Genomic DNA, 71,050 nt, shown 5'->3' with positions numbered 1-71,050 from the left:
GATAAGCCGAATACCCTCTAGTTCTAATCGTTGATGCACGGTTCTAGATGCGTGGCCGTGGGGCTTTGTAGAGAGGCTTAGGGGTGTCCCCGGTGGACCTAGGTTACTCTCCGCGCAAGTTAGGCGTGATGTTCAACGGTTATAACTCGTCGGGAATGGTTGATGCGAGTACCCCCTCACCCAACGTGATCGGTTGGGCGAGCCGCATGGTCCTTGTGTCGTGTGGGTAAAGTTGTACACCCTTGCAAGGTTAATGAATCAATTCGAATTGCCGCGCTCTCGGTTATGAGCAAGCTCTTTATCCTACGAATTCTTCGTAGAAGTGTTGGTCGAATGGTTGGTTGCACGTTACCTCTTGTTGATGCTTAGAATTGGAGTACCTAATTGACTAAAACTTGAGGTGGGTTGGGCAAGTTAATTAAAATGCTAGGAGGCTAGATGGTGGAATTAGGAAGCTCATGCTTAATTAAATTACTTAACCCTAAAGCCTTTTTGTGAGCCTTCATATGCATTTTCCTTGATCTATGTATCCGCGTAAGTCTTGCGAGTACCTTTGTACTCATGTTGCTTTATTATACTAAGTTGCAGGTGAGCCGGAAGTGGTGTTTGGCCATTTCTACCCCGCCGAACCCGGCGCGGGCGAGGAATAGGCCAATATGGTCAATGGTGTCCTTGAGCAAGACGCCATTAATATTATCTATCGTATATTTTCCGCTGCGTATCGTTCTTGGGATATCATGATAAACACTAGACTCTATGGTTTTTATCTCTTTTATGTTATTGTGAGCCCAAGGCTTGTATTCGTTAATTGAACCTTAAATTTCAGATTCGTAACCTTTCCTTAAATTAATGTTGTAATGGTTAGTTGCTTAACTTGTGTTAAAATTTGCTCTTTGTGGATCATTGGTGATGTAAGAGCTTGTGACGGTATGTGCATGTGCATGGTCTTGGGCATGCGTTGGAGCACATACCGGGACTACCGGATTTAGCCTCATTTTGGGTGAATGTCGTGTTGGTCGGCGTGATTTAGATGTGGGTTAACACGTGGCACGCCGAAGCGCGAGAGCGTGTTAGCTCTCATCTTAATTATAACGATCGGCGGTTCGTCTAAAATGGTGTTAAATTGGGCGGTTCTCACATCGAACTCCTCTAGTATCTCCAGCAGCAATTCCTCCAGTTCAAGGACAAGTCCTGCGTCGCGTCCACCGTGCTCGACGACACCCCGGACCGGCCACGGACGAGCCCGCTTCGGCCCTGGCTCCCAAGACCTCCGCGCCCGCACCCTCCGTCAAGGTCGCCGGCAAGAAGATGGCGAAGGTGGTGGCGCTGCTCGTAACCGGCTCCCGAGTCCTCAACCAGGAGGTGCTTTGAGGAGCCAAGTCAGCATGCATGTCATGTCAGCGAAAGAAGCAGACTTGGACCGTTATCAGCGTGCCATGTCAGCACTAGAAGCACACTTGGACCGTTATGGACGTGTTAACAAATCTATGGACCTAAAATACACTTTCGGAGTTCGCGGAGCTAAGTAACACTCCGTTACAAGTTGATGAACCTCTGGTGCGTTTTACTCTAAAATTAACAAGAAAAAAGAGAATATTTGCAAGCTTATGCATTTCCTGCGCTTGGAGCGCATCGGTTCTAATAAGAATGTCCAGAAGTGAGGACAATCTTGAAACATACTGCCATTTCAACATGCGGTGACCACGAGAGCCTCCACATCTTGAGACCATATATAATAAGGCAACTACTCAGGGTGTCTTTGGTTAAGCCGTGGATTCTTGGAAATCAACTGTGGGGAAGCAGCTGTGGAAAATCAGCTGTTAGCTGCCAGCTGTAGGAAAGCTGAAAGCTGTTTGGCTGAAATAGCCGCTAACTGTGGATTACTGATACAATTGTCTCTTGTACCCCTGAAGCCTTGAACTAGAGTTTATATACGTGTTGATCATATTTTGATATGTAAAAAATTAATTTCAAAGAAGTTTTGCATTTCTTTGATCATTGTACATGACCTAATATTCATGTAGTTCATATGATAATTATAACATGCAACTAACTAACCGAAGCATTTGCTATGTTATCACGAATGGTATTCATAGAAACCTCATTCTCCTCCTCATGAACAACGTCTTCATCATCTTGTACTTGAACTGCTGGTTGGTCATCATTGTCATCCTCATCTACAGGCAACATCTCTTAACGCACTATCACGAATGAAATTGTGCAATGCCATGCAAGCGATAATGATTTCCGCTTGTCTTTTAGTTGAGAAACTTGGCATTTTTTTTCAGTATGCGCCACTTTTGTTTGAGGACCCCAAATGCACGTTCAATGACATTGCGAAGTGATGAATGCAAATAGTTGAACACCTCATACTTCCCTTGTGGTGCACGATGTCTACGAAGACGAAACTCGGGAAGATGATATGTGCTACCTTTGTAAGGAGCTAGGTAACCAGTGCGGTTAGGATAACCGGAGTCCACTAGATAGTACTTTCCTAAAAATTTGTTAAAATCATAAATTACTACATATTGATATTTGTTAAAATACAGACAACGTTAGCTGAAATACCTGCAGGTGGTTTTGAAAATCTATCACCAAAGTTTGTTAATGCATGATTGAGGATCCTAGTATCATGAGCAGAGTCTGGCCAACCAGCAACCACAAAGGTAAACCTCATGACAAAGTCACATATTGCCATAACATTTTGAGATGTGTACCCATATCGGCCTGTGTGATTAACAACTTCATCATTGGGCACGATAACTTCAATGTGCGACCCATCTATAGCACCAATAGCTCCTTTGAAGTGAGGCCAGAACCGATCTTCTCTCACTTTTGGATGCTCGCTACTGAAAGTAGGATCCCTTGGTTTGATATTATCTTTGGATAATTTTCCTAAACATGACAATACTTCTTTGAATTTCATATGATCTGTCCATAAAGACCTCACAAACCGATTTTCAGCTTGTAAGAATGAATTAGGACCTCCAACAATCCACAAAAACATGGCTAGTGATTCGATAGATGAAACATTGCTTGTCGACTTCAATCCATATGTAGAAATAGCAAATCATGAAGTGACCAAAAAACCTCATGAGTCATTCTGAATTGCTTGTAAAATTGATTGGAATAGGCTAAACATTCTTGAAACCATTCCATTTCAATTTGTTGGGGATCTTTGTACTCAGTTTTGTTTAAGTACTTGTAGAATATTAGTCAGTTAGATAACCAAGGGTGGCAGCTTGTTTTGACAATTCAGCTAGAAGTTACAGTCCCTTGTACCCCTTCTTTATCAACTCATCAAGTTCGGGATCCATCTACAGAAAAAGTTAAAAACAATTCACTTACATTTAACAATCGAAAATGATATGCATACAGAGATAATAGATGAGACATATACAAAGATAATAGAAGATAGACATGCAAAGATAATAGATGACATTGATATCCTTGTTTATTACAAAAATATTGTTACAAACACACATGACTCATAGTTCAAAAACAAGCAAATAATGGGCCAAACATACATGAAAAATGGTTCACAAACAAGCAAATATTGTCTCAAGCAACAATTATTAAACAAAAAAATTATGGCTTCTGCTTCATGTCATGTTCCCTTTTCAACCAATCCAATCTCCCTTCAAGTGTTTCAAAGTGTTTCAAATGATGCGAGAAGCTCTCTAAATTCTGATTTTATTATAAGCAAACTAGATGTATGCATAAGAACAGTTCCCTCTTGCACCCCACATTCTTTCAGCATCTTCATCGCTTCTGCAATGGTAGGAACATGGCTAGTTATAGGTTTTGACGAAGCTTCAATACTTGTGCTTATTTTGTCCACCCCTTCTTCTATCTTGCAGCAAGTTTGCTTGAACATCCGTTGGAATGGGCTGCTCTTGTCTTCCTTGTCTTCCACATTAGCTAAGGAAGATGCCTTCCGCTTCTTGTTGTTTTAGTTTCGCATGTTCAGATTTGCATGCACTGGACTTTTCTCTATCTCTTGTACATCATCATCAGTTGAATTACCACAAAAGTCTCCAGGTACAGTGGCCGATGCTTCGGTAACATGGCACTCCCAAACATGATGTGCAGTGACTCCAAATTAGCCGGGCCACATTTTCTAACTGCACATGCTTGCATTTCCTTCCATTAGTTGGATCATGATATTTCTGCAGTCAAATACAAAAGAAGTTAGCTGCTGTCCAAGAATCATAGATACTAGTACAAAATAGTCAATTGTTGTGACGCTTACCGCAAGATGTTCTTCCCACCATTTATCATCACAATCCACTGTTTGGCTTATCTCATTCCATCCAAGTCCAGTAGCAATATTTTTTAACTCCATAAAAATAGTGTAACTTCTTTTCGGATTGTCCCATTTATTCTTCAATTGCAAATGTTCAAGTTTCTGACCTGATTTTTCAAAGAACTTAGCTTCAACATTCTTCTAACCAACCTTATTAAGATGACCTAATGGCCTATTTCCAGCAAAAACTTCTGCTGCGCATAGTTCACAAAAAAGCCTCACATGTGCTGCATTCCATTCTGCCTTTTCACCCATTCTAGAATCAAATAAGTACATATTCTTTACTACAATGTGCACACAGAGAATAAGCACACGATGGCAATGTAGGAGGAACAATGTTACCTTCACAGAGGGTCGGCGTGTGCTCGGAGTAGAAGGCCGCTTGGAGCAGAGGGCCGGCGGCGTGGGCTCGGAGCAGAAGGACGTCGGCAGCGGCTCCTTCATAGGGTTGGCGTGCGCTGGTAGAAGAGATCCGGTGGGCGCTCCTTCACAGAGAGCCGGCGGTCGCTCGGACAGATGGGAGCTGACGGCTCCTCCCAAGGGCCGGCGGGCGTTGGGAGCAGAGGGCCGACACCGTCCCCTCGGCGCAGATGGGGGGCGGCGGCTTGGCGCAAATGTAGGGCGGCGCCTCCTCCCAGATGGCCGGCGGAAGCTCGAAGCAGAGTGCCAATGGGAGGAGCAGAGCGTCTACGATGAGGAATACACCACCAATGGGGCTTCCACAGGCACCAAAGTGAAGCTCCGATCGCCGGTAATCCGTTTGGGTCAGCGCTGGCGGTGGATCTGGCCGCCGGAACGGTGGTCTGCAAGGGGCGGCGGTTGGTGCTCCCAAACCCTAGGTGGCCATGTCTGTTTTTCGTGGATAGGAGAGAAGGGGTGAGGGAGGAAAGGAGCGAACCGGTATGCACTTTGGCGGTGGCATGGTAGGTAATTTCGATGGGAACGCAGTGAAATCTGGGGTCCAAGGTGATTCTCCAAATGAACTAGCCAAAGCTGGTACATTACAAAAATTGATTCCATAGTTTAAGCCCTTTGGTTGGGATTCCCGATTTTTGGTAGCGAATGTGTTAGGAGAAGCTGAACCAAAGACACCCTCGATTTAACACTGAAATACCACCTTGAAGAGCATCAGACACCTTCAGGTAACAGTAACAGCCAACAGGTTAACTACGAGCAACTGATTCAGAGAGGGGATAGAAAAACATCTAAATACACACAGCTTAGCATGTCATACGTGCAAAATATATGCCGTACACGGAAGTATCATCATGACAGCTAACACAATACTTGAAGAATTATATTTATAGCAGTGAGCAACTCGTTGATGCTCTAGCCTCTTAATCTGGTCTGTTGTGATTCATATTACTAATCAATGGCTATGGCTTAATTTTATCTTTCTTTCGTCACATTTCAGTCCCTTCCCTCACTCCCGGTTTCCCGCTGTTGCGATTCTTTATTCTTTCATAACATTGCAGTCCCCTGTACTCCCGCCATTATGCAATGTTTATCCATAGCACACAATGTGCACTAACCAATTACTTCTTTTGACAGACAGACACCAAGTAGTACTAGTTTTGAGAAAAAAATCAATATTAAATGGCTACCCATCCTATTAAATAACATACTACAACCCCTTATTTTCTTTCAATGCATTTAATTAGAAATTGAGTGAAAATATTACATTAACTATACTTTTGATATCATCAATTGACGAGAATTATGGAAACTACTTTCCTGAAACCATGGACAGACATAGCATAACCGAGTTAGTATATATGGTGAACTTGTTAATGGAGAAAAATACATAATAAAATAATAGTTACGAACTACTCCTGAAATAAAATCGAAGCATGTCAAGAACCGCTACTAAATTACAACTACTTCACTTAAGAACAGGATGCATAAAAAAACAATCGCCATTGCAAACATGTTTAGGGTGGCACTACAATGACCATACTAATACAACCCTATCCCTATATAACATTATAGGGATGGAGGACTTTCCATCAGTCTCCTTCGCCACCTTCAAAACAACAATTCAACTCAGCCATCTTAGTTCCCAACATCTCAAGAAAATACAACATGCATAGGGCAGTTCAAGCACCATATTTCACACATCTACAGAAGCTATCCTACAACTTTGAGTGCACACTAGTCAATGCTGTCCATATGGCAGAGTCCTAAATGACACCCATAACAAACAACAATGCCAGACTAAAACCTACGCAACAAGTCCAGCAAAAGATGTTACATAATAAAACATTCAGATCCATCATTTGGATTTTGATCCATCAGCACCTTTACGGTTACCATCATACACAGAGACAAAGAAGGTGCTCTGATTCTTCTGAAGAAACCTGACAGCAAATCCATCAAATTGTTTAGTCAAGCAAACAAGTTGGCAGTTTAGCAACATAGAAGCATAATACTCAAACAAGATAGCATACTTGAGAATGTCCAGCAATTTCTGCTGTAGTTTGTTCAGCGCATCTTCTTCCATATTGACAAAAGCAAGTAACTCCGGCAATTTCACTGCAAAGTGGTGCAAGCTAAGAATTCAAAATACTTATTTGACAGACTTGTCATGCTCGGGTGAAACCAACTATATTAACCAAGCTATATCAATTATACTTAGCCATATATTAGTAAAATGGTGCGCAAATAAACAAATAAATTCGTCACTTTTATATGAACCTTTCTGCTCAAATTTAAACCTTGCAAGATGATTGCCATATCAACATAGAACATAATATAAACCACCCCATCTGTACCAAAAATGAAGGACTGCTCCATCGTTCATATAGAGGAAGGGGATGTGATCTATGCACAGTTGCAAACCCACCCACACATCATCAATCACACCTATCAAGTCAGACAACCTTCAGTTTCAAAGTTCAAACATCTAAGGAATACAAGAGATTCAAAAAGTTCGGAAAGGGTGATGCCATGATGGTCTACCACACTGTAAAATTTCAAGTACATAATTTCCATAGTAACAAAGCAATTTGTAGTACTTAATTTCAGTAGTAACGAAGTAGTTTTTTAGGCAAAGACTTGATTTTTGAAATTCTTATTTGTTTTTGTTACTTTGCAGAAGCATTTTATGTTTGCCTCTTCCAGGCGATCAAATTTTTAAACCAGGAATTTGGAGGATAGCAAACCACTTACGCCTCTTTTTCTCCAAACTTTTTTTCAGTGTCCTCTCAAATAATTTCCATACTTTCTCCCGTAAATTTTGCAGGAGGCTCACTGTTACCATTTAAAATTTAGCAACAAAAATTTTAACCAGGTTACAAATCAATTGTATCTATCTTCCTCTCCCAAATCCCTTTATCTTCAGCTATTGACATCACCAAACAGCCCTCAGAACGGTGTACACCTTGTAATGATGTAAGGACAGTAACACCTATGACCTATCTACAATGACGATGATGCATTACCTTCAGTGAAAATTCGAAAAGACTTAAGAGTGTGTGCAACGGCTGCAAAGTAAACAATAACAAGGAATACCAGTGGCCATAGTACCAGTATGTGGGAAATAAGGCATGGGAATAGAAACATTGCAGTACCCGCAGCCATGATATAATCAGTTGGAAAGTTTCATTTTTATCACTAAGACAGAAAGGTTATAAAAAGCCCAATTCAGATTCCTATTTTACCACTAGCAGATGAGACAAAATGAGATGAATAAATGCCTAAGTGGCAAATCAATATAACCTCTGCGAGAGCATATCAAACTGAAAAAGAAGGAAATGATCAAAGGATAAACCAGAAATATAACACAATCTCATGCAATTGGAAGTTGGACATACCAAAAAGACGCAATAGATGCTCAGCTCCATATACAGTTGAGGGTGAGACGTCACCTTTAACTTCTTCAGTATACTGATCTCGCTCTTTCTTATACAAAAGCATTGCGGGCAATGCTTTATCAAAGTAGCAGCGTAATCCTTTCAAAATCTCAGCATAGGAGTCATTTATCCTTCAGCACAAAAGATAGTAAAGCTATAACTATAGAAGGGGAAAACAATGCTTGGTACTGACAACCAACCAAAATGAAATAAAAGAGCTAAAAAAATTAGATGAATGACAAGTTACTTTGACAAGGATAAAATTGAATTACAAAAAAAATGCAGCATAATAATAGAGTTTGCATAACTGCAGTTTATCAATACGAATAATCGAACTGTTATTTCATCAGCTGAAGCTGTCAGCAAATTTCACCACATTGATATAATCGAGAGAATTATAACATTAATATTGTCAATATGAATAAGCGAATGCCATTTCAAATACTACATATTATATTTGTTTCGGTTGCATGATAACAACAATATAATTGATGAGATGATGATAATGTACATCCAACATAACTATAAACCTATTGCAAAACTAATCACAAAAAATGCCTAAATAGTAAAGGAATTTGCAGGGTTAGAAGCCAGCTTTATACCATCAACATCCTGATGGAAACAACCCTTGCTCCTAGGCACAAGGAAGTTACATTATAAAATGGTACCACAAAAGGGAGCTCATCGTTCACGTAATGCACAAGACAATGAGTGACAAGAAAAAAAGTATGCATAACAAATAAGAATCATGTCAGCATAGTATACTCACTTGCTATCCTTCTTTGCCCGGTGCTCCAAATATTTCTTTAGAATTTCATCAACAGTAGGAGACCGTGGTAGTTTTACAAGCTACAGGTCAAGGAAATCTCACTGTAGCTCAGGATGAATAGCAGTGCAAAGCAAATATGGCTATCCATTTCAAAGAAAAAAAGGGCTATCATCAGGCGTTCAGATCAATTCATCACTGAATTTAACTTGGTTATTTCAGCTGATATTCATATTTCCCCTATTTATCAGTGGGTCTGGAAAATAAATGCAAGCTCGAACGTTCCAATTTCCTATGGATCCTATGGCATGGACAAATTAGCTCTTGATGTTTAATGTGTGTTTGTTACAATGTGCAAGTAATGGAGAACTGGTGGCATTTCTTATTTGACTCCTAGTTCAGCAAGTTTTTGTAATATCTAAAATAATTAGAATACATCATTTTGATGCTACAGATATATTATTATTAAGATTCAAGCTGGAGCAAAAAAGGCTTTTTTTCAATGAGTTTGACACTTTGGGTGGTTGGCATTCCAAGTCAATTAACAAAAGTATCACATTATATAGTTTACAAAACACTAAAGTGTACATTTAGAGACACTAATGAAAGGCGACACAGGCGGATAAGTAAATACCTTACCCAGCTGTGTGACATACTCCCAATCATCCACAAGTTGCTTCTTCAGTGTCAAAGGAAACTGTGACACTAGGAGACTCTCTGATGATCTTCTGTCCTTTTCCTGAATCATCAGAGATGATAAATTCATACATTACAAGACTAGCAGTGAATCAGTGATTTGCACAATCTGTCAACTTACCAGAGAAAGACATCTTAAACAAAAACATTTATCAGTTGCTGGTGTTATGGGTGGGTGTGGGAAACAAATTCATTGTGGTGATCAAATGAATACAAGATCGCCCCCATTTGACATGAACAAGTATCCAACATTTCCAATGCTTTTATTTTCAGAAATTATTTTTTGTTGAATTTCAGGATTCTCTAAGTCAGAAAATTGATTTTCAGGGTTTGGATTGGCTTAAAACGCACATCTATATGAGTTGCCCAATATTTTTTTAAGATGTGGAAGTAGATATAAAATGATGAGATCATCCTTACAAAAAGAAAAAAAATATCATTAACTCGTACCAAGGACATAGCCAGTTCAAAAACGAATGTTATAATCAAGGGGGGAAATTCCCAACCAATACACATAATTTCCTTATATTTTTGTGCTTGAAGATACAAATTATGTGCGCTCCATGCCAAGAAAATGAACCAACATTTCATTTGGTAAATTGTAATAAATGACAAAGTGACAGATGCAATTGAATGACACCAAACAATAGAAACAAAGTAATAAATGTATTTAGTAATTAGCAAGAGGCTGAAAGGGAAAAATCACTTGCTTAACAATACTATCTGAAAATGCGTAGTGTAGTATCATATTGGATAAATAAAATGAGAAGAAAATGAATTTCATGGAAAGTAGCACATCGTGAAACAGAAGGTTAAGGAATTATGGTCACCTCAGTCCCAGGCTGACTCTTGCGTTTCTTCCCCTTGACTGAAATTTCAGAATGATAAAGATAAAATTAGACAAATATAATACATTATGCAAATGGAAAAGCTGGAAAAGAGTAATATGTTAACTAACAACAGAAGGTAACAAACGACAAAGAAATAATAAAAATACTCACCAAGACTCTTCGTGTCGTCTTTATCAGCTTTTGCTTCTGCTGAGCAATGATCATAGTCAAGTAAGACATTTCAAGAACAAAGCATGATCACAAGCTTGTAAAGACGAAAAAACATGAACAAGAAGCTTCCAAGTGTCTGATAAGAATTAATAGAACTTCATAATTGTCAAATATCAAAGGTCATTCACATCCTATCACAAAATTATTCCAGTAATGGATGATAACTAAAAATTATCTTGACAAAATAACCCCCCAGCATGCAATTGCAGTTAGATCTGTCAATGATAAATGATCAAAATGTTCAGTTGTAGCTACAACATCACGATGCCTTGCCATTCTTGTTTCAACTCTAAACTCCCACAGATAGCAAGCAACTGAAGATAATAATTTGGCAGAACTATTAACACAACAAGAACTCTAACAGGAGTGCAATCCACATTTATCCATATACTAGAAAAAGATTTGTTTTAATAGATAATGTAAGCATCAGTTCAGCATACAGTGTATCATGGATGGGACTAGAATCTATCAAAACCACAGGCCATCAGTTCGTAAAGGAATATGGGAAGGGGAGAGCAAGCTAACCATTGGAGCCTTTCAGTTTATGCTGTGTCGACCGTCCAGACTTGATTGATTTGTCAACAACCTGGTTCTTTTCAAGCTCTTGTTGTTTGCGGATATTTTCCTCCGTCAACTTCAATAAGCGGTCGTTTGCGACCCATTCATCCCAGCTATTATATACATTGCAAATTGAATATGTTAAGAAGAATGTGTGCTTGGTCAATTAAAAGTTTAAAACAGCAGGGAAGGGCAACTAATTAAGTGTGATGACAACAAAAACAAGCATTTGACGGAGCTAATCACTCATGGATAAGAAACACTATCAAAATATGGTTAACCTCAAAATGCAATGCAGTGGTTCGCTTAAATAGCAACCAGCACTAAAACTTGAACCACCTAGGCACCAATGACTTATTTACTAAGTTAATTCTTTAAGCCACTCAAACAATGTGTCAATTCATCAGCATAATCTTGAGCCCAAGAAATAATTAGTTTTACCATGGTTTGGTTTAATCAGGGACCCGAATAAATAGAAGGCACAGCCCACAAACACCCAACTGGCCAACTCCCAAACTGAGTCATCTGAAGATCATATTCTATATGTAAAAGCTACCTTCATACCAAAAATCCCCCATCTATAGGGAACAGGAGGCATAGAAGCTGAAAATCAATGAGCCATGAAAGAAACAAATAATCCAACAACGGAACTGTTAGTCATTAGGAACATAGAATCCATGTTACTTGGAATGTGGCTGCATGTGCTTTTGTTAATAAAAGCTCCTACCTGCATTGATCCTACCCTTGGGAAATGCTTACATGCTTTTCCTAAAGAACATATATTCTTTGTTGATTTTTAGGGGCTCAGTATTAATTTAAACATTCTAGAAATTGAGGAATGCAGCTTATTTCCAACATCAATTCACTGGTGTGCCTACAAACATTATTTTCAGTTTGTGTTATTGGCTTGAATCATGGGTTTTATTGCAGAAAAAAAAAGGTAGAAGAAGGTCGCTTGAAGGAGCTCAGGGATCAAAGAAGCTGGCTCAGGAGCTGCTCAGCAGGTTCCATGGTTGGGCATCTCTGTAGGAGAATTGGCTTTTAGAGAGTTTGAATGTGTTTCTTCAGTTTCTGGTAGCATGGTGTTGGTTTGATTAAGTTTGGTTTTATATTTTGGTAAGGGAGAGCATGCTTTGTTCAGTTGTTGTAATAATTGTCTCAGAGTTGATCCTGGTCACATAGACACCAGCCATCTAACATCCCATCCGCTCATGGAGTACGGGAAACTTACTTCTTATTCCAGCCCTACAAGAGATGACAGAGAATTAGAGAAGTAGAAAATTTTTCAGGTACATGCTAGTTTATATGTGAGTAAGAAACACCCTAACGGCCAAGATACAAAGAAAGCATAAGGAAACAATGCCTTTAAGCATGCTTACAAATGGAGTGACTTAGACATACCAGATAATGGACGAAGTAGCGCCATTCATCGTCCAGATTTTCGATTCTTTGAACCTTGAGACATTGGAAGAGAGGAAAAAATATATATTCCGTTAGCAGTGAATTGAAGAAGCAAAGGAAGCAGAGACGGGGAATGATAAAGCCTGAACCCTAACGGCTAGCGCAATTTATGCAGGCAGAAGAGAATCGATTCAACCGACGGGACTGGATGGTACCGTAACCCTAGCAACGCATCCAGGATTCAGGAAGCACAACACGGCACAGAGCAGGCGGAACTAGCGACTGTATCTAGGATCCAGGAAGAGGTCGTCGCCAACAGGGCCAGGAAGGGAATGGGAAGCGACGGCAAACCTTGGCCTCGTAAAGGAGGGGGCCGTGGTAGGCGAGGACCCTGTCGCCCTCCTTGAAGGATGGCTCCGCCGAGTCCTTGCCTTTGCCCTTGTCCTCCTTCTTGTCCTCCTTGTCGCTGCCGCCACCGCTCGTGTTGGTGTTGGAGGAGCTCCCCATGGATTCGGTTCGCCTCTCGCCGGAGGGGAGGGGAGTGGGGGCGGAGCGGAGGGGGAGAGGACAGGGGGTCGGCCGGACAGGGGAGAGACGAGGGAAGAGTCGAGGAGCAACCGCGCGATGGTAACAATTTCGGGCCGATGGGCCGTTTTTCATTGCTTTGGACCCTAATGGGCCAAAATGCAACTGCCTGCCCGCGATCGTGTGAATTTTAATTAGGAAAACTTGCATGAAACACCCCCAGCATTTTATAACCCCCCCCCCCCCCTCCTGCTGCAAGTAAAGGGTTTTTCTTTCAATTTTCCCTTTTAGTTAGTATTAACCTGCATGTAAAGAGACGTATGCATTTGGAAATACAATTTTTCCCTAGATAACAATAAACGTTGTCATTCTCTACAGCTTACCGTAGCAAAAAAAAGGTTAAGTACAAAAAGGTTAAAAATAGTACTCCTTTCGTTCAAAAATATAAAAAAAAATAGTTTTGTCCCAAGTCAAACATATCTAATTTTGGTGAAGTTTATAGTAAAAAATGCTCCAATATCTACAACATCAAATTCAGTTTACCTAAATCCACCATGTAATATGTTTGATAATGTATTTATTTGTTATTATAGATGCCAATATATCTTTTCTGTAAACAGACAAACTAAAAACATATAGCTATAGCCATACTAGTTTTGTCATAATACTGAAGAGCATCAGACTTTGTTGATTGACCATATTAGTGCCGTTTGTTTTGTCAGAGTTGTGATTTGGGAGACAATGTATCAATGTACATGCACATCCCAGTACTGAAATGGATCGTGTCATTCTTCACTCAAAGTATCACCATTCTTGTCAGTTCATAGGCTGGTCAGTCCATGTCATCAAACGGTAGTGAGAAAATCATATTGCAGCAATGGATCAGTAAATTTATTCTACCAAGTCATGCTCCGTGACAAAATTATAAAGATCTTAACATCAGAATTGTTTGCTTCCTGAGAAGTATTGCGCAATACAAAGTTCTCAAACATACCGATTTCTTATTGTCTTTTTGCTTGTCCAACAAACCTTTCAGCTAGAGCCTGGCCCAGCCTCCTATTCTAAGCAGCTGCATTCAAGGAGTCACACATTTTTGGTCTTGTTCAGGAACATATACCACGGCACCAGCGATTTCTTGTTCATTCTCACCACCCCGCCAGGCAGGCAATGCGTCACCTTAATGCTTCCGTGTGTCTACCTGCGTACTGATTGTATACGACATTCTCAGTAATCAGTAATACGTTGTCTAAAAAATACATTCAGTAACGGCACAAACTTCTGGCAAAGGGATGCACTGCTGAACTGCAGTATATTATTGTTTGCCTACATGGCTGTTTAGCCCGTATACATGCTACACAGTGACTAGCCGTGTCCGTTTAATCGGCCATTTACCCCGTTTAATGATAGTTTAACCCGTTTAAATGGCTGTTTAGTCTGAATAAATAGCTAAATGGTAGGTGACCGACTGTTTAGCGTTTACCATTTAGACTAATAATGCAGAATATATAACTGTCACTGGAAAGCACATGGACACATATACCAACATACTGAAGCATGAGAAATTAACGAGTACACAAACAGTTGGTTGACTGTGAACTAAAAGTACGAATTCGATTATTTGTGTTCCGAACAACTGAATGAACTTTCATTTCGTTTTTTTTGGCATGTGGTTCATTTGCTTAGTCAATCGATTCATATTTTCTTCACTATATATCAAAATCTCACACCTAAACGATACTAATAACCTCGATACCTATTAAACGCACACGGGAAAAAATCGAACTTTACAATAGTACACAGACGGTAATCTCGAATGGCTCAAAAGATCCCATCGTACTAGAATCTATCTGAGATGTCAAAAATTCCTGCATTGGTAAAAATGTCATCAGCTAGTATCTCAGACGTCTTGAGGCAAGAATGCTAGAACCACGAAGGATAAATGAAGCACAACGGTTTTGCCTCGCTATCCTTCTCCTTCACATGGAGTTTCTTTTGTTTATTATATGCTAATTTTCAACGTACAGAAAAAAAAAAGTGATTATTATATAGAACTTAATTCTCCTGGACATCGATCAGCTAGCGAAGGGTTGCATTTGCGCTTTTTCCGGGCCAGCGGCGGCCGCCGTTGCGCTTTTCCCGGGCGAGCCGTTGCAGTGCAGACAATCGGAATTGTTTCAGCGACGGTCTCGGAGTTCGGAAACCGGGGACGACTCTTACACGAACCGCATGGCAGTGGCAGGGCATCCGGCATCGACGGCATTATATAAGAGAACCCACACCAAGTAATCAATGCTTTCCCTTGCCATCGTTCGAGATCAAGCGCAGCCACTCTCCATCGCTACAACAGATTGATTCCTCTCTCCCCTCCGACGATCTCTCTCGCTCCAATCCAAGAACAACCACCAGACCATGTCGACCAAGGCCGCCGTGGCCCTCGGGCTCCCGCCCGGCCTCAACTTCCGCCCCGACGACGACGAGCTCGTCGAGTTCTTCCTCCTGCCGACCGTCCGCGGCGAGCCGGCCTGGTTCCCCGGCGTCATCGTCATCGACGACGACAGCGCCGCCAACACGCTGCCCTGGAAGCTCCTGGAGCGCCACGGCCTGGCCGACGACGACGAGGCCTACTTCTTCGTGCGCACCAAGGACGCCAAGCAGGAAGCCGCCCGACAGGATCGCTACTGCGCCGGCGGCGCGAGCGCGAGGTGGGTGTCGCAGAGGCCCGTGTTCAGCGCCTCGTGCATAGGCGGCGAGACGATCGAGTGGAGAAGGATCAACCTGAACCTGCAAATGGGCCGCGGCAAGAGCGGCGGCGGCAGCGGAAGCACGGGGTGGGTGATGCACGAGTACACCCTCACCGAGCCAGCGTGCCCGTCCCTCAAGATCTGCCACGTTTCCTTCTCCGGCCACGGCAAGGACCGCAAGCGCGTTCCCGACGAGGAGTACTCCAACGGCTGCCACGCCGCTGAACCCGCACCGAAGCGCGCTCGCGTCGACGCCGATGCCGCCGCGGCCAACAGTGGTTCATCGACTTGTGTCTATGGATCGACAGAGCCCGCGATCGATCAAGGCTATGGCGCGGAGCACGGTTCCGGAGACGTCTTCCTGCAACGAACTGGTGAACCATGGTGCTATTCTGGCGTTTTCAGCGTGCCCGACGCCCACAACGACTGCCAGGGCGGTGACCCCAGCGTGGCGCATGCTTCTGCTGGCCAGCAAGAACACTCGCCGTCACCTTTTCTGATCGACCAAGGCATCTCAGCGACGGATCAGCAGCAGCAGCTCCTGCCGGACGACAACAACGCCGCCAACGACAGCAGTTCAGCGACTACTTGTGCTTATGATTATGAACCGATGCAAACTACCGACGAGGAAATCATGGAGTGGGGTAGTTTGCTAGCCGACGATGCAGAGCCAACAGCAGAGCAGCAGAAGACCGAAGAGCACGCCATGACGCCGCAGTTGATGATCCAGGAAACCGTCGCCGCCGGAGCAGCAGAAAGCTCTGATGGCATCTCACCGAGCAATCAGCAGCAGCAGCAGCTTGACTCAGTGCCCTCCATGGAGGTCGAGGAACGACAAGAGATTCAAGAGGATCAGCTTCAGCTGGTGCAGAGCTCTAGCACCGGCCCTTTGGCGGAATCAGCCGGTGCCGAGCTCTACCTGGAGCAAGGAGTGCCAACGACAGAGCAGCATCTGCCGGCCGAGTACCAGAATGGAGGAGACGACCGGCAGGAGCAGCGGGAGTTTTGGAGATCCTTAGGGGTTGATATCGAGAAGATCGTCTGCTGAGCCGTTTTGTTCGGTCATCTCATCTGGTCCAGGATGTACATACATACATCTCTAATATAAAGCTCTAAACTCTGTCATTCTTTAATTTCCACGAGTGATCCTTTGAACCAAAGTGCTAATAATGTAAAGTATATGCTCATTATCTGAGAGGAATGTGCTCCTAGCCTAAGAGGGAAGAGGCAACTTATAACCTATAGCTCAAACTAATTTGTGCAAAATATAATCTAGAACGAGCTATGTACATGTGTAACTATGGTTCATCTAGTGTGAAAACCCTCATCTCATAACAAGTTTTGCAATATATAACCAATCCTATCAAAATACTACACTAAGAAAGTAAAGGCACACCAGTTGCAAGTATAAAATGCGGAAATGTAAATAAGGGTATGAGATAAAGCAAACTCTTGACGTAAGGATTTACCCGTGGTATCGGTAATCACTGAGCCACCTCTAGTTCACGTTGTTGAAGCACTCACAAAGATTATTGCTTCCCGGTAAACAAGTCTTTTCTGGACTCCTCTTGACTTGCCACGAAGACTTGGCCACTAAGGTTCATGCCAAGTCCCCTGGTCTCTTGATGCCGCCTTCACTACGGAGCTTCCCACGAAGGAGGGGGTCTCTTCGTCCCCTTACAAAGCTATCATTGCCACTCCACACCAAGCCGAAGGGTCGAAGACTTGCCGACGAGCACGAGACTAGCATGAAGACTCTAAGGGGCCGGCACATCAAGATTACAGCTGAGCTTCACTCAAGAACCAACACAAGGCATCTACACCTTGCTCTCTCACTCTAACTAGAACTAGCTGTCGGACCCGGGGCCACGGGACTGAGTACATAACGTAGTTTAAAGAGATTTAAGAGATTAAGTTCGTCTTATCTCTTATTTATCCCGTTTAAGTAGGAGATAAAGCTAACTGATACAGAGGGAATTTACTCGAGACATGTTCTGGTACGATTCCTTAGCTGGTGTTGTTTAGTATTTTTGTAACCCTGACCTCCCGGATATATAAGGGAGGGCAGGGACCCCTCTCAAAAGGGGGTCTTTAGATCATTCTACACCAAAGGCAATACAAACCGTCATACAGGACGTAGGCTATTACGCACTTTGCGGCCTGAACCTGTCTAAAGCTTTGTGTTCCTTACACCTTCGAGTTCCTGATCTCGGCGTCTTCTCACCCAAAACTTACCACATTGGGTATATCCCTCGGTGGGTAACCGGTAAAACACGGACACTAGCCTAGCACTATCACACACAAAGCTTGTGCTAAAGTCTAAGGATTTGATCAATAAACTCTTAGATGGCTTGGAGAACTTCTTCAGGGTACGGGTGCTTCACATAAACTCCAGCAGTCTCAAATGATCTAGGGTGAGGCCTTATATAGGTTAGAGATCCACTCCTAGCCGTTGCATGCTTTTTCCCTAGAAATCTTAAAACGTCGGTTCAACCGGTCGCCACCATCAGTTTAACAGTGCATGCTAGCCGTTGATCACCTTTTTGTCACATCTTCTTTTGCTTGCATTATTACATCGACACCTTCAATCGGGACACCGTCGGTTCAACCGGTGCCGGTGCTGATGATTTTATCCTTCGAAGGCTTCTATATTATGAAATGCTCTCAGGGTAATTAACTGATCAACGCCTCTGCAGGTAGCGTCGGTTCAACCGGTGCTGAAGCATTTTTAACCAAAACCTTCTGGAGCTTCTGTGCATATCACCAGAGCAAATTGACATTGCACCGACGCTTATTATCCATAGCGTTCGTTCAACCGGTGTTACTGAGTTTTCATTGCTTGATAGCTCAGCAATCGATTTAACTGACGCATGTATTCATGCTGAATCTTGTCCAATTCGTGAGACACCTTGACAGCGATTTGGACACCTTAACTATGGATTGGATTCCATCCATAAGACTAGAATTCCTACAATCTTAAGCTTACAAACTTGTTAATCCCATTAACTATGTTGTCACGTAATCATCAAAATCTTAATTATGGCCTAATGGGACCTTTATCAGTAAAAACACCTGTGTGCGAACCGAGGTGATACTCTTCACTCTTGTATTGTTGTCAGTAAAAAAAGATTGATTGTTCATGCTTGTACATGTGAACAATAAGAATGCTTGATATGCAAAATTATATTATTTTCATCGATTCTTTCGTTTGTAGCGGCTGATGCATTTTTCTGTTGATTTTTTTACTGGAAGCAATTTGTATCAAGCTGCTACCTAGTTAACCATTCTCCTTAACGATGGGCAAAGAAACGACTAAACCTTTGCTCAACTTGACTGTTAGATTTCTGTGTGTTATCAATCGAATGGTTTCAACAAATATCAATTAAATTTCTAAAATACAGATACAACAGATCGTTGTATTACAGGACAAGCTTATCAGAGCAGTCTGCTTTGAGTAGTAAGCAAGCTTTTCATCAAGCTAAGGGATCATGCATTAGTAAATTTCATAAGATAGTTTTGGTTCAGTCAATTACTCGGTGAGTCGGTGTGGTAAACCTAGAGCACCAGGAAAACTTAACAGAGCACAATGAACTGTTCCAGTGTTTTTTTAGAAGGTACATAGGCACGCGTGTCCATACACACGCTAGAGAAGAGATTGGAAGTCCATACACACGCTAGAGAAGAGATTGGAAAGACTACTCCCGTGCAGTACCACTGAACATGTGTGCAACCATAGCAACCCGGGAATAAATTCTGCAACCTCTTGGGCCGGGGTGCTACTGAGGTCCCGCTGACCAACCCGGTCACAGGCCCGTTCGCTGAACTGTTCCAGTGTTGACTGAAAGAACCTCTAGCTCCTGTATTGAGCAAAGCCCAGGCACAGATTAAATATAACATGTTCAAACAGGAGCTGCATGATAACTACAGTTCATCTGCATATAACCTTTCCAAAGCACTCAACAGAGGTATATCAACAGCTGGACTGGAAACCTTGCAACATCATATAACCTGGAATTGGTAACCAGGGCCTATACATTAAAACAGAGGTATATGAATATCAACACACTAGCTGGACTGTAAACACTAAAAGCATAAACCAACAATCGCATTCTTCCTTTTTGAAGGGCAAACTGTGGGGGGAGTTCCCCACAACACTTCGATTTCTATAAAAAAGAGGAAAAGGATATTTACAGGAGATACAAAGCAGGAGGGGGGGGGGGCACTTATATTACAACGTTGTCTCTATCCATTGTTTGATTAAGGTTCTACTTTCCTCTCTAAATCGCCAGGACTGGAGGACGAGCTGGTCTTTAAAATGTCTGATCCAAAGCTGAAGAGAAGCAGATTCTCTGTCACAAAAATGACGGCATTTCACAATTTCCAAAGTTCCTAGAAAGCAATCAGACAGACTTCCACAAAAAGTGGTAAGTTTGAGTTTTGCCGAGCCAAAGAAATCCTCCCATGAATGTCCAACATCTCATCCCAAGTGATATTGATTAGTGCCCAGCAGCAGCAGGACTTTGCAAAGGGGCAGCCAAAAAACAGATGATCTCTTGTTTCTCTTGCAGCAGTACTGCAGAGTACACATGCTACTCCAGTCTGCACATTGTAGTTCAACAAGTGCATTCTGAGAAGGGAATGCCCAATTCATTGCTAAATCTGAAAGCCCCAGAAGTCCTGCAAATGCTTCAGTATACGAATGGCATATATTCTACCGTGTGGCAATAAGATCCTAACAAATTAAAATTATATATATGCTTAGTGAGTTAGTGTAAGGGTGAGAACGAGCTAGACAACAGACTTCTTCCTAGTGGTAAAGACTAAATAATGGCATAGCAAGCATGGCAGAGTGTGACAAACAAAGCGAAGTGTATCTTCTTGACTATTTGTGTTTCGTCATAGATTGACAGTCGTTTGTCAGCTCTAAATTTGCTAGATAAGTATTACCTCTACTACATTGTCATATTGCAGCATTTTCAGAATTTAAAATGTGATCCTTGTGAGTATGCTGCTTTAACGATATTTTTTGTTCTCTCTTGGTATTTTTTTTAAATAAATTAGGCAGGAGAGCTACCGATTATATTAAAAAAAATAAAAGTTTAAATTGAACAATACAAAATAGAGAAAAGACAACAATCCCGCATCAAGCAACCCGACAACCGCGTGACGCATCACTCAAAACACCACGCCACTACTCCAACATTCAGCTACCTCAAACTCCACGACTCAAACATCACCGTCTGTCCCCCTTGACTGTTACATCAACGGTATGGGTAGCACAGGCCTCAAACAGCTTCATGTATCACCGCCTCTGACCTCTCCTCTTCTTTATTTGAAATCATTCACCTGCACTGGTTTAGATGGAAAAACTCGTGGTCCGTTGCTAACCACAGAACTACTGGGAGAAGGAATTTTACTATTTCACTATGATGAGGTCAGCATGTTCCAAGCGCTGACCTCACAGTGACGTCTTTTCTGTAGCCATAACTGTATTATGGGTGGAAGTGCTACACTGCTAATGTCCGATGATTTGCATTCAGGCTCGAATCTGACTATGTACGTATTTTACTGTGATTTCCTGATTAGTCAACTTTTTTATGGAAATAGAGACTGAAATACACTCAAGAGTCAAGATATAATCCAAGCCATAATACTATATATAACCCAAAGGATGCATGGTCCTAATAGAACCTTCCAATCCATAGTTCCAGAAGCACAAGCACAAGCTCTTCACATCAGCTGATACACCTCGATATGACTTCTCATGAGCAAGAAATTTTAAACAACATTCAAAATGGTGTTCACGTTTATTCTAGTGCACCTCAACTTACTACATTATCCTCAAATCAAGCTCACGTGCTCTAGATAAAACATGAATAAGAAAGCACATCTATCATAATGTACTTTGTACAGCAGAAATAGGAAACGCCAATAAGCACATCAGAGTACAGAAATGCAGTTAATCTGATTACTGTACATAATCAATAGATTTCGCAGGGTCAAGGTTGCAGTCTTGTGTCTGAAATAATGTATCATATAAATGGAATGGACCACATGAATAAACTGAAAGAATAGAAGACCACAGCTAAGTTTCTAAGAACATCTTCCTTTTCCAGCAGTGTATAGCTATTAGTACCGATATTTACTGCACTGCAAGTTCAGCTCGGGCTGCCACCATTGGCTGATGCCATGAGCATATTTGAAATCAGGTGAAGGGCTCACGTTGACGATCAAGTCAGCAGATGGGAGAAGGTGCAGTGGTTCTGATTCCCACCCTAATGCCTTGAAGAACAGATCTCCAATGGAATTCTGGGTTGCAAGCTTCTCAATAAAACCAGCACCAAGATCCTCCATGTTCTTCCGGTGTTGGAAGTACCCGATGTACTCTGAACAGATATGGTCTCCTGGGTTAATGTATAGATACGGCGTCCATGATGACAGAATGCTGAAAGATTCTTCAGCAACAGATCTCTGACTGTTCCCCTCGGTTTTACCTTTCATTGCAATAGTTAATCCAGCAGTAATTACACTTCTAGCAATGCGGAAACCATGCTTAACCCTTTCATCTCTGATCCTTTCAATTGGAGCAGCGACAAAGGGTGGATTGAAGAGAAAGCTTTCCAAAAGCACACCCTTCTTAACCATGTTTCTTCCAGTAAGGATAGCCATACCTGCACCCAATGAGTGCCCTGCTAGCCAAATTGTGGATCTGGGAAAAACTGAGGCAACGTTTTGAACAGCTTGCATTGCAATGGTAAATCTTGAGGTCCTATGGAGACCATTTTGTACAAGGTGGAGGTCAAGGGAAAGATCCCTAGAGATGGTATCCCTTTCTGTTATGGTGCCTCTGAAAGCAACGACAAATCTTGGAGCATTCACAGCAGAAACTTCTTCACTTGAAGGAGGATTGAATTCAAATATTGCACCAAATATGGACATATCGGCATCATCAATAAGCTTGCGAATCAGCTCAAAATGGAAGAATTCCCACCAAGGAGGAGCCAGGGCTTCAACAGATTGGCGATTTAGTTGTCGGTCTCTCTCCAATACATATACAGCCTGAACTAAGCTTGCAGCCACAGATCTCCGATTATGCTCGCAGTTCCTTTGGACAATTGATAATGAAAAAAAGTCAATTCCCCATGTCAATAAATTGTGAAAACTGTACTAGCAAAAGAATCACATGACACACTTATACGAATGATCAAATCAATCAAACTTCTGATAATTAAGGATTTAGCCTATGGTGATAAGAGTTCAAACTGAGGATGCAGAAATATAGCCGAGCACGGTCCATGACACAGACTAGAATCTTAGCGCTTTGCAGACATAACCCTTAAGGTCATCCAAATAAATTGGTTCCTAGTATATTTCAATTGATGTGCTGTGCCTTCCTGAAAATGTGAACAAGATGGAAACTTCTGAATGCCATCTAAGCTAGCAATGATTTTTTAACAATGTTGATAATACGACAAATGAGCTACGTTGCTGAGGAATTTAGAAGTATTTCTATTCACTGTTTAGCACTACATAGTACAAATGCAATACATAGTTACATACTGATGCATTCAGATCACTTCTTTTCTCTCTAGCTAAATCATTTCTGTTATACACAAACTTCTAATACTACTTCCTTATTTACAAAAAATTTTTCTCAAATACACAGCAGTATATGCAAATGATGTTACTTGGAATCGTACGAAATTAAAAAAAAAATAGCTCCAGAGGGAAGTCTGCATTGCAGATGATAATGGCTTATTGTTAAGGCATAAACATTCAAAGAGATACAACTCGACTCGTAGCGGGTCACACTATGAATAGTAGCTAGAGGATTGTGTGGTTAACCAGGCACATAGATTGAGCAAAAGGTATGCTCTATAGTCCATCAGTTTTGCAGTTTAAGTTGCAATAAGTATTACTTTCCTGTATTGAGATAACCAGAAGAACCTAATTTTGGATGCTGCTAAAGCATGAACCATGTAATTTCCTTCATATGGGGCTGTTTTTGCCTTTTCATACTACTACAAAATTAGTTCCCACTAAGAACATCAATGAGGATCAGGACTAAACTTGGATGGAGAGGACAATCCAAAGGTAATACGTACTATTGACCAGTCAGTAATTGCCAATCATGATTCTTTTTTCAACCATGGGAACTCCCCTGTGCCACCATTTTATTTAAGGATCCACAAACAGTTTTGAGGTCCGAAACATTACAAGTTCATTCTGGGCTTCTGGCAATTGCAAGTAGCAATGCACAAGTCCAAATGTAGTACCTGAGACACATATGGACAAAAATAAACATGGCAATGCAGCTTGCAGGGTTGCAGAATCAAAAAGGAAAGTGATGTGAAAACCAAATAAAGACAAACAGTTTGAGCTCCCTTAAAACTGAAACTCAGCTAGATAACTGACACACAAGAATCAAGCACTAAGATCATCTCACATATCATTGTTGCCAGTGTTTCTAGTAAAGATTAAAAAACAAGTAATTTCATTAGACAGATATAACCTCAGTAGACAATGAGAGGTTCAGTATGCCTTAAACCAATTACAGTTAGACAATAATGCTCATAATGGGAGTGAGGTGGAGTAGGTGGGAATGGTTAGCAAGAGTTAAGGGTCATAATTATTTTCCAAGTCCGACATGACAGTGGCCAATAAGGGCAGACAGTGGATCTAGCAGCTACATGACAGTGATGCCATGCCATGAACTATGGTGACTTAGTGTTAAAAGCATACCACAACCCCATGTTGCAAGAATGCAGAAGATTTATGCCTGCTATACAAAATTAACGAGACACCTATTTCTTTTAGTGCTTCTCTTTCTTCATCAATCATGCCTATACATATACGTGGTTCATTAGAATGACTTATCTCTCTAATTCCCAGAAGGACTGAAATGAAACTAAAATCAACAGAAGAGAACTATAGTAAAGAATACTTGGATGCTTAGTGCGATATGATTCATTGCCGGAGAACATGAGAACACTTTTTATTTAAACGTAACATTTCCTGCAAATCTAACCCTTTGATGACCCACAAATTTCTGCGAAATGTCATGTAAAATCGATGAAGATGAAAGGAGGAGGAGAAGCTATTAACTACGTACCAATCAACAGATTTCAGATATGTCGGCCCTGAGATGCCAAACACATCTCTTTCCACAGCCATTGCACTACAAAAATCTGCTCTTCAGTTGAACAGTTGTGCCACTGGAGAAAGACATAACACTGGAACAAGTAGTGGGGAATCAGCATATAAAATATAATACTCGTGGCAGTAATAGATAGGAGCAGGACTGGAAAAATAAAGAAAAGTCAAACAAGTCCCTATCTAGCATTCGATAAGCTAAATGTCAATGACAAACGAAAGCAATGGTATGCTTAATTGCTGTCCCAGCGTTTCAGTGCCAACCAATCGGGTAAGAGGACCATAAAAGAGAGGGAAAAAGAAAAGGCATTTATCTTTTTTTGAAACAAAAGAAAAGGCATTTATCTGAAGTGAAAGACGGTTCATAAGCAGGAGCGGAGGAGGGTTCAAATTTGGGGGAAATAAACCGCTGCAATTAGTCAACTAGCAGTTACCATCCCCACCACGCATGCAGCGAGTAAATCCGTGACAAGCTAAACGTACAGGAGCAATCCCCACTTGAAAAAGAATGATTTTGATTCGACGGCTCAAGGGGGAGACGCAACCAACGACGCGACCCTGCGGCGAAATGAACAGCCCGTGCAAGAAAAGCCAGGGCAGCCTTACCGGAAGACGAAGAAACCGCCTCCACGCCAACCCCGCTCGGGGGAAGACGAAGCCCGCCCGCCCTCCCGCTCGCCGACGCGGGAAGGAATGGAGAGAGGTGCGGCTGCAGCGGGAGCAGGCGAGGATGGCTGGATCTGGAGTTCTGGACGGATGCGCGTGCTCGGCGCGGAGGCGGCGGAGCGGCGCACAGGTTGGGGGGAAATGGAGCGACGGCGAGCGGCCTTTGGATCCCACTATACGAGTCGGTGGTGGTTGCCTTGTTGCCAACTTCTGTGGGACCCACCGACCGCACGGACCTGCTAATCGCCATCGCCATCGCCAACGGTTAAACTCGGGCACATCACAGCTTTCTAATTTTTTTCTTTTTCTATAAATTTTACTCCTGGGATTTTTCTAGAAACTTTTCTTTTAAAACCATCCATATAAATTTATCTCAAGCCTTCCATGCAAAATTTCTGAAAAATCTTCTCATACACCTTTGGGAAATCCTTTCTCATTTGCTTAGCTTTTTTGTGTTAAATTAGTATTCGGACCAGATGTCTAATCCCGATAGGTAAAATATAAGACCGCTGAAGTTTAAGTGAATTTTCCATATAATTGATACTTAAGTTTAAGAGAAATAGGAATCACAATACTTAGCAAAACTATGTTACCTATATAGGTACTAAAATCAATATATGATCGATACTAATAGACATTCAGATATCGGTGGGGAGGTTGAGCATGCATGTTCTCAACATGGTGGAAGGAACACTCCTAGTGCGAGTATTCGACTAACCACTACTCGTCTTTTCTTTTCTTTTCTTTTCCAAATAGTGACATCTTTCTCTCATGTTTCAGTATTTTTTGGGCCTGATACTTTTTGACTTCTTAGGTGCTTTACTGCAGTTAAAATTTCCATACACACATTGTCATAATTTGTTCAGTTAGACCCTGTTTGGTTGGGCGTCGGCAGCAAGCATTCGCGTTTCGAACGCGCCAGCTGAACTAAAAGGCGGACGTTCCCGACGAGATTGTCCCACCGCAGCCGCGTTTGTGTGTTGTATTTTCGCAACAGCCACGAGCAGCTTCTCTGCGTTGGACTCTCCGACCGACGCTCCAACCCCCACATTTTCCCCTTCCCTCCGCTTCGATCTGCCCACCGCCTCCTCCCCGGTCAAGATCTCCCCTCTTGCGGCCGGCCGAGCACCGCTCCTCCTCGCCGGCGGCCACCCAGGCGGCGCTCCTCCCTACCCGCCGCGGTGAAGGAGGCACTCCCGGCTGTCCCTCCCCACCCGCGGCGAAGGAGGCGCGGGCGGTCACTCCTTCCCGCCGCTGGCGAACGGCCAGGCAGGCACTCACAGCCATCCCCTCGAGCGACCACAAGAGGGTCTGTCCCCGCCCAAGCGCCGCTCTCTACGCCCGTCCTTGCCGAGGCGCCCATCCCTGCCCATCCACGGCCAGGTGCGGCCCGTCCCTATTCAGGGGAGCACTTGATTCTAGAAAACACTACTGTATTTCCTTTTGAAAGATGAAGTTTCCTTGGCCATCTCCCCATGGCCCTGTCCATAACCACCTCCATGCATCCAACAACACTCCATACTTCCATAGCACCGAAGTGCTTTGTTTCAGTTCAAAGCACTGTTAGTATCCTCGATGCTGGCTTTTTGTTTAGGAAACAAATGACACATGCTGTACAATTCTTTTTATGCTTTTTCTTTCATTTATACTATAAGATGTGTGTTTTCATTTACAACATATTCACACGGTTTTTCTTGTTTAAAGGTGTTTTAGTTTTTTCCTAAGTCAAACTTTGAATTAGTTTGTAGAAAATTACACCAACATCTGTAACATCAAATTAGTTTCGTTAAACCCACGCTGAAATATTTGATAGTGCATTTTATTTGGTATTGCAGATGGTACTCCCTCTGTTCACAAATATAGGGACTTCTAACATTTGAAATTTGTTCTAGCATTTGAAATTTGTCCAAAATATTTGTACATAAATGTAAGGACTTCTGAGTATCCATCAGGCCTGAACCCCAGGCATTTTATTAATTTTTTTGTATTTACACGACTAAACACAGAATGTGGGGCTTGAAATGGTGTCGGAAGAGTGTAGAGCATGATGGGCAAAAGGGGACATGGTAGAAAAGTGGCCAGTATTTTCAGAATACATATCTGTTTCCATCTGGTCTGTGCTTTACTCTAGAACAGGAGATTGGGAAGTAGTATAGATAGAAAGATTCCAAGGGTTTCAAACATAGAAGTACTTTGTGTATTTCTGGTGGACTATCTAGTGGAAATGATTTCTCTATCTGGTGGACTAGGTACTTTGTAAACCTGGGAGACTAGGAATGTGACCTGCCGAAGCGTAACTAGATCCTTTGGCCAGCTGGCCCTCATGCCTTAGGGGCTCAGCATTGCTTTTGTGATTGTGAAATGATGGGTGAAGCCTTTTAGCCTTGTGACCTCTTCACCTAGTGATTCATAAGGCTGTTCCCAGCAGAGTGCGGCAGCGGATACCCATTGAAGGACCGCTCCAGCGTGGACCCCGCATGGATAGGAAAGATGCTCTCCAGCAGTTTCTCGTATAACGTTGCGGAAATGAGTGGTCTGTGGTCCCCACGTCAAACTCTTCACTGCTGCTCACCCCTCTCCCTAGTCCCTCCACCACGTGTCGCTGCAAGAGGCCCTCCCCACCGATCCGATACAGGAGAGAGGCAGCGCCAGTTTGGGGTGCGTCGGAGGCTGTCCGGATTTTCGGAAGCTGGATCGGTTGTCTGCTGGGTGCATGAACAGTGGCTTTCAGCACCCTTTTACCGCATCGGATGCCGGATAGGTTCCCTGCTGGGAACAGCCTAAATTGAAGCTCTGTGTTGCTTTAGAAGACTACCTTCCTGATGAATATGGCCTTGAATTGATGTCCATATCCATCTCATCTCCTTTGTCTTTGTCTATTTGTTTTCTCTATTTTGGATTGCAGCATAGCAATTGCAAGCTGGCCCATAAGGCTATTCAAAATTGTTTCTAAAACCACCAAATGTTGATAATTTTTTCAGCATATGCTTCGATTTGATCTGACTATTAACTTTGCATTTGTATTTTTGCAGCTTCCTTACTTGATTGGAACTTGATTTCTCTAAAGTTTCTTTCTCATTAACTTCAGGGGTCATGGATTTCTCAGTCTTTAGGAGTTATTTATCCAACTTTGTGTTGCTGGACTATCAGTGTCAGCTTTCTATGGGTGGTTGACAACTGAAGCTAGGGGCATAAAGCCGATGCAGATTTTGCTATAGCATGAACCCATAATCTTTACCATTTTATTCACTGTCTCTCAGATAATATAGATACTACTACCTTGACCCCTTCCTCTTTGTTTTTTGCTAGAACATTAATTTCCTACCTACACAACTTAGACTTCATACAATGTTTTTTTTCCATTCAAGATTTCAAATTTAGTTTCACTGCCTTCAATGTTCAATACCAATACTTTGGCATCTGCAGAGCTTTGACAAGAGCAGGAAGGGGATGGTTCATTTATTTTGACAAGAGCTTTGACATGACCCTGCATCATCACGGCGGCCCTCCCCAAGCAGAAGCTCCTTCTATTCGATCTCCTCTAAGCAGGTATTCAATCCTCACAATTTTATTTTGATTTGAGATATGCTGCATACATCGATTGCTTGTGGATAAAAAACAGTAGTTGTGTTCCTCAAATTAGTGATGGGTGAAAAGGCGGTGTGGGATAATGCCACTTTGAAGCATTTCATTGACATTTGCAAGGAGGAGCTTAGTCTTGGGAATAGACCAAATGACTGTTTTACTAGAACTGATTGGAAGAACCTTGAGGATAAGCTTTTTGCAAGAACCGGGTTGAAACAGTCACAATTGAAGAATAAATTAGACAACCTAAAAAAAGATTACACCGTGTTCATGGAACTGAAAATGCTGCCACTGGGCTTGGATGGGATGATGCGAATCAAACTGTTGATTATTCTAACACGTGGTGGAATGAACATCTTGCGGTGAGTTAAGTTTTATTTTTTTTCAAGGGAATTCTATTTGTCTTTGTTATATTTTGTTCCTAACCTTGCTAAATTTATTTTACAGTGATGCAACAACCCAGAGAGAGGTATCAAGTGCATCCATGTCAAGTTTCGAAAGCGGGGGCCGAAGTACCTTGATGATTTACATCTGTTGTTTGAAAAGGTGCATGTCACCGGTGCTTCCGCATCATGTCCGGGAGATATTTCCTCAAGTGACTCGAGTGACGAGGACACAATGGAGATTACTCGCAATGAGAAACCAAAACCAGCAGGAAAGAAGCGCAAACAATTGTCTAGTCCGACTCAAGAGAAGGAGGAGAAGACTCCATTTTTTTGGATGTACAAGAACACATGCACGAGGATTGAAAGTGCAGCTAATAAAATTGGGTCGAGTCTTGAAGCATCATCAGCTCCTCCACAATCCAATCCTGTTCCAACTATTGCACAAGCCATGAGAATGGTGAAGGATTGTGGGATTCAAGAAAAAACTGCTTTGATGCACATAGCTACCTTATTAATCATGAAGCCTGAGTTTAGAGAGATACTTAGTGCGCTTGAAACAAATGAAGGAAAGTTTGATTTGATTGAGAGGGAGCACAAGATGAAGAAGGCCACATAGATCAAATTCTCTTGTGTTTCAACCATTTATTTGCTTACGTTCTTGTATGTTGGAATAATTATCGTGTATGTTGGAACCAGTTTTGTTTTGTACGTTGGAACCAGTTTTATCTTGTATGGTGGAACTATTTTTCCCGTGTATGTTTGAATAATTTTTCCTTATATGTTGGAACCAATTAGCTTGTATGTTCAAAGCGTTATTTCTGCATTTGTTGAACAATTTACTTTGTTTATGTAGACGGATGCGAATATGGAAGAGCTGGCTAGAAAAGGGCAGCAGTCTCTTCTTTCACTAAATGAGTTATCTCAACATGTTGCTCTTCTTGGAAATCTGGGTGCTCTTCACAATGAGCGATATGCTAACAAAGCTGAATATAGAGCAAAAGAAGATCCAGAATCTGGTTATGATTGGGTCATGGAGTGCTTCAAGCGTCCAAGACAGTTTTACAAGATGTTACCATCCTCTAGAAATGTTACATCAATAGAATTATTGGCAATATTCTTATGGATTGTTGGAGGGCCTAGGTCATTTTCTCAAGCTGAAAACCGTTTTGTCCGGTCAACATGGACAGTTCATATGAAATTCAAGGAGGTATTGAAGTGTTTACTTAAATTAGCAAAACATAACATCAAACCGAAGAATCGAACATTTAGCAATGAACATGAGAAGTTGAAAGAAGATCGTTCTGGCCTCATTTTAAGGGTGCTATTGGTCCAATAGATGGATCACATGTTCCGGTTGTTGTTCCGGCTGATGAGGTGATTAACTACACTTGTCATCATGGATATATATCACAAAATGTACTTGCCATATGTGACTTTGATATGAGGTTCACATTTGTGGTTGCTGGATGGGCGGGTTCTGCACATGATACATGGATCCTTAACCATGCATTGGCAAACTTTCCTTCATTTCATGTACCTCCTAAAGGTAAATAGTACCTTATACACTTTGATCATCTTTTTTTACAATGCTAACTTATTTTTCTTTTTCAGATAAATACTACCTTGTTGACTCCAGTTATTCAAACGAACTAGATACCTTGCACCTTTTAAGGGGACTACGTACCATATACCAGAATTTCGTCATCATCGTGGACGTCCACCGCAAGGGAAGCATGAGTTATTCAACTTTTTGCACTCCTCTCTCCGCAATATCATTGAGCGAGCATTTGGAGTTCTCAAGCAAAAATAATGCATATTAGAAGCTATGCCGAGTTTCTCAGCTGAACAACAAAAAGAGATCATTATAGCTTGTTTTGCACTGCACAATTTCATTCGTGATAGTCAGTTATGTGATAAGGAGTTTGAGAGGTGTGATGTAGATGAGGAGTATATGCCAAGAGAATCAAATGTTGAAGAGCAAACTCAAGATGATGGTCATGAGATAGAGGGAGAGAATGAAGTTACAATGAACACAATTCGTGATAGGATAGCTACTTCGATAGCTAATGCAAGGGGAACGTGAGATTGTTACGTAGCTGACAATTTTTTTGAAATGAACAATGCACTTATTTATATATGTAATATTTAATTTCATAACAAATATGATAATTTAATGCAAAAATCACATCATTATGTTTATTTTACGTACAAACAACATTTCAGGGTCTCAGGGGCATTACAGATATTTTATATCAAATCTACAGTTTCACATCAGGTTGAACCAAACAGCTTTCAGCTTTTTCATAGCTGTCAGTTCACAGCAGCTTTTTCACAGCTAACAGATCACAACAGATTTTTCACGGCTCACAGCTTAACCAAACGCACCCTTAGTGGCTCGGTAACTTTTGAAACTACTAAATTTGACATGGCCTATCTATATATTGAGCCAAACATTGTACTCACACTCATGTGTAGTGTGTACATGTTCCATTTCTGCTGCATGTTACCCAAGTCACTACCAAACTGATTTTCCGAACAGTGCAGAAATGTACATATAAGAAACGTGTAATATCATCTGATTGAAGCTTATATAGGTTGATTCTTTAGAGGGGGCTGAAACATGGACCGAGTTTATTATTAGCTAGGCGAGATTAGGAAAAGATGGTTTAAATTTAGTTGTTAGGGTCAGTTACCTTAAGGCCTGCCGATGACCCCTTAAGATTAAGCAAGGAATAATCAAGGATTAATCTCATGTAACCTGCATGGCTCGTCCCTCTGTCTGCCTGGTGTCTGTCTCTTCTCACTGGAAGTCTTCCTCCCTCAAGCCATCGTGCCATTATCCCTATAGACTTGTAGTCATCGCGCTCCCCACTCTTGGCTGCTAATTTACCCAACTCTAAGCCAGTTTTAAATTTATCCCAGCATCTAACTTGGATAAATTTATCTAGGTTGAATTTAAAGATGGAAGCACTACTACTCCCAAGTTCTTGCGCACTTCTTAATGCACAAGAAATAGGTCTGCTGCTGTTTTTACAACCTGGACAGGACGGTTACAAAGGTCAAATTGTTGGTGACTAATATTTGCAAGAAAAAGGCTACTTTGTTCCAACAAGGAAACTACATGCAGAACATCATTTATACTCAACACTCAGCAATTTGATGATTTTCATTTCTCATTGCTACCAGACCTACAAACTTTTGTCTTATAGTGTGAGTAATCACTTCAGACAAAACTTCTGAATTTAGCTGCTGTAACATAAATGATAAAATTTTGGAACAAGAAAGATTAGAGATCTTTGTACTTACGTTACAGGCTTAGGTTGTTCTTCCTGAGACGTAGCAAGTGCTGAATTGCGCAATATGCACATGGGAATGCTTTTATCACTACAACAATGTTCATATTTATCGTCTCTAACCTTTTGATCAACCTGTGCTGAATTCTGTTTCTTTCCTATTTTGCAGTTGTTCTTGACGAACCTTTAAGCTACAGTTTGGTTGACTGAATATAGTTTATCCAAGAAGACAATGCAAGCTAGTCGAGGGTACTCCTACAAGAATGCACATGTGCAAGAACCCAAAAGTTCCAAAGAGAAAAACTAAAGGTTATCACATTGATTCATTCTCAAGGTATCAGTTTCTCATGTAGGAGCTGCCCTTTTTCATTACCAGGGCTGATCTGACACCTACATGGCGTCCCACAAGTCAGTAACAGGGTTATTTTTTGTGGTCTGCAGAGTAAAGGTTGCAAGATTGAGATGTGTGTTATATGCAACTTGGTGTTGATTAAATCACCAGATTACACACAATATGTTTATTGTAATAAGCTCCAACAGCAGGAATACTTGCAAACTGGAAATTCCAGCATAAGAGAATTGAACATTTAGATAGGTTCAATTCATAGATAGGGCTACAAAATGAGTGCTACTCTACATCAGTGGATTACAGTTACTGCAGAAAAAAAAAACATGTGGAACAAGCAGCCCAAGTTGCTGCAGACTGCTATAGCTGCTGAGTGCTGACATCCCAAGAAACCAACTCCTAGCTGCAAAAATCGGTACTGCCGGTTCCAGGTACAGCTGCTCCATCCTTGTGCTGCAGAAATCTCCGAACATCTGCCAGTTCATGAGCAGAAACTACCCTCCTAGCAAGTGATGCAGTAGCCTCCCCAGGGATCGCCGCCGAACGCTCCGGCGGCCATGTCTGGCACCGTGCAGTTGCTCTGGACATCAGCCGTAAACGAACCCCAGAAGTCCTGCTGGTCTTGCTGGTCTCCTGCCATGTCGCCGATGCCTGGGACCACGCTGTTGCTGTCGACACCGTTCGAGCTCCAGAACTCCTGCTCAGCACAGTTACTGCTTTGAACATCGACCCCTATCGAGCTCCAGAACTCCAGTTCTCCTGCAGAAAGCTGCTCCGCCATGCCAGATTGTTGGACCATCAGCTGTGGCATCATGACCTGCTCCTCCTCCTCTGTACTCGGCACCTGCTGCTCCAACTCTTGGTACTGCTCTGCATTGGTTGATGCTGCTGATGGGATGCCCAGGAAATCGCTGCTGCCAAGGAGAGGACTCTGAGGGAAGATGTCGTCGTCGGTCAGGACAAGCTGAGAGCGTTCTTCATCTGCAGAAGCGTGCACCACCGCGCCGGAGTCAGGATCGAGCATCTCCCCCGAAGAACACCCACCGGCCGCCGCGGCGTCGACGCGCGCGCGCCGGGACGTGTGTTCACCCAGGCAGTCTTCTTGGCCATCCGGCACGCGCTTCCGCTTCCTGCCGTGGCCGGTGAAGGCGATATGGCAGATCTTGACGGGCGACGGGCATGGCGGCGCGGCGACGGTGTACTCGTGCATCACCCACCCCACGCTGCCGCCGCTCTTGCCTTTGCCCATGTGCAGGCTGAGGTTGCTCCTGCGGCAGAGGATCCTCTCGCCGCCGACGCGCAGGCCCTTGTCGACGCTGCTCTGCATCTTCCACGCCCCGACGCCGCCGTCGCAGCCGCGGTCCTGGCGGGCGCCGGGCTTCCAGGCCTCGCCGGCGCGCGCGAGGAAGTAGGCCTCGTCCTCGCTCCCCAGGCCGTGGCGCTCGAAGAGGTCCCAGGGCAGCGAGCTCCCCGCCGCGTCGTCCTCGATGATGACACCGGGGAATGGATCCTGGCCGCGGGCGCGCGGGAGGAGGTAGAACTCGACGAGCTCACGCTGCGTTGGCCGGAACCTGAAGGTGGGCGGGACCCGATCCGGGATCTCGGCCGCCGCCGCCATCGGTGAAGAAGGGGACGGGGAGGAGAGCGCGTCCGAGAGAGAGGTGGGGTGGGGGTATTTATCGGGACGGAAGGGCGCGAGCGGAGCGGACCGCGAGGGAGCTGACAGCTTTCCGACCATCGGGTTCGGTCGGATTCGCTCCATTCAATTCTCGGGCAGTCGGATTGATGAGTGCGATTTTTTGGAGAAATTTTAATATTTGATCCTAAATTGATACATCTCACATCTTTTAACACTTAGTTCGCAAACTTTTTCAAATATAACCCTTCGTATATGGTATTTCTTCTTCTTTTTTATTTCTCTCTTTTTCTTTTTTATTTTGTATGCAATCTTGGTATTAGGAAAACAGCCTACCAGTTTCACAAACTTTAGAATATCAAGAGGGCCATGTCTTCTTTAGGAATTAATTCTTGGAGGAACTTTTAACTCTACATGTAACTCTTTGCCATTTGTTGTTCAGTGCAGCCTCAAGATGAGCATAAGAAGTCAATAAACTCTTGTGGTCTAAGGAGCATAATTTCTGTGAAGTAAATAAAGAGCCAAAAATCTTTTCATACCCTTGGTATTGTTCGAAATAGCCTAACCCCTCTGATTGTGATGACGTGGTCATTATCAGTAACAAATTGACAATAGAAAGTGCTAAATATTTGGATCAAGAATCATTGTCGTTTACCGATAGCAGATCATGGAGCTACTAGCATGCGTACTTACCAAGTACCTTCACAGGCGTCCGGCATCCTTGGCTCCCTGCAATATTGCGGCGGCGGCGGCCGGCGGCACCTTGGCGAGTCGGTGTCCTGCGTTCGTGCTCTGTTGCAGTGTAAGGTCGAGTCTCGACAAATCAGCTACCAGGTGTCCGTCGGTCGAGGGAAAAACAATTGAGAAACCAAGTCGAGATGTGCCTTGGGCTAATATGTGATGAGTGATTGACTAGATGATTTGGAGCTTTATCGGTTGAGTCGATACTTCATATATGCTTGATTATGCTAATGGATACCCGGAAGTATTGTATCGTGTGCGTTGAGTTGTGGTGTGTGTGCAAAATATGTAATGGTATCTCTTGGCCTGTGATGTGCAGGTGTAGGATGTGATGTGATGATCAATGGCATGTGGTGAAGATCAGGCGAAAGATTCATGCCGATGGACAAGAGTGGTAAGGCAAGTAGGCTTGGACCGAGGGACCTGAAGAGTCCAGACGGAGTCATGGGTGGTCCACGTGGTGCATGCAAGAGCAAGAGTATATGGCAGGATGGAGACGGCGTCGACCAAGTCAGGGAGAAAGGTGATGGCAAGTTTAAGTAGGCTGCCTGTGCCGTGGGAGCGAAAGATCTTGATGGTGTCGTGGCACTTGGCAGGAGGTCGGACACGTGTCGACATCGAGGATTTAACCGGTTTGGCCTCAAAACCGGGGGTGAGTCATGCCTTGCGGGGCGTGCAAGAGGGGTTGACCGGTTTAGCCTCAAAATCGGGCGCGTCTGGTGCGGCCAGATGGCGGAGATGGAGGGCATATGGCGCCATCATGGAGCTTGCGTTGAGGCGAAGCAGAGTCGTGAAGGTGGCGTGTCCGTCCATTTTCCCCTATAAAATGTTGGATGATTTTATGCCTAAGAGGTGTTTAGGTTATGTGCTTCGTATAAGGGCTAAGGGCGTTTTGATCTTTTGACATGCGTCCATAAAAAACTATCTATTTGGGAGGTCCTCTCATTTTTGTTTGTGACAGTGATTTGTTAGGGTTTGAGAGAAGGAGAGAGAAGTGGCTCTTTGTTTGAGCTTTTTGCCATCCATTACTTTGATTAGGTTAGGAGTGGCTTGTAATCGGATCCTGTGAAGTAATCTAAAGATCAATTTCGTATCCCATTTGTGCATCCTGTGCGTTTTTCCTTTTATGCATTTTCGGATGATTTTTCGGTGATTTTTGGTTCATCGCATTTGGCTGAGATTTGGTTTGGTTTTTTGAGGGGATTCAGTGCTATGGACATGTGTGAGCAAGTCTAGGTGATGCCCTATCAAATCCCTCACCGAGCACCTTGAATTTCTTGTTTCCCCTAAATTTCCTCTTATTCTAGGGTTCTCGGGATTTTGGTGAAATTGGAGTTAAAGGCTTGATCTTTTTAGGTGCTCTCGGTTGGATCTATTTACTGATGATGAGATGAGGCCGTGATTCAAATTTTATTAGAATCCGTTGTGATCTGAGGAAGTAATTTGGAATTGAAGTTTGGAGGTTTTTCTTGTGCTCTTGTTTGTTCTTCTGTGTGCAGGAGGATTTGACTGAACCCTCGCAACGTGAGGATGCACGGGGATATTATTTATAGCACGTGCGACTAGCCGCCGTATCATCGCATATGTCCACTGGAGATGATAATATCTCAGGATAAAATAAAATATTCTATAACACCCCCAGCATGCGCGGCTGGCCAGGCGAGCAGGGCAGCGACCCACGCGCGGCGCTCGCGTGGTGAGCAGGCGGCCGGCGGCGCGCGGGCGCACGCACGCGGCACGGCCAGCGGCAGCGGCCCGAGCGCGACCAGCGTGTGCGGGAGGCGCACGCACGCTGCACGCGCGGGGGCGCAACTCCTGGGCCTCGTGGGGCGCTGACGGACCATCCCGGCGAGCCCAGCAGCACAGCTCTCGCGGCCCAGGCGAGTCTGGTGAGTCTGCACACCAGGCAGCAGCCCAACAGAAGCGAGCGGGCCAGCTCTAGCTCCACACCCACGGCAGCGTCAAGAGGCCGGCAGGCCGATAGCAGCAGGCAGCTAGCAGGCCGACCGCAGCAGGTGGCACATTTCTTCTCGGTTTCAAGACACCAGCTCATCACTTGTTTATTTACATGGACAGTGGTCATTTGTTGCATGCCGGCTAGCTTGTGTTCATTGTTTAATCACTAGCTGTTTAGGCTAGCAAGTTTGTTTGCTTCTGATTGCTGCTTGTGCTGGCTGATAGCAAGTTAATTGCTTCCCATTTATCTTGGTTAACTGTTTGCTGTGGATTTTCTTTTTACTCTAGAAATTGCATGCTTCAGCCTTTGTAACTCAGATGCTTTATCTCTTGATGTATTAGTGTGTTGGTTAGTACTTTCTATATCAAGCTACTTTTGTTCACGGCTGTTCTGCATTTTTCAATTGTTTATCTGGATGAACAGTGAGCTGAACTTTATTTGTGAATTTGCTTGCATGACAGAAACTCTTAAATCTTAGTTAATCGGCTTGTCTTGTTTGGTTCAGTAGCATCTTGTTTTTGCAGGGTTTGGGTTGACTAAATGACTAGAGATCAGAGCTTGTAGTGTTTAGTTCGAGTCTTTCTGGAAAAGCTTTTTCGGTGCTTTGGTAAATCATCGCTTCCGCTTTGCTTCGAGCTTCTCCGAACCGTTTCTACGGTGAGCTTGTCATTAGTTGACTTGTGTTATCCTGACGGTGTGGTGTTAGGGTGGAAATCAGGACATAGACCTTGTTCTCAGATCAGAGAATTTTTTTTAAAGGTTCCTATTCACTCCCCCCTCTCTGATCGCCTGTTTGGGTCCTTCGATAATTGCATAGCCAGCCGGACGGGAAATCAACATGCAGTTCCTATCGGTCGGTATTGGGCTATTGGCCATTTGGACGAATACTGGATCAAATATTTGGGGGCCCTAAAAATTTAGAGGCCTGGTGCAGTCGGCCTAGTTGCACTGCGTGAAATACGAGCCTGTTGGCTGCGGTGGCGGCCGCTGCTCCACCACCAGAGCTGCCATTGCGCACTCTACTCCTCGCCATCCATGCACAATGCTGCCAGATTGGGAGTAGCTCGACACCCAGCCCCTTCTTGTGCGCTTTCCTCTTCCCGGGAGGTGAGTCGCTCTAGTCCGCAACCACCTGCACCTCATTAAAGGAAAGGCAGAGCACGTCGGGAGAGCGAAGGTGGAGCAATCGAGAAGGAGCAGGGGATCGACAGGAGCGGAGAGGGCAGCAGAGGCCGTGGGAACAGATGCTGACGAGGGACGGCGGAGGTCAGTACAGGAGGGATAGAGGAGAGATGAGCGAGAGAGCTGAGGCAGCAGGATGGTGTTCGATCGATTGGATCCGATCGGTGCGACAGAGAGAAGGTCAAGGGTAAATTGTTCCATTTACTTGGTCAGTAAAATGAAAACGAAAAGGAAAAAAAGAGAAATAGAGAAAAGGAGTAGAAATTTCCTGGATCAAAAGAATTCACACGCGGAAGGTTATATTTCAAAAGGCTTGTGAATTGAGAGTCAAAAGATGTTAGGCATGCATATTCGATGTCAAATATCAAAATTTCTCGATCTTTTTAAGGGCTCGTTCGGTTCGGCTGGTCTGGAATGCAGTCCGTTCCATCCAGATCGGCCTGGCCGGTTTGAAAATAGGTCCAATGTAGAGCAGCTGTTCGTTTATATTTGGACCGGAATAGAAACTGGCCCAACCGGACCTTTTCTCTACCTCCTCGGCCCAAAACAGAACCCTAGCTCGTTAGGTCCGGAACAAATCCTCAGTGGCGTCTCGAGGGGAGGCGACAACGCAGCATGAGGAGGCGGCCTAGTGACGCGAGTCCGGCGGAGGTGGAGGCAGCCTGGCGGATTCGGCTCCTTGGCGTCGGCTGTCCACTCTGGTAGCTACCTTCTCACCGGTAAGTTTCCAGTCGCTCCTCTCCTTTCTCTCATATCCTAGGGTTCTTGGCTCATAGCCTATGATTCTTGATTTGGCAGAGTCTGATTCATGATCCGTATGCTAGGGTTCATGGATCTGTTTTTCTTTGGGTCACCTGCGGTAGCCGACCTCTAGGGCGTGGACCCGGTTTTTCTTTGGATCATCTATTGGGGATGTCTTGTACTCTTGTACCGAGCGAGATTAAATGCCCATGTCGCATGCATCAGCAGAGCTGGGGATCTTGTTTACTACTCCCTCCGTCCCAAAATATTTGTCGCTCTTGATTTTTTCTTACAACTTTGATCATTCGTCTTATTCAAAAAATTATATAAATACCATCTACTTTGTTTGTGATATGCTTTACTATTATAAGTATTTTAAGCATAACTTAACTTTTTGTATGTTTGCAATAAATTTTTGAATAAGACGAATGGTCAAAGTTGTAAGAAAAAATCAACGGCGACAAATATTTTGGGACGGAGGGAGTAATTGCGAATACCAAATGAGTTATTGGCCTGGCTGCTATGGTTGGAGCATGCGAGTACTATCATTTTGAAAATCTGGTCTGAGCATTGTTGTCTCGTAGCTACCGATTGTTGAGTCGTCACACACCCAAACAAAGCAAGCCCGTTGCTGTTCAATCTGAAGTTGGCTGGGTATTTGAAAGGATCTTGATGATGCCTAGCCCCGGGCGGGGGAGGGGATGAACAGGTGTAACAGTAAAATCTGAAAAATTCTTCGCAGCAATTACATTTGTCGGAACTTCCAACACCGTGTAGAAAGTTCCGATGGGTTGGAACTTCCAACACTGGACTGGAACTTTCGATAAAAGAAAACTTCTTATACGAAATTAAAAATTAAACTTGAAACTGCAGAACCTGGCTAAATTAAAAGTTGTGCAATGATACTAGGAGACTTCTACAGGTGATCTTTGCAAGCAGCCCTGCCTCGAGTACATAGATCAGCACAAAATAAACTAGGGTCAACAAGAGATTTGTTCCCGAAGTTCACTCACTAAGTAAGCTACGTCTCTGTTGACGAGCTCACAAAGAGCCGGATCTTCCACTAACCCTTTACTTCACTTAATCAACCACAAAGGAGGATTGAGTCACTTACTATCAAATCCACAAAGGATAGGGTAATACAAACTTTCCGGAGCGCACACACATGAGAGGACGCTCCACGGGCGACACCAAACCGTCTAGAAGTAAGCTTCAAGAGTAACAAACGCGAATTGAAGGATAAAGATGCTTCAAGTGTTCTTGAGATAAACTTGGCTACCCTCTCATTTAAATGGTTGAGTCTCACACCTCAATCTTGCTCTCTGAAAGGACCTCAAGATACCTAGAGGGGGTGAATAGGCTAATCTGAACATTAAAACACTCTGAATACTGTTAGTAACACAGATGTCCGGACTATCCGGGTATGAAACAATGTACAAAAAAGAAGATACTGATGTTATAATTTAGATCGAGTAAATTTAGAAGAGCCAGTGGTACCTTTGGAATATTTCTTACCAGTTATCTTGCTCTAGAGACTTGTATAATAGTAGATCGACCTCAAACCCTAGAAAGTTAGTCTCACAAGCAAATGACCAATAAAACAAGTAAGGAGCACAAGAGAGAGATAAAATTTATTTCCCGAAGTTCACTCCCAAAGGAGCTACATCTCCGTTGAGAAAGGACTCAAGAGACGGTGCTCAAGAACCCCTATACTTCTCTCCCAAGGGTGAGACCAACGCTCAAACCCAAGATCACTTACTATGAGTTCCTCCGAGAGGAATGACGATTACAAACTTTCCGTGATGCTCACAACTTGCTTGAGCACACACGAGCGACGCCTAGCCGTCTAGGAGCTTGAAGCTCCAAGAGTAACAAACTTGAATCTACCGGCTAGACAAGGATGATGTGCTTAAGAGATGGAATGGAAGCTCACTAGCATAAATCTTTGCTCTTGCAACAATCTCACTTGAATCCCCAAAGATAATCATTCAAGAATGAAGAAAGGGGGAGTGAGAGAGTTCTTCTTTAGCTTGTGGGCGTTTCTGGTCGAAATGAGCAAGAGAGAGGTCTGAGTAAGAGGGTATGAGGGTATTTATACTCCCTTTCATAGAAAACTAGCTTTTGGCGAAAAGGTACCCCGATACTCCGGGTATTTGTCCGGATACACTGGACACTGGGGGCCGGAGACTCCGGACTTAGAGCAATTTACGGACGGAGAACAGTTATCCGGAGACTCCGGGTATATGTTCGGATACTTCGGATTTCTCTATCCGGACATTCCGGACCAGGACCCGGACACTCCAGACCAGGACTCTGACACTCCGGGTTTAGCAGGAAATTTCACAAGAAGGTTGTTTATAGTGGTAGGCTTGATTCTCAAGGTTTTTGTAGGTTCTCTTGAGCACAACTACCACGTCAACACCTGTAGATCAAAATCCCTCTTGATAGTATGACGTTCCTATACTCAATTTCAAAATAAAATCTACTCTTCAAGTAAATTTGAAACACCATTTTTTATTTTCCCTTTTGAGGGGTCATGCTTCATAATACACTTTGCTTAATCACTCTTAGCACCTGCACACATGCTTGATAATACGATTAAATATACATGTGCTTTGTTATCTACCACCAAAATCTACTAAGGGGCCTAGATATCTTTCACTCTCATCCAAGTCCTAGCTCAAATCAACTAAAGGATTAGCTCAAGAAGGGATTAGGGAGGAGTAGTAAATACTTTTGGAGGTGTTTATCTCGGGTTAGGTCAGGAGCAAATGAAGGAGGGGCTGAGGGGGTATAAATAACCGAGCTCCAAAAACTAGCCGTTAGTATACTGGTTAAGTGATTTTCGGAACTTCCAACACAGGATCGGAACTTCCGACTGTTTTAAAAACAGCTGGTCGAGGACTCCCTGTTGGAAGAACCCAGTTACTTCCGACAGGGTGTCGGAACTTCCGACAACTGCAGAAACTGTAGGAACACAAATGTACAAGTGTGTGATTTATATCTCTCATACGAGGTTAGCATCTCAATTAAGCATTTTGACATCTTCAAGTCATCTCCTCGCATCCCTCTTAATAGTACGGTGTTTACTGTACTCAAATTCAAAATGTAAAATAAATAAAGATCTTATTTTGAGCTCCATCACCGTCTATCAAGTAAATTGGCATCTTTTTATGCAAACATTTTATTTCGTTTAATTTTAATCTGTCCATAGCTTGATAAATATATTAGCTTCTTAATTATGCATGTCATCAACATCAAAACCCAGGGGCCAAATACACTTTCAGTATTCTAGCAGAATTAGTAGAGGATATTCAATTGCATATCCTTCCCTAGTATCAAAAAATTTCTATTCAATTTCTCAATAACTATTAACTGTAGTATTGTTGCAGTTCTAGTATTGATGTAGTATTTACAGAGAGGGAATGCAGGGGCCAATTCCATTATCATGGCACGGGTTAGAACATATTTTAATTTTTCCCCATTTCTCATCAAGGTATTTGTTTATATTTGAGTGAGCTACTCGCGAAATATTGAGGAAACTCAGATAACTAGGTGAAATGCTATAAACTATGTACGATATGCATTTAAAGTTGCCGGTTATTGGACGGGAGGAGTTCGGAGCCTGCCATATGCTTGTGTGTCCTAGTACAGGATGATGTAGCTATATTTCCTAGATGTAGATGACATGGAGTAGTCCATGGAAATAATGGAATCAGCAAAAGAGTTGTTGTGTCCAATTATGAGCTAGGAAGATTAGATGAAGAAGAAAGAGTATTAAAACTGGTGCTACACATTTGCTGTTTGCATTCTCACCTGAGTTAACTAGTTGTGCCAATGATTTCGTGTCCATAATCCTTAGTCTGTCCCTACCCTGCATTTGCTAGCGACTGAACCATACAAGCTGAAACTAGGCCTAAATTAGTTTCTCTAGGATAAGTAATTATCTTTTTTTTTCCATTTATCATCATAGCAATGTCTTTATGAGTTAGTGATAGAAGAGAGGGGTGCAGTGGGGGCATTTAATGGGATGGAAGGGCGTGAGCGGAGAGGACAATTAGTTTCAGACTATCGGATTCGAATTTGCTCCATTAATTTTGACCAGGTAGTCAGGATTGATGCATTTGATTTTTTTATAATATTTCCATAGTGAAAAATAGGATATTTAGACATTATGTCATTTGTTGTGCTCATTTTGTTACCATCTTACTTTCTTTGATTCTTCCTTACTTTCCATCCCCACTCTAGATCAAACGTGTTGACAAAGACTTAGGTGTATCATTTGGAGTCGATCAAGAAGAATATTTATCGCAATCAACTACAACATTAGAAAAACTATATCAATTTGTAGTATTTTTTTATAATAAAGACTACATATTTTGAATTTTAGATACCTTGCACCATTATTCTAACAAGGCTAATTTTAAGGTGCCTTCATAGATCTCATTTGTCAAATGTTCATATTTAATAGTCTCAATAGATGAATAATTAGTTGAGTCATAATAATTTTATTAAACTATTTAGTTGATAGGGCTCGAATGTTTTTATGGCTCAACAAAAACAATATCAGGTTGCAAATAATTTGTTTTTTTATAATAATTTGATCTAATCATTAAAGAAATAGATAGGCTATTTGATATCTTTGGAGTGAAACTTTAATCTTGGCAATGGAACCTAAGATAACATAATCAACCAACAAAAGATAGTATGTATGGTTTCCATATTTATTGGCCATTCTATAAAAGGTCTAGGCAAGGAAAAATCATCATTCTGTTTTAGAGCACCTCCACCACATGACACCCCACCCAAAATCCAATGGATCCGGGTCCTCTGCACATATGTACAATAAGGTGTATTAAGGGGCATTTGCACTTATTGGATCCATCTTGAATGGCCTAGAACCTACAGTGCTGGTGAACAGTAAAAACAGTATAATATTTTAAAAGACAAAGTCCATTTTTGGGTGATTCAGCTGTCAAGTCAACATAATGGGCTCCATTTGTAAGCGATCTTATTCCTCGTCTTCTTCCCTCCTCTCCTCAAAACGACGATATCTTCCCTCAGAGGTACCAGCAATGGGCCTTCCGTTCGCAGCCGTCCGCCAATGCAGAGGAGTACCAAGAGTAGGAGCTGCAGGTGCCGAGTACACGGCGGCAGCAGCAGGTCCTGATGCCACAAGTGATGGACCCAACAATCTAGCATGGCGGAGCAGCTGTGTGCAAGAGAGCTGGAGTACGTGAGCTCCATAGGGGCCGATGTTCAAAGCAGTAACTGTGCTGATCAGGAATTCTGGAGCTCGAACGGAGTCGAGAGCAACGGAGCGGTGGTGGTGCCGCGCATAGGCGACATGGCAGGAGATCACCAAATCCAGCAGGACTTCTGAAGCTTGTTTAGGGGGCAGATGTCCACACCAACTGCGCAGTGCCAGACATGGCTGCCGGAGCGCCTGGTGGCGCGCACTGGGGAGGCTACTGCATCACCTGCTAGGAGGGTAGTTTCTGCTCAAGAACTGGCTGTTGTTCGGAGATTTTTGCAGCACAATGATGGAGCAGCTGCGGCAGCACCGATTTTTGCGGATAGGAGTTGGTTCCTTGGGATGTCAGCAGCTATAGCATTCTGCAGCAACTCGGGCTGCTTGATCCACATGGTTCTCTGAAGTAACTGTAAAAGCCACTGATGTAGAGTTGCACTCATTTTGTAGCCCTACCTAGGAATTGAATCTATCCATATGTTCAATTCTTTTATGCTGGAAACTCCAGTTTGCAATTGTTTCTGCTGTTTCTTGAAATCTTACAATAAACGTGTTGCATTGCAAAAGAGCAGGTGTCCGAAGCAGGACAGCCGACAGCGTGCTCCATTCGCTAAAGCTTTGCTACAGTCCTTACTAGGACTGAGAATCATGTACAGTACCTATAGGACCTAAAGAGACATGTAACCACAGAGGTTGCTGTAGAAACCATGTACAGCTTATCTACAGCCCAAAATACTACACTCCAGCCTCTCTAGTGATGAATAAAGAGACTAATCAGCTGCTTTAATCGTCACAAAATTGCGTATAACCCTATATCTCAATCTGACAACCTTTAGTCTTCAAGTCTGTAGACCACCAAAATAGCCTAGTTACTGATTTGTGTGGGCTGCCATGCAAGCGTCGTATCAGCCCTGGTAGTGGGAAAAGGCAGCTTCTATCTGAAAGTGATGCCTTGAGAAAGAATCGATGCGATAATGCTACTTTTTCTTCGAAATTTTTGGGTTCTTGCACATGCGGATACTTGAAGGAGTAACCTCCACTAGCTCATCTTCTTGGATAAATTCTATGCAGTCATCCAAACTGTAGCTTAAAGGTTCATCAAGTACCACTGCAAAATAGAAAACACAGAAAATTAAGCATACTTTGATCAAAAGCTAAGAGTCAACAACTATGAATATTAGTGGAGTAATACTAGCATTTCCAAGTATATTTTGGGCATTTCAGCACTTGCTTCTTCTCAGGAAGAACCACCTACACTGTCTTCAATACATGACTATATTCTAGTATCTCTGCTCTGCTCTTTTCTTTTCCAAGATTTTATCATTTATGTCACAGCAGCTATCGGACTGTTTTATAAGAAGAGACAACTCACAGTACATAAATTTGTTACATAAAGGTGGCAGGTCTGGTAGAAATAAAAAATGGAAATCATCCAACTGCTGAGTGCTAAGTACAAAGAAAGTTTTACCTGTAGTTTCCTTGTTGGAACGAACATTTGTAGCAGCTTTTTTCTTGCACACATTAATTGCTAAATCACCAGGTCGCTGATGGATACCGACAATTTGACCTTTGTAAACATCCTGCCCAGGTTGGACAAACAAGAGACCTCTTTCTTGTGCATTAAGAAGTGCGTAAGAAGTAGTGCTTCCATCTTCAAATGCAACCTAAATCATTTTATCCAAGTTAGATGCTAGGAAAAATTTAAGGATAAGCTTCATTGCTTTGAAACTTATTCATACCAAGGATCCCTGATCACGTGAGCTAAGATCTCCAGCCCATGAGCCATAGCTGTCAAAAATTGTGTTAAGTATAGCTCTGCCACGAGAAGCTGTAAGAATTGCATTCCGAAGTCCAATGAGGCCTCTGGTAGGAATCTTGTATTTCAGCAATGTTGTTCCCTCCGGCCTACCATTCAAAACAATTATCAGTAAGGCAGTAAGTCAATATGACGAAGGACCAGTACGCAATAGCCTGGGGCATAATATAATTAATACAAGACAAGTCAATAATTAAGCATATAGTTTCCCTCTTTCATTGAGAGAATAGGCTTTTAATTAATTAGAACAATTCACCTGATGCATGATTTCTACGCTAGAATAAGATAAATTATCCATAATTAAGGACTGATACAGCAATAAAGTGAAGTCGCAACTCCCAACTAAAGTTGTGAAAACCGACCATGGAAGAATCCACAGCAAATTGATCAGTTTGTTGGATTTCATCAGTTTGGATAGGTTCGCAATGATGTTTGAGCTTTTCTTTTTTTTCCCAAACAAAATTGTTCTAAATATACATAATAGATAATGATACTAAGAGTATACAACTAAGTTTACTTTTAGTCCCATACTGCATACACTTACATTGGTGCACAGAGTATGAAACTTATGCTTACACCCTTATTTAGTACTCAGTTTTGATATACAGGGTGTACTTTTCTTTGACTCAGGGACCAACAAGGTAGCTAATGTGACCAAATCGCCCCCATTAATTCTTAAGAAATGCATGCAGATCTGTTCTCTTGTCTCTCAGCATGCAATCACGCAGGTTGCCAGATATTAATGAGTCCATGGTACGGGTGCCTCTCAGTTACCCACTGGACACTGCTAGTGCACGCATCCAGATTATCAATTGCTGCAATTGCCTTGCATATGCATGGAGTTAGTAGGACTAACACACCCATTTGTGCTCTGCAAACTGAAAACGCCTAGTAAAAATGAACAGCTAACAAAAAAAAAGGACACCCTGAGTACCAGTAGTTACAGAAATACTATGTTAAAAATAACAGAAAATAGGTTATTCGAGGATGAAAGTGTGGGAATGGAGCACTGAACTCCAAGGTCGTTCTAAGAAACCAGTTGAATTCTGATGAATCATAACAACGATGGCAACAGTTCTTATCGCTTTCTGTTTTCTATATCCAAATATTATACAGATTATAACCAAGCATTTCACCAAAGATCTGATAAAGTAATGAAAGTATGGCACGAACCCGCTAGCTTCCATGTTAACCATTTGTCCACGCCTTTTCCCCAAAAGCTCAACAACTGAACCCATGTACTCCTCTGGAACCTCAACAGCAGCTATCTGGAGCACAGTAATGTGAACATATTAGTTAGATGGAAACTGAGGACAAATGAGTTACATAACTAATAAAGTAATAAAAGAGGAGGTTTATTGCCAATAGATCAGAAAATATATGTATTATAACTATTATATAAAATAAAGTATAGACTTACCTCATAAGGCTCTAGTAGTTTTCCATCCACTGTCTTGTTTATGACCTTTGGAGGTCCAATCATAAATTCATATCCTTCTCTCCGCCTACAAAGTTCACATTGTTCTTAAGACAACCAGAACTCACCGAATTGCTAATAATAACAAACTTAAGTTCTTACATATTTTCTATCAATATTGTGAGATGCAGTGTGCCTCTTCCACTAACAAGGAATGTATCAGCAGTCTCCCCATCTTCTACTTTCATAGCCAAATTCCTTTCAAGCTCACGATATAACCTGTCACGGAGGTTTCGGCTAGTAACATATTTCCCCTGTGATAAAGAGAATGAGAAGAAGCAAATATGTCAGTATTCCAGAAAGAGAATAAATCCAACTATTCTATTATATTAAACAAGGCATGGTATATTGCACAAATGATGTGATGATACTATCATGGAGGGCAATCATTTTCACAATTCATTAGATATAGATGACATTTAATTTAACAGCGTACACCTTGTTATTATTTTCTTAATTACATGTTAACAAAAATTATTAAATCATAACAATGTCAAAGTACTTTGACCTTATAATATACCAATAACATTTTCATGTAAAAGCTGAAAAAATCTTCTATATATAGTAGTGTTTTTTAGAAAGTTGACTAACATGAATTTAGAACAATGAATGCAGGAGATCAGATTGAGTAGTCAAGATCAATTTTATGGATTCTTTTTAACACAGAATAGCATGCTAGAAGTTAAGAGACAAATATTTTATGTTAGCGTGGAGGATAGCTATACCTCCCGTCCAACAAAAGGTGATGTATTGATGGAGAAAGACATTCTGACTGTTGGCTCCTCCACTTTGATAGTGGGCAATGGTGTCCCTGTAATTTTATCAGCTATAGTTTCCCCAATCTGGATAGTTCAAAGCATACAATCATGTTATAAGGATAAAAATAAACTGAAAGAATTGAATACAAGATGAACAGACACCTACCATGATATCATTCATTCCACATACAGCACAAATGTCACCAGCACTAACAGATTCAACTGGAACACGGCTGAAGTTTTGATAAACAAAAAGCTCACTTACTTTGCCAACCCTGCAAGCATCATCTGGTGTACAAACCTGCAAATATCTTAATCAGTAATAGCTTGACTGCAATAAGCCAATAACAGCTGAAGAAAATTTCTACTTTTATTCCACGGAAGACTTAATAAGACTTTGAACCAATAATGAAATAAAAACTTGATCAGCCAAACAGGAATTAGCAGGCACTGTAAACACAATAATTTCTGACCATATCATTAACGTTTGCTAACATGCATGTTGGAGTGGCAATAAGAAAATGGGATGCACCAAATGAGCTTCTAAAGTGTATGATAGACAGATGGAGTCTGCTCAGGCCTCAACTAATCCCAGCAGTTTTTTAATCTTATATGTTTGCTTTACTCACTGACTTCCTCAAAAATTGGAGATGAATAAAAAGGCAGCGAGCCCAAATAGAGGCATGTCCTAGGTACTCATAAAAATGCTCTACATTTTATATCCTTGCAATGAAACTCATCGGCTTTGAGGCAGCAACCTGACAATACTTTGCACAACATATATGTGATGAGAACCATATACCACCTCATTATAAATGGATATTTTTCTGTTTCAAGCACATGCAGAGTACGAATTTCAATCTCTCCATGGGTTGAGCCTGTCTATGATGCTACCACGTTTCTACATATAATTTTCTCACTGGAATATTAATGTTTACATTGCCATGCAGAAACATGCACAAGAAGAGCTGATTCATACCTTGACTTCCATGCCACGCTGAAGTTCTCCTGCATGCAACCGTCCAATTGCTATTCTTCCTTTGTGCTCATCATATTCAGTATTAGATACCTTGATAATGGTCAGCAATTAGAATTTACAAAGACACGGAGGCAACGATGAATTCGGCACTGAAGATAAATGGGGAAGCCAGAAAGCTAGCTCAGCAGAAATTTGTTCACGATAAAATAATTGGAGCTTTACAAAGCATGAAGTCTGATAGAAGCAACAAAATAGATAAGATATTCATATACTACGTGTTTGGTGAGTTTCTGTGTTCAAGTTAGCAGGGGCACTCTTGTAGCAGAAATACGAGTAAGTGTTCATGTGACATCAATATGGAAAAAAGTAGCTGTGAATATGGACCAAGATTGCAGTATTAGCTGTCCATGACTAACAAACTTTTCTTGATTGTGAATGTCATCAGAAATAATTCATTTCCAGTAAAGTTTTCCCTTTTAGTGAATATCAGATATTAATCATCTTTAACAAATGCATATAACTTAGTTTTCCAAGACATGGTTTTCGGCATTTAAAACAACGTTGTTGCTTCATACTTTATTGATAGACTCCCTCTGTTCTACAATACAGGATGTGCTTTTCTTTTTGGATCTTGTTCATGTTTACAATGGGCGTACAATTTTCTGTTCGGTAATGAACCACTATGCCCCTGATAACTCCTTTGTTTTAAGTAGTTAGCAGTAATAGCTACACATGCATTTGGTAGGTTACTCCAAGGGGAACCTGCATGTACAGCTGTATGTGTATTTCCTACTCCAGTGCATGCTGAGAAATGAGAGGCCCAAGCACTGTGAAGCATGCATGCTTATGCAATAAATAAAGCTGATTTCGTCACTGTTGGTACCTTGTAGGTCCTTTAGGCAAAATAAATCAGGACTTGTAATATAGGAGGGAGGGAGTAACTATTTAAGCATCTATATAGTTTCACCACAAATGACTGTACATTATTAACAAACACAACAGAAAAGAAACTATAGTTCTACAGTTTAGGAGGCACTATTTGTGAAATAAACTGATAATTGCTAATAATGGAAAACTATTTCAGAGAAGCTACTAAGAAAACTATCACCAAGACCGATACACATATGCGACACCCATGAAAATGAGATGTGTCAACTTTGAACAATAGCGAGCACCATACATGCAAATCAGAACCAGAAAATAATGTACCACAAGCAAGGAAAGAAACACCAAAGTTTAGAACTCACGAGCATTTGCAGGGCACCATCTTTCTCGATGCGCGGCTCTGGGATGCATCTAAGAATAGCCTCAAAAAGCGGTCCTAGGTCATCGGCCAAATTTTCTGGAGATAGCCCAGCCTTTCCTTTAATTCCACTTGCATAGACTGTTTGGAAATCACACTGGCATATTGAAATAAAACATGAACGTGAGGGCTAGGATATGACGTGTGTTGATAAAATAAAAACAAACTAAAAGAACAAAGAGTATAGGTTTAACTACTTTACCTGTTCATCAGTTGCATTTAACTCGATAAATAGTTCAAATGTTGAATTCACCACAAACTCAGGACGAGCAGTTGGTCTGTCAATCTTGTTTACAACTACAACAACAGCATGTCCAAATTCTAGAGCTTTCTTCAGAACAAACCTTGTCTGTGGCATAGGCCCCTCTACAGAATCAACCTATACAGCATACATGCTTTAATTAATCATATGATATTGCACATGCTTCCTCAATGTATATTTCTACACAGCTCAGAAAATCAATTTGATAGGGACTTGGGTAACTAACATTAAATGAACATATATACATGTCGTGATTACAATTTTTTATTGAATATATGCATAGGCCATGTCAAAATGCGGCAGCATCAGAATGACTATGTCTGGGAAAACTAACTGCAGTAATACACATTAGAAGTCAAAAAGTTTGTCAAACCCAAAATTAACTACTGCAGAAAAGAGAAAGATGTCATCATTTGCAAAATGAAACAAAGATGAGTAGTAGCTAGTACCACTAGGAGAACTCCTTCCACCATGTTGAGAACACGCTCAACCTCCCCACCGAAATCTGAATGTCCAGGAGTATCAATTATATTGATTTTAGTACCCTTATAGGTTATTGACGTATTCTTGCTCAATATTGTGATTCCTCTTTCTCTCTCCAGATCATTGGAATCCATTATTCTTTCTTGTACAACTTGATTATCTCGGAAAACCTGCATAAGGTAAGCAGTTAAGGCAATCGAACAAGGATATCCATTCGCAGTAAATGCACTACTGATTTTTGGTACTACATGGCGACGGAAAGGTAATTCAATGGATAAAGTTCTGCAAATGGTTTCTAATTTATCTCATCACAGTAGTTATAAAACCCTGCAATAATGTTTAGTTTAACATTTATTCATAGAGAAGGGTTCCAGACTGAAGAAAGAGACACTATTTTATCAAACGAAGAATCCAGGTTTTTCACTAAACCAACTTAACTGATTGAATAAAACCAAACAATAGGTTTCTTGTGGGATGGGTTTGATCAGTTTCTAGACCACTTATGGACCTCTACAAGTTGCACATGCCGACCGCAATCAATCTGGATTTTGCAAGGTTGTAACAGTTGACATTTTTTTAGTAAAATATATGAATGGTCATTATACTTGTCGATGTGCATTGTGATTGAATGGCACAGAGATCCACTTTGCAGGAAATCTCTGTTAAACAGAATCGCAAACGTAAAGAATGCATTACTAGAAATGTACCTTGGCTTGCCTTAACATTGAATCCACCAAAGTTGTCTTCCCATGGTCAACATGAGCAACAATTGCTATATTCCTCACATCTCTTCTAGTTGCTTGACAACTCTTTCCTGCTGAATAAACCAGTGAAGAATGCACATAAAATGGGCATGGTTTCAACAGAGCATAAGGAAAGTCGACATACATAGAAAACAAAATGGCACGAAGGAAATTTCAGGAATCATCAAGCAGTCATTCCAATGTTACGAAGCCAAGCTAGTATGGAAACAACAACCAATTTGAATTCCCACAAGGAAGGTGAAGAATATGATCTGAAAATGCACATGTCCTTCACATGAACTGCTACTTTCGCAAAAGTCAATGGTGGAGTCAACAATAATGACCAGCAATCATCAAATTTCATCAAAGTGGCCTATCTAATTCTAGAAAATAGAAATGGGCCAAAATCTATTAGTAGCTCACAGATAGAGCCACCAAGTTTACACATGAGAAGCCCCACCCAGGTCGTTAACATACTGACCACTCAAATGGACTCACGACCTCACTATGCCAAATTACTAATCAGAATGCAAAACACTTATCAACGGCGCTAAATACTAATCCGACTCCCCAGGTACGAACCACATGGCCGTTCACTGATCGATTAAAAAAAACGAACTCCCAACGCCGTCCGGGAATTTGAGAAGTTATTAGCGAGCGAGTTCGACTACCGGAGGGAACCGGGGAGCCGGCTACTTCCTTGACCTCCTGCTCGAGCGAGGCGGAGGCCCTGAGGGTGCGGGGCCTCCGGCGTCGGAGCGAGCGGGGCACCCGCAGCGCGCAGGGTCCGGGGGCGGCGAGGTGGGCGGAGCTGGCCGGCGGCGGCGCGGCGCGGCGGGCGGAGGGGGAGCCCCGCAGAGTGAGGGTCTGCATTTGCATGGCGGCGGGGGGTGGTAGCGGGAGGGGTGGTGCCGCGGCGGGTGGCTGCGGATGGGGTTGGGGGGCTTTGTAAGGACGGGCGGGCAGCGGGAGGCTCGGGAGTGGCGGTGGAGCCCCGCTAGATAACGGCCACCGGCTCGACCTGGCTCGGGTGGGTGTGCCGCTGCCAAGGAAGCCACGTCGACCGCCGGCGCCGGCCGCGGTTGGAAATGTGGGAGGAAAATCACCTTATTTTTTTCGCTTTTTCTCTTTTAAAGTAGCAGTATATGCCACGTGGTGTTCCTTTGTTCGCTCAATTTTTCTTTTTTGAAAATGGAAAATTGGTGGTAAGGGAACGAGTATCGGAGGAGACCTGAAGTACTGGAATTTTTGGCAGAGTACTGGAAGAGCCTTTTTTGGGGGCCAGGGTACTGGAAGAGAGTTATGAAAGGAATTGTACCCTAGAAAAGTAAAAAGTTTTAGAATTAAACTGAGGACTTTTGAGTTTTGAAGTTATGTGGAAACACCTCTACTTTTCTTAATAATTGAAAATTTGGCTAAAACCTTTGTACGCGAATCCTTGTCATTTCACACTTTCCAACACATATTTTCTCATGCTTTTTCAAAAATGCTCCTAGCCTTTTCTTCTTTTTACCTTGTTATCGCTACATCATAAAATGATGAAACATACGAACATAAACCCTACATAAAAATAATCAAAACTGCCCTAAAAAAATCAAACCTAATAAATCCATGAACCATCAGTCCGTCACCACGAACAGGCCGGCGTGGTTGTGTTCACTTGGGTGTGTTTTCTTTTCTTGGTCTAATGACACACAACTCGGTCTCCTGAATATTTTAGAAAAAGAAAACTATCACCATGATGATGCTAACTCATAAATCATAAAAAAATGTTATTGCCTACAACAATTGATAAGTGCTGTTATTTTTTCATTCTAGTTAAACATCATATTTGGGCGGCTGTAGTAGCATCCATAATGGGATAAAAATGATCCCCGTAGAGTTGGAAATAAAATAAGTTGTAAAAACCTATTAAATGGAAGTATAAAACTATGGAAGTATGGATCTAAGTGAAGATCTCAGAAATTGTTTTCTCTTTCTTTTTGCTGAAAGTCCCTCGAATGCAAAGAATAATCCGAAAAACTAATTATATTAATTTACAGGTGCTCTGTAAAGACTAGCATTCTAATCTATATAGCCCATAAAATAGTGAAATAAAATCAGCACCTAAAGCCTGCAATGAAGACAATTGAACATAAGAAACGGCAAAGTACGAAAAACCAAGATTTAAATTGTGCCCTGAGCATGTATAAATAAGAGAAACAGAAAAAAAACCTTTAAAAAAAAACCTTGATTGTATATGCAGCAGAAATCCAGCAGCAGTAGAAATGAAAAGCAAACTACACCGGGCAATGCCTCCTGCAGCCAAAATCAGCAAATCTAGTGCATTCTTCCTCTTCATCTATGGCGGTGAGTCGACTCATGAGAATAAAAAATAGTTAGGCATGTCCTGATGATTCGATTGATATTTTCCTCCAGTAGTTGATTTGGTACTGAGCCCACCATCAAATAAAAGAACATGTACTTCTTCTATGTTGCTCGCTCACGGGAGGTCACTACAAAAATCTTATAATCCATGAGGATTGAATTTCGTCACATAATACATGACGGTCGAATTTCGTCACATATTACTAAAAATTATTATAAAATAATATCTATAACGATCTCAAATTTTATCATGTATTGAGCGTCACAGATTACATCTTGTGACGTTTAAACTGAAATCATCACAGATTAACTCAATCCATGACATTTTGGAAACGTCATAAAATAGCCTTAGGCCCGCGCAGCCCAGCCCAAGCCTGTTATTTATGACAAAAATAAACGTCACGGATTCAATTGCCACATTACACATAGATGACATGGAGGATGACGTGGCTGCTGGCATGGATGAGAAGGTGTCTGCTGATGTGGCAATGATGACATGGCTGGTTATGTGGCTGCTGACGTGGCTGGTTACATAGCTGATGTGGACGATGCTGATGACAGGGATGATGACGTGGATGATGATGTCACAACCGCAGCCCATTTGTTATTGGGACATCTTAGACGTGGGCCACTAAGTTGGGCCAAAATTTTATGGACCCACTAAAAATTTTCAGCCCAATAATTTCACCATATAAAGCAATCGCAGACCAAATACAACAGCATCACATCAACAGACTACATATATTTTTTAGTCTAGCATCACTACCAATCCAACATGGCATTTAAGCCACTCCAGCAACAGAAACCACAAAAGACAGGTTCAGCAAAATAAAACAAGATGCAGCCTTGTACTTTCTTGCCCTTGATGCCTTGCTGGATTGCTGCTTGTTGCTGACCGAGAGCAAAATATTTCTTGAGCCCCTGATGACCTGTCAGATTGCTGCTTGTTGCTGACCGAGAGCCCCTGACATGCAAATATTAAATCCATGTAAAAGTTCATATTGCATTTTCCACAAACACAGGAGATAGGTAAAAATATTTGCAACACTATGCAGTGGTGTACCATATACTGGATGCTCATGCAACGTTTCTTTAACTTGGAAATGAACTCCTCTAAAGAAAAAATGATATACTATAACATAGAAAACTGGATATCAGATGATAAAAATGAAAGGCAAGATTCAATTCTTGTTCCATATGTTCAGTTAGACATTTGAATGAATATCTGACATGCAAATTGTTGAAACAAAGAGGAAGCCATGCTGGCCACTAATGGCCACCATTTAAATTTGAGTGGACCGGCAAGAAAGAATACCACTGTGTACGACACAATGCTTGCAAATACCACTATTCAGGGAAGCATGCATTCATGCAATAGACAGTGAGAACTGACATACAAGGATAAAAAACATTCAGATAATCTAGAATTATACCTTGGCAACTGAAGCTACCGCCCAACACCACTTGAACATGTTCGCCCGGGGTGAGGAATCGCATCGCTCTATCTCATCTGCAGAGAGACGCAGCGTTCAGGGGATCCCCAATTGTGATTGCGAGTCATCTGGGGTTGCCCCGGTCAGTCCGCGTAATAAGTGCTCCGTAGCGGCGCCAGCTAAGCATCTCCAGCGTGGAATATCGAGGGCGGCGTGACCTGTCATGTCAGCTCACTGCGGTGGTGCTCCCTTCTCTCCTCTTGTGAAGGTTTCCCTTCTTTTGAGGCGGAGCCGTGCGTCACGCAGCAAAACTGGCTCGCCGGACAGGAGGGTACATGAACGGCTATAGAGGCCTCTAGAGCCTCATTTTGAACTCATCCCAACCTGAGCCGTGAGTGAGCCCTGCCTCGAATAAGGGAGTTGCTTTTAGCCCGTGTGTGTCCGCCTAATGGAGCCGATGGTTCCTTCAGCATCTGGTGCTAGAAGAATGCTTGCGAGTGGCAAGGGATAGCACGCGGGTGACGCCATCCACCCGGGCTTTTCGCAAGCTCGATCCTCCAAGCGTTCTGCTTGGGTGATCGAGCTAAGCGGGTGCGCAGGTAGGGCACCGTCTCCGTCGGGCAAGTGGCGCAACTTCCCCAGGCGCCTTGTACGACCAAGGGGGAGGCGTCGGCTCCTGGCGGAGGATGTGTTAGTGCTTCCACTAGCCGGGTACAGGTATAAGGAGGAACTCCTCAACCCTTCTTGGCACGGCGCGTGCCTACGAGAACTGCCTGGGTCCCGAGTGGGTTTGGCTTCCCCGTGTGCCTCAACCTCAGCTCGCATCGTCGGAAGGCTCGTTCTTCCTAGGCGGCTGAGGTTGGGATACAGCTCCTCGCTGTCGTTTAAGATGGCAAAGGAGTTCGGCCAGCGGCGGCGGCGGATGGACTACTCGCCGTTATCCCCTGCCAGGTTGTCCTCGAGGAAGGGGGTGCAAGAAGAAGGCTTGCGAGGAAGATGTTCCTACCAAGCTTCCCGCGCTTGTAGCAGCCCACCTTGAGGTTCCAGCTTTACCATCCTTGTGGTGGTAACGGGTTTTTGTATTTTGTAATGGCCATGGGCTGACCGTGCTTTGTAACACTCATTTGCCAAGAATAAAATGTGTTTATTCTGGAGCATTTTGTACATGTTGCGCCCGACAGGGAGTCCGGTTAGGGGCTGGCATTTTGCCGTTCTTCCTGAGTGGAAAACGTGTTACCCCGATCCACAGCAGTCATTGTCATGAAGAAAGGCGGTCGGGTCGGTGATGTCATGAGTGTGCACGCATAGAGGTGGCCCCGTCCGCGGTCTCCACGACCGGAGGGGTTGAGTCGGTGTCACTTGCTTCGATGCCCCAAGTTACGTGCTCGGTGAGCTCCTAATGGGTGTTCCCGGATAAAAATTCCGGGCATCTGAGTGGAATCTGGGTCCATTGTTCGTGACCGGGTTGGCATAGCCTGTAGGTGGCATTTTACTGCTCCGTGACCCGCCTCCTAGTAGATGCCCGAGTCATCCGACCGACTCAGGTGGCTCGCTGGCCTCTTCTCGATGGAGATTCTGTGGGCATGGCTCGAGGTCCGGATCGGATGGGAAGGTTGAGATGACCCGGATTGCTGCCTGAGTAGACCGGGCAAGGGCCGATGGGCCTTGAGTCCTCCATGAACAGGCCTTCAAACCTCGGTCAGTCGGATTCCTGAGTCGGGATGTGACGGCATGCTTTTGGGTTTTTAAGTATTTCGAAAACTAAGCAATCAAATGCATATATCGAATGAGGGCATGGCCTACTGAGGCTTACCCGGGAAGTTGGAGTACCGGTGGATGTTTTTTGGGGTACGTGTCGGGGGCGACCCTACCATGTCACGGAAGATAATGGGGTGCCCGCTCTGCCATGATTTCCGAGATCAGTGGAGTGTAATCGCGATGCCGCTTTTTCCTATCATAATTTAATTCGAACGGGAGGGGAGACGGTTTGTAAATTTTCCTCTTTCTGCGGAGACCGAGGCATCATGCGCCGCATGGTGCTAGGGCCCCATTATAAAACTCTACCATCCGAGCCAAACATTCTCACCTGCAGCTTGTTTTTCCATTCAGAAGAAAAGGAAAGGTCCTCCCATCTTCCTTGCCCTTTAGCGAGATGGTGGGAGAGAAGCGCCCAGCGGATGAGGGCTCCAGTACTCCGCCTCGGGGGCCACCGCCCCTCCGGAAGACTCTGTGCCGTCAGGGGTAAGCATTGCTCACCCTGTCGCTGCGCTCCTTGGTTGCGGTTAGTGATGTTTTGGCTCTATGTTCATGCAGGGCTATCTCCACAGGTCCTCAAGGCTTCATCACCACATGCGGAGTGGTTGGGGGACCCTCTGCGGCCACAGCTTCAATGTTGTCAGGGTCGTCCTCCTCACCTGAGTCCGACACGAGCTGGCGAAAGGAGATACTGGACCTCGTTCATGAGGCGTCCGAGGGTAGGGGCTGGTATTCGGACATGACATGGGAGGTGAGCAGCCTGGAGGCCAATCTCGCCGCCGTGTAGGACACCCTCCGCGCTTCGGAGGAGGAGACGGCTTCGGCCCTGGCCGGGGCAGCGGACGCCCACGCCCGGGCAGCAGGTGCGTTCCTTATAGCGAGGGCTTCTATTTGTTTTTATTTTTGAAGTGGTTGTAGCATCATTGTCCCTCCACTTTTTTGGTTTGGAGATGGAGGTGGCCGCTTCTAGTCTTGAGGCGGACGAGCTGCACTGCCGCCTGAATGACCTGGAAGACTACCACAAGACTCTTTCCCGCATAGCGCATGATGAGGTGAGGGTGGTGAGGCCGAAAGGGTACCTGTTGTCCGACCGTCTCCGGTCCTTGCCGCGCCAGGTTAGGGATGCGGTGGCGTTAGGTGTTCGCCAGGGGGGCCGCTAGCGTGCTGACCTCGGTGTGGGTCGTTTCGGCTGGGATCTGGCCGGGTTGGAGCCCAGGTTCCCTGCGGCGACCGGCCCCTAGGAGCGGAGGGCGCTGATGAACATGTTCACCGGAGCCGCTGCCATAATCGCCGTGGAGGTCAACATCGACGACATCTTCATGAGGGGCGCTGACCCAAGATAGGACAGTGCCTAGGTGGCTCTTGCGGTTGAAGTAGTGGCGGTTGCGTCAACTTTGAGCCTTTTTATGTATATGCTTGGAACAACGTGTGCCGGGGACTTGAAGTACCCTCAAGTGGATGACTAAAACTAATCATTTTTTAATTTGATGATGTTTAAGGGGCTCGTCTCGCCTGTTGTTAAATGCCATTCGGGCGCGTGGCCTAGGGGGACTTACTAGGAAAGTCAGAGCGTCGCCCCGCTTTTTGCGCCCATGCCATGGTCGTGGTGGGCCCCTGCTCCTGCACCGTGGTCCATTGGTTGGGCTTCCACAGGGTGCCTCCCTTTAAAGAGGGAGGACCAGGGGTCGTCGTCTTCCTTATCTTTCTGTTTGCCTTGTTCTAATCGCCGCCGCCGGCCTTCATCTCCCCCATTTTCCGATCATGATTGCCCCTCCCCTTCTCCTCCCTCATCGCGCCTAAGGAGGAAGAGGGAGAGAGAGAGAGAGAGAGAGAGAGAAAGAGAGAAGCCGTTCCGCCTCCTCTTTCCCAATCACGATGTCGTACTGGAGGCCATCGACTGTGGAGGAGTCGCAGCTGGAGGATCTCGCGGTGAAAGGATTGGTGCCGCCGAAGGTAGTGGCACACTGGAGGGCTCCCCCGGTGGAGCACGAGGAGCTGCATCCTTATCCCGGCGAGATCGTGAGCTTTCTCACGTTCCACGAGCGCGGGCTCGGGCACCCGGCGCAACCGTTCCTGCTTGTCCTGCTGAACGAGTGGGGGGTGGAGCTGCAGCACCTCAATCCGAATGGGGTGCTGCACATCCCAGGCTTCATCACGCTCTGCGAGGGCTTCCTCAGGATTGATCCGCATGCGAATCTATTCCAAGCCTTCTTCCACGAGCGAGGTCTGACAGTGAAGGGGACCCTCTACCTGCGCCGGTCGGGGGCTTCGGCCTACAAAAGATGTCTCGCTGTCGAGGGATTACTCGGCGTACACCCCCGCGGATTCGAATTGGGGGTGGTATGAAGAATGGTTCTACATCAGGAACCCAGTGGAGGTGCCATTCCTAGGATTCATGGGGGCGCGTCCAGTGAAGCAGGACAGCTTGACATTTGGCCCTCGGCCTCGGAGAAGGGGTGCATGGTGTTTCTCGAGAAGGCATTGCGGAAGTGCATCATGAAGGAGGGGCTAGATGGGGTGTGGCTCTTTAGCACCATCCGCGCCCGCCATGTTGTTCCTCTGGCCGTGAGGATGACCAGGATGTGGGAGTACACTAGCCCCACGGATCCCGACCGAGTGTCATCGGAGGAGATGCCCAACGACGAGGTGTGGTCTTGGGTGGAGTTGGTCCTCAAGGTGGGGAATCAGCAGATCATCAGCGGTCCGGATGCCTTTGATGAGGGGCACCCGCCGAATTTGGTGAGTTTTTCTCCTCTCCTTCTTCTTGTTGGTTCTCTTGTGCCCGATTGGCTCCCAAGTTCCTCTCGATTTTCCAGGGACTCAGTCATCCTCAATCCCACCCGCGTTTGTCTAAGGGGGCAGCTGGCATGGCTAAGCAAGCCGCTCTGGTGGCGGCTTCCCTAGCCAGAAAAAGAAGAAAGCCAAGAAGGCCAAGAGAAGGCAAGAGATGGAGATGGAGATTGCGTGTCAGATCCGGATGGGAGAAGATCATGACGACATCCAAGAAAAATAAGAGCCGGAGCCCTCAACCGACTCCGATGACGGCGACTGTTCTAAGGAGGAAGAGTCAGAGTCGGGGGACGCTGGCTCATTCGTGGTAAATCCTCACGACATTGCAGGGTCGAAGATTCCCGAGGGGTCCGGGACATCCGCCAGCACTCCAGAGGCAAGAAAGCGCGTCGTGGAGGACGATGCGACATCGAGGGAGGAGGCAAAGTGGGCCGTAGTGGAAGAACGTCCGGGGGTGCCGCATTTGCCATCTCCCTTGGAGCTGTGCGAGGATGAGTCAGGGCAACGCCCCGGTCCGGAAGTGCGCCCGATGATGATGAACGTGACCGAGATGCCCCGTGAACTACAAAATGCTGCGCCTCAGGAATCAGCAGGGTTCGCCTCGGGCTTGAGCCATGCAATAGGGCATGGTTTCTTGTCCCCGCCGGGCGTCCGAAGGTTCAGGATGCTTGGACCTCCTCCAATTGGACGGGCGTCGAGGTAAGAGGACCGCTTTTGTGGTTTCGCCTCTTATTTCAGGATGTTTTTTGTTTACTCCGCTTCTGTTTGCAGCGACTTGATGACGATCACCCTTGGGGCTGTTTTGGAGCATGTGCCATGGAGACCCATCCTGGCGTGGTTCGCTCCGACCCGAGGAGTGGATCTGGAACTAGTTTCCACGGGCAGGCCACTGGTGTTTGAGGTGATCCTTTTACAGTCCGGTACTGCCGGTACGGAGGTGACCGTGGCAGTACCTCCCCCATCAGGTGTGAGAGAGGAGAAGAGATTGCGGCCCCCGAGTCCCCGAGTGGAGGAGCATACGGTTCGCCTGCATGTTCCAAGCTGGAGGAGGACGAAGGGGCTACGCCGTCGTCTGCGAACATGGTCACTGAGACCGAGGGCAAGGGGGCTCAGGGTTAGGCGGACAAGCGCCTCTCCCAATCAAGCGGTCTCCCAATCAAGCAGTCCCCTAGCACAGCAGGCAATGCTGGAGGAAGGTCAAGAGCGGGCAATGGTCCCTATTTCCAGCCCGTCCGGCTCAACGAGCGGGTCGGTCGGGGAGTGGGCGTGGCCCGACCCTAGCAAGCCGGGTGAGGCTTGATTTGTCCTACGCGATGAGCGGGAGGTGAAACTTTGGGATCTTCTCGAGCAAAGCGGGTAGTCAGCCTGCGATGAGCTCACCGCCGCAGAATCGGGGCTCAAGGAAGCCCTTCCTAGGGTCAAGGTTGCTCGGCGGACCGCGTCCGGTGAACTGCTAAGTCTTGTTCAGGTGAGTCTTAACGGCCCTTTTCTAGTTTTTGGTGGGTAGCCTGACTTGGCATTTTTAACTTCTTGTTTTGAAGAACTTGGGAAGGATTTCGTTAAAAAAATCCCGATTCCTCCGAGAGGAGCACCCTCGGCTTGGGCAAGGGGCAGCGGTGCAACGATGGGTCATGGAGCTGACCCACGAATTAGAGGCTTCTCGGGCATCGGTGCTCCACGAGAGTGGCCGCGAGACTGCTGCCGAGCTGGAGCTTGCCACGTCCTGATCAGCTCTAGGCGTGAAGCAGGCGGTGTTGGGAGCAGAGTGGGCGGCCCGAGCGTTTGCTGAAGGGCAGGCTCAGTCCAGGGGATAGCATATCACCGAGTTAGAGATGACGCAGTCCCAGAGGGAAGAGGGGGTCAAGATTTTGAAGGCGGCCGCGGCCGGTGAGTGGTTCTTTCCTCCCATCCCCTCTATTCTGTTTTGCATTCTGTGGCCCCTAACCTTTTCTTTGTTCATGTTTAGAGCTTGGAACGAGGAACGGTCTCCTGAAGAGCGCTCTCATCGCTGACCTCTCGCAGATCCCGGGTGAGGTGGTGGGGCTCATCACCGATGGAGTCTTCCACGGCGCCTTGGGGGTGTTGACGTTGGTGGCGTCTCACTACCCGACCCTGGACTTTAGGGCAGTCGGGAGGGGCTACGCTGCGAGTGGTCCATCGACCAGCTCTGTGAACTCGAACAGAGCTTGGAGTTGGTCATGACGGCGATAGCGAAGACGACCACCGCGGAATGGGTGAAGGAGGCTCGACGCAGGGAGAGGGAAGTGACTCGGTGCAGAGGCGGTGTCCAATCTACAAAAGTCAGGCCGAGCGCTGCCCCAGCTGAGCCGGCTCTTGATCAAGGAAATCCTCCAGTCGACCCTACAACATGGCTCCTCTCATCCGCATCTTCTGCCAACGCGGACGAGGCGCCGAAGTAGAAAGTTTTATGATTAGCTTTTTTTTAGAAACTTGGAGCGGGAGGCTTAAAGGAGCCCCCAAGTGAACATTCTTAAGTGTTTGCAGTTACTTTAACTGATGTTTGTTTTAATGATGTTTGGGAAGCATGTCCCGCCCGTATCCCTTTGTTTCATAGAATGATTTTTTGCCTTCGCACTTTCCCTTTCGAACCTGCTCGCTAACCGTATGCTACAGCGTGTAGGCTGGGGCTGGCTCGAGCGGCGTCAGCTGCTAGTCCGCTGTAGGTTGTGATGAGGGCTCAGTAGGTTAGGTGCCCCAATAGAAATCACTTAGGTAGCACTGGAGGAACGGGTCGCCCTTTCGTTCGGGGAAAAGAGGTTGCCTTTCTGTATGTGAGTTTTAGAAGGAAAGAGGGGGTAACGGTGCTCATGGCGGTGTACCCCCATGGGGGCCCCGAGCGACCCGGGCCGGGGCGCTGTAGGAGTCATCGTTCGAAAAAAAGTGTATGAAAGGACTAAATTTAAGGGAAGGAGTGACGTAACTGGTTAATGCTCAAGTGTTGGTGAGGATGTTGCCGTCACTATCCTTCAGTCGGTAGGTTCCTGGCTGGACCACTTCCATGATCGTGTACGGTCCTTCCCAGGGCGGAGTGAGCTTGTGCTTGTCCTTAGTCGACTGTGCTCTCCTCAGCACCAAGTCGCCAACTTCGACGGTTCTTCCCCGAATTTTCCTCACGTGGTACTTGTGAAGGGTCTGCTGGTAGCTTGCCGAGCGGACCAGGGCCATCTCCTGGGCCTCGTCCAACAAGTCAACCGCGTCCTGCTGAGCCTCCATGGCTTGGTCATGGTTAGAGGCCTGGACCCTTGAAGCGTCATGGTCTAAATCAGAGGGTAGCACGGCTTCCGACCCATAAGTTAGGAAGAATAGGGTGAATCCTATGGACCGATTGGGGGTTGTCCTCAAGCTCTAGAGGACGGTTGGGAGCTCCTTGACCCATCGGACAACAAACTTGTTGTGCTGGTCGAAGATGCAAGGCTTGAGTCCCTGGAGGACCATGCCATTCACCCTTTCAACCTACCCATTAGTGCGAGGGTGTCCGACTGACGCCCAGTTGATCTTGATCCCGTACCCATCAGTGAAATCCAAGAACTTCTTGCCCGTGAAGTTGGTCCCATTGTCCGTGATGATGGTGTTGGGCCCACCAAACTGGTAGATGATGTCAAGAAAAAACTTGACAGCTTCTTGGGAGCTGGGCTTGACGATCGGTTTTGCCTCAATCCATTTGGTGAACTTATCCACCGCGACGAGCAGGAGGGTGAAGCCACTAGGAGCCTTCTTGAGAGGCCCGACCATGTCGAGACCCTAGACCGCAAACAGCCATGTGAGGGGGATGGTCTGAAGCGCCTTCGCTAGTAGGTGCGTCTGCCTGGCGTAGAATTGGCACCCCTTGCACGTGCGGACGAGTTCTTCCATGTCACATAGTGCGGTTGGCCAGTAAAAACCCCTAGCGAAAGGCTTTGCTGACCAGTGAGCGCGGGGCTACATGGTGCCCACAAATGCCAGAGTGGATCTCCAAGAGGAGTTCCTTGCCTTGTTGGCTTGGGATGCGACTTGATAGCAGCGCGGGGGGCGTACTTGATATCATAGCCCATGAGCTCGAGTGCCCTTTTGGAGATATGTCCCGTAGCATCACGGCTATGGACGACCTCATCGAGAGGGAACGAGGTGATGACGGTGACCTCATGATCGGTGAAATAGTGCTGCAGCTTTTTAGTTGCCATGAGCATGGCGTATAAGAGCTTCTGCACCTGCTTGTAGCAGGCTTTGGTCTCGGTGAGTACTTCGCTGATGAAGTACACCGGTCGTTGGAACTTTAGCACATGGCCCGGCTCCTCCCTTTTGACCACAAGAGCGGCGCTGACCATGTGGGTGGTTGCTGCAAGGTAGAGTAGGAGGGGTTCTCGTCGCTCGGGAGCGACGAGGACTGGAGTCAAGGTTAGTAAGGTCTTGAGGTTGTCCAAAGCCTTCTGGGCTTCTTCCGTCCAGATGAACGTGTCCAACTTCTTGAGGAGTTTATACAGGGGCACTCCCCGCTTGCCAAGTTGGGAGATGAACCGACTTAGGACGGCCAAACAGCCGGTGAGCCGCTGCATGCCTTTCACGTTGCAGATGGAACCCATCCGGGTGATGGTCGTGATCTTTTCGGGATTGGTCTCGTTGAACCTTTGGAGCTTAGCGAACATGGCATCTAGGGTGGCAATCAGATCTCCCGCGCAAGGTGCTTTCACCACTATGTCATCCACGTAGACGACGACCGTGGGCTTCGGTGGCTTGAGCTGGTCGGGCTGCCGGGGCGGGTCGATCTGATCAGCAAAACACTTCTGCATGCAATGTTGGTAGGTGGCGCCGGTATTTTTAAGGCCGAACTGCATGGTGAGGTAGCAGTATGTGCCGAACGGGGTGGTGAAAGATGTCACGAGCTGGTTGGACTCTTTCATCGCAATCTGGTGATGGCCCGAGTAGGCATCCAGAAAAGAGAGGATTTCACATCCTGACGTGTAATCAACTATTTGGTCTATACGTGGCAAAGGAAAAGGATCCTTGGGACATGCCTTGTGAAGGCTAGTATAGTCAACGCATATTTTCCATTTCCCATTCTTCTTTTTTATAAGGATGGGATTGGCAAGCTAGTCGGAGTGGTACACTTCCTTGACGAAACCGGCTGCCAGGAGCTTGGCAATCTCCTCACCTATGGCCTGGCACCTCTCGTCATCAAAGCGGCGTAGGCATTGGTGCACGGGTTTGGAACTCGGCTTAATGCGAAGCTCGTGCTCAGCGACCTCCCTCGGAACACCTGGCATGTCAGAGGGCTTCCATGCGAAGGCATCATGATTGGCATGTAGGAAATCAACGAGCGCACTTTCCTTATGTTTGTTTAGTAGTGACATGTCGGGGCTGATGGATGATAGTAAGAAAATGTGGCCCATAAAACTCCATGTTAGTGCAATAAAGTCGAGAGTGGATGCAATGGCAGCACCGTCTGAGAGTGCTAGAGATGTATGTGGAGCTTGCACACGCATGGAGGAGGTGGTGGGGGTGGGGGGTTGAGAACTTTGCAAAGATGCAACTGTGGTCATCGGACCCTCGAAGATAGAGATGGGAGCACCTGATGCACACACTACTATTGTCACACCCGATTTATAAGAACATAAATCGAGCAATCATATATGCGCCAGGATCAAGTCACGCATATATACAACAGATTATCAAGATATCACAACACATGTCACGAATAAAAACGTATAAATTATAAAATGAATATCTTTATTACAACTGAATCAAGAATCAGTTCAAGGAATGCGGAAGCGTAAAATAAGTACATGAAGAGTAGGGCGCCACAGGGACGTCAACTGGGAGACAACGCCTAGAAATCGTCGAGTGCGCTGATGTAGTCCTCCACGTCGCCTGGTACTGAGCAGCAATCGAAGATGTCCAAGAGAATAGAAGAGTAGAGAGGCAAGCGTGAGTACAAACTCGTACTCAACAAGTATAACACGAGTATGAGGCTCTAGGGTTAGCTGACTCAACTGCATTAGATTTTAATCTTGGCAAATTTTATTAAAACTATTTACTATAAGTGGATGAATTACCATAAACCCAAATTGCATAAGAAATTAATCAATATTAATTAAGAACTACTGAGAACCCTCCAAACCAAAACCACCCGGGGAATCTCCCTAATCAAAGGTTGATAACCCCACTAATCAAAAGGAGGATCTGGGCCGCTCATGACTGTGAGCACAGCTGATATATCAGTTTTACACTCTCGAGAGGTTGCACAACTTTACCCACAAGTCGTGAGCTACGCTAGTTGTTCATCATACTTTCTTAGGTGAGATGGCTAGCAAGCACACTACGAGACTGTTACAAAGGATCACGTTGGTAAGGCGTAACCGCTAAGGATTCTGGATCAGCGACGATGGGGCCCACCTCCGGGGGTACAAGACACACAGCACAGACCAAGCCGGAGGAGCAGGGACCATTGAAGCTTACCACCCCTCTTGCTCACGCGGGTAAGTTACTCCCGAACCAACACGACCTAATTAGTAAGTCAAGACCGTCCCATTCCAGTCTTGTGGTTGCGCGGTTGTCCCAGGTTGTCGCTCTATGAACCGGTCCTTATGGAGAGTGGCCAACCAAGCACTAAGCACTGTGCTGGCCCCCTAAACCATGTTTCTATCAAAAACATCTTTTAAGGAGACGTGAGCCACTCAAGCACACAGCACAGAGGGCCACTCTCAGGATTAATTTGCATAGATCCATTAGTCAAATTTAATTAAAAAGGACCAACATATGTGAGAGCGCAGCACCTAACAAAACTAACCACAATGCAACCCAAGGATAAATATTTAAGGATAAAGGTGGCTAGAAAATCCTTATAGGTATACAGAATTAAAATGCAGTATGAAATTGGATTTAAAAGTGATAGGATGTTCATGTTATACTTGCCTTCCTCAAAGTTCTCCTGCTGCTGCTCAAAAGCTTCAGAAGATGGTGGCTCCTGGTACTCGTCCAAAGGCTCCGCGTCTACTCACGATCATCAAGCATAGTCCACACATACACACATGCACAAACAATAGTAAACTATAAGAAAACAGTACACCAATACAATAGAACAGCACACAAAACTGGCCTAGAATTATTCTACGCGTTACAATGATTGCGTGGACGTAAAGAACACCTAGAACGGAGCTAAGACGCGAAATCTACGCTTGAAACAAGGTCCAGGGACTTTTCTGCGAGAAAAACATAACTTCCAGGGGTTCTGGGCAAAAACCAGGGACCTCAACGTAATTAAAGGCTAGACGCAGGGGCTAGCTTGCAAAAACTCCAAGAAAGGACTGGAAAACCTAAATCTAGAGAGCTCAGGGGTCTAAAGGGAAGAAAAGGGCCTATCTGTAATTATTTTTGAGCTACGGATGGACTGCGGGTTGATTTCTCTAAAAGACAGGGGCTCTTTAGCAAAAAGGCAAGGCGGAAGGGGTATCCTTTATTCTGGATCGTCGGATCTAATCCCAACGGCCCGGATTAGATCCATCTCGCGAAGGGGTACGCGCGCACTGTGGCCGTCGGATCCAGATCTGACGCTCCTGACTCTCACTTCCCTTGGATCTAATACGGTGCGCTGGATCGAAGACGGACGGCTCAGATTTAAAACAAGGGGCGAACCGGTACATGCGATTCGGGTCCCTCGGATCTTGATCTCACGGCTCAGATCTACCCCGGCTCGATCTAATCCCGTCCGTTAGCCTCGGATCCTACGGCTTGGGGCTTCTGGGCGCTCGGGGCGGTGGCGCTGGTCGCCGGTGACCAGTTCCGCGGCGGCGCGCGGCTCGGGCTCGCCGGAGCTCGGCGTTCCCGCCGCTTCAGTGGCCCAACCTTCACGACTTCAAGCCCAGAAGCATCACCGAGGCTTAGGGAATCGATCTAGGGCTACAGCTGGGCCTAAAGGGGCTCGGGCTTCGCGCGCGACGGTGAGGGGCGGCGGACAACGCCGGCGTGCGCGCGTTCCGGCCTCGGGGGTGGTCTATGATCTACGACACCTGGCGCATCATGACCAGAAGGGACGTGCGGTGCTCACCTAGGAGTTGTGGGGGCCTGAGCTGCGATGGAAGGAGGAGGACGACGACGACCGGCGGCGGAGGGGTCGGGCTCTCGCGGAGGAAGGTGATGCCGAGGTGGCCGGGACCCTTGACTTGCGTAGATCGGCTCCGGGGACTCCTGTGGGGGTGCTCAGGGGGTTAAGGGGGATCCACGAACGCCGGCGGCGATGAATTGGGACGGCGGAGCGACTCACCGGCGGCGGCTTCGTCGTGAATTCCCGTCGATACAGAGGCGTAAGATCCAATTGCTAGGCCTGGGCAGCTTCTGGATGGTGAGAGGGAGCGGACACGGGGGTTGTGGGGGTCCGGGGCGCGGCAGAGCGACGGCTCGGTGGCGAGGTAGAGAGGGCGACGCGACGGAGCAGAGGGCGGCGGCGCTGGAAGTCTTCGGTGGCGGCTAGGGTTAGGGTTCTGGGTACCCGGGCGCAGGGGTTCCCCTTTTGTGGAGCGGCGGAGGGCACATTGGCGTGCGGGCCCGAGGCGAGGGAGCTCGCCGGAAGTTTTGAGGGCCGTTGCGCCGGAGAAGAAAGGGGAAGAGAGAAGGAGTGCTGACGCGCGGGGCCGGCCTGGCAGAGAGAGAAAAGGGAGAGGAGAGAGCGGGTGCGCGAGCGGGGAAGCTGGCGCCGACAGGTGGGCCCGGGGTGGCAGCGAGAGAGAGAGGAGGGAGCGCGTGGGGTGGCCGGGCTGAGGGGGAAAGTGGGCCGGGGCGTGGCCCATGCGGAAGGAAGAGGGGAGAGGGGGAGGGAGAGCTGGGCCGGGCCAAGGAGGAGGTTTGGGCTGCCTTCTTTTATTCCTTCTCCTTTCCTTTTCTTTTTTATACTCTAATCATTCAAACAAATCTAGTTGAATTCAAATAAATTTGAATTCAAACTCTATACACTCCACACAAATAAAACCAATGCTCCAGCATGAATGCACAAACAAGTTGATCCTATCGTAAATTTTAATTACTTGCGTTATAAAATTACTTTAAATGCAAGATAAATTAGAGAAAATCCTGGAAATTTTATTTAAGAACAAATAAATTCCTCAAAATTTGGGAAAATTACATTAGGGTGTTACAACTATAGAAAATATTTTCAGCACTATTATTTTCACTACTGGTTTTGCTAGAACATGTGGTGGAACATTTTCACCATCGGTTCCATTTTCACTGCTGGTTCTAGCCACGTGCTGGAGGTGAAAATGAATGAATTTCAGTGCTGGCTCCAGCAATGGGCTAGCATAAAAAATGTACAGTATAAATCCTCCCTCCCACCCCCTTCTCCTACTCGACTCCACCACTTCCTATTACCATTTTTGCAATCATTTCTCATCAAAATGCTTGAGATTGCGGACCACTTTTAAAGTATGGACATCTTCAATTCATTGCTTGTTTCATCAGTTAGATTTTGAATTTTTAGTTTGAATTTGATTGAGAGGCTTTGTTCATGTTATAGGCAAAATTTACATCAAAATGCTTAAGAGGCTAATGAATTTTGAAGTATAGACATAACCCACTTGTTTCATGATTAGAAGTTAGCAACCCATTAAATTATTTGCATGTAGATTTGAAATTTTAGGTTGAATTTGATGGGGAGGCTTTGTTCATGCTAGAGACAAAAGTTTACATCAAAATACTTAAGGAGGCTAATGAATTTTGAAGTATGGATATAATCCACTTATTTTATTATTGGTATGTAGCAACCCATTCAATTCGTTTCTTGTTTCATTGGCTAGAATTTGAAATTTTTTGTTCAATTGATGGAGAGCATTTGTTCATATTAGAGGCAAAAATTACATAAAAATGCTTATAGAGGCCAATGAATTTTGAAGTATGGACATAACCTACTGATTTTATGCTTGGTAACTAGCAAGCCATTCAATTATTTGCTTGCTTCATTGGTTAGATTTGAATTTTTATATCACATTTGATGGAAAGTCTCTTTTTTTCATACAGAGGCAAATTTTACATCAAATACTTTAGATGACTCTTGAAT

General features: G+C 44.5%; 3 protein-coding genes and 1 long non-coding RNA gene across 8 annotated transcripts; 1 reads left to right on the top strand and 3 right to left on the bottom strand.

Moving 5' to 3' along the window:
* Positions 1–6,055: 6,055 nt before the first annotated feature.
* On the bottom strand, positions 6,056–13,268 carry LOC112891029 (protein MRG1). 4 transcript variants are annotated; one of them, XM_025957924.1, is made up of 13 exons: positions 12,991–13,268; positions 12,640–12,693; positions 12,470–12,483; positions 11,206–11,351; positions 10,621–10,659; positions 10,450–10,487; positions 9,558–9,662; positions 8,927–9,006; positions 8,119–8,288; positions 7,078–7,168; positions 6,754–6,838; positions 6,605–6,663; positions 6,056–6,329 (listed from the first exon to the last, which is right to left on the bottom strand). In XM_025957924.1, the coding sequence occupies exons 1-12, from the start codon at positions 13,144–13,146 to the stop codon at positions 6,619–6,621; spliced, it is 1,023 nt and encodes a 340-aa protein (XP_025813709.1). In that variant the 5' UTR covers positions 13,147–13,268; the 3' UTR covers positions 6,056–6,329; positions 6,605–6,618. The 4 variants fall into 4 exon arrangements, with proteins under 4 accessions (XP_025813709.1, XP_025813731.1, XP_025813717.1 ...); XM_025957946.1 differs by lacking the exon at positions 7,078–7,168 and having other exon boundaries at positions 6,174–6,329; positions 12,991–13,265; XM_025957932.1 differs by having other exon boundaries at positions 6,202–6,663; positions 10,621–10,656; positions 12,991–13,265.
* Positions 13,269–21,837: 8,569 nt separating this feature from the next.
* On the bottom strand, positions 21,838–25,968 carry LOC112879105 (GDSL esterase/lipase At4g10955-like). The gene is made up of 3 exons (XM_025943469.1): positions 25,665–25,968; positions 25,018–25,138; positions 21,838–23,010 (listed from the first exon to the last, which is right to left on the bottom strand). The coding sequence occupies exons 2-3, from the start codon at positions 25,077–25,079 to the stop codon at positions 22,035–22,037; spliced, it is 1,038 nt and encodes a 345-aa protein (XP_025799254.1). The 5' UTR covers positions 25,080–25,138; positions 25,665–25,968; the 3' UTR covers positions 21,838–22,034.
* A 780-nt stretch (positions 25,969–26,748) lies between these two features.
* Positions 26,749–30,518, top strand: LOC112903012. Its single transcript, XR_003230702.1, has 4 exons — positions 26,749–27,107; positions 29,151–29,273; positions 29,368–29,671; positions 29,757–30,518. It is a non-coding gene; the product is annotated as an uncharacterized LOC112903012 (long non-coding RNA).
* Positions 30,519–45,305: 14,787 nt separating this feature from the next.
* Positions 45,306–53,638, bottom strand: LOC112888632 (putative elongation factor TypA-like SVR3, chloroplastic). Of its 2 annotated transcripts, none has more exons than XM_025954903.1 (14): positions 53,335–53,638; positions 52,628–52,737; positions 51,887–52,090; positions 51,378–51,554; positions 51,120–51,272; positions 49,873–49,962; positions 49,060–49,194; positions 48,861–48,977; positions 48,238–48,389; positions 48,079–48,163; positions 47,832–47,926; positions 46,582–46,747; positions 46,311–46,506; positions 45,306–45,950 (listed from the first exon to the last, which is right to left on the bottom strand). In XM_025954903.1, exons 1-14 carry the CDS (start codon positions 53,540–53,542, stop codon positions 45,820–45,822), a joined length of 2,019 nt encoding a protein of 672 aa, XP_025810688.1. In that variant the 5' UTR covers positions 53,543–53,638; the 3' UTR covers positions 45,306–45,819. The 2 variants fall into 2 exon arrangements, with proteins under 2 accessions (XP_025810688.1, XP_025810696.1); XM_025954911.1 differs by having other exon boundaries at positions 52,628–52,734.
* Positions 53,639–71,050: the final 17,412 nt, after the last annotated feature.

Source organism: Panicum hallii, chromosome 1, assembly GCF_002211085.1.
Source record: "Panicum hallii strain FIL2 chromosome 1, PHallii_v3.1, whole genome shotgun sequence".
NCBI lineage: Eukaryota > Viridiplantae > Streptophyta > Magnoliopsida > Poales > Poaceae > Panicum > Panicum hallii.
This window is presented reverse-complemented; position numbering and strand designations above follow the sequence as displayed.

Coding starts and splice junctions, on each gene's coding strand:
- LOC112891029 (XM_025957924.1), bottom strand. CDS start 13,146: ATGGGGAGCTCCTCCAACACCAACACGAGCGGTGGCGGCAGCGACAAG. Junction 9,007..9,557: donor ATGTCACACAGCTGGGTAAG/GTATTTACTTAT, acceptor CTTGACCTGTAG/CTTGTAAAACTACCACGGTC. Junction 6,839..7,077: donor GGAGCAGTCCTTCATTTTTG/GTACAGATGGGG, acceptor ACCACTTTGCAG/TGAAATTGCCGGAGTTACTT.
- LOC112879105 (XM_025943469.1), bottom strand. CDS start 25,079: ATGGCTGTGGAAAGAGATGTGTTTGGCATCTCAGGGCCGACATATCTG. Junction 23,011..25,017: donor TATCTGAAATCTGTTGATTG/GTACGTAGTTAA, acceptor AATTGTCCAAAG/GAACTGCGAGCATAATCGGA.
- LOC112888632 (XM_025954903.1), bottom strand. CDS start 53,542: ATGCAAATGCAGACCCTCACTCTGCGGGGCTCCCCCTCCGCCCGCCGC. Junction 48,164..48,237: donor ACAATATTGATAGAAAATAT/GTAAGAACTTAA, acceptor TGAACTTTGTAG/GCGGAGAGAAGGATATGAAT. Junction 47,927..48,078: donor AACTACTAGAGCCTTATGAG/GTAAGTCTATAC, acceptor ACTGTGCTCCAG/ATAGCTGCTGTTGAGGTTCC.